Genomic DNA, 72,089 nt, shown 5'->3' with positions numbered 1-72,089 from the left:
TGAGCAGGTGGCTCAAGTTCCTTGCAGTCAGAGGCACCTCTCACACTGCTGAACAGCAACAGATCTATTATTAAAAGTTTATTCCCAATTAGGGAATACTTTTTCCCTTTATAGCCAAGAATCTGAGGCCCTGATAAATCTCAGTGATTTTAACTCTAGAATTACAGACAGGTTTGGGTTGGAAGGGATTTTAGAGATCACATGATTCTACCTCCACCTTCCTCTAGACCAAGTTGCTCAAAGCCCCACTTACTGAGTGACCTGTTTAGCTGGTGAGATCTTCCTTTGATTTCATGATGCTATAACTAACATTTAGAGTTCAATACTCACATAACTTCTACATGAGTGTTACCCACCCCAGTCACTTCCAAGTATTATAGCAAGAAAAACAGACCAGAAAAACACAGACCTGGTCACAGGTGCTTTGCTTTTTAAATGCTGTAGTTCAAAAACTTGGTTTATTTTGAATGCAGAAATTTAGCAAGCAAATACACTAATTTTACACAACTTTCACTAAGATTAAGCACAGTGCTTGACATGGAGATCTGACCATTATTTAAAGAAAACCCTTTCCCTTTCCATGATCATGACCTGCTGTATATTGGGTGCAGTGTGGGTTGTAAACCTCTTCTGGAAACCTGCAGGGAGCTGCAGTTTGCCTGGAAAAGCAGAAGAATTTCCCATGTTTGGGGACGTGGCAGCACTGGGGGGGCACCGTGGAGCCTTCCCCAGGCAGCAGCAGAGCAGAGCCAGCACAGCAGAGAACATCAGGGCTCCTGTGTGGCTGCACCCAAGCGCTCTCTGCTCCTGCCCTGCTCCTGTGTAACGTGGGCAGGGACAGCCAGGGGCAGAGGGCTGGGCAGGAGGCTCCCAGGGACCAGCCACCTCTCCCCACTCAGCAGACTGTGATCCTGAGCAGCTCGAAGCAGGACTCCTTCCATGGAAACTGAAGCTGCATTTTTCACACAGCATTTCAAGGGTTTTCCACGTGGTTCTCAATAGCTGAACCAGGACTTACAACCCCAAGTAATCTTGGCCTCCCTCCATAAGGGCTCAGTTACAGATGATGGCACGTGGCCCTTGCCATCAGATTAGCTAAAAACATCTGTTTGGCTTTGGTGGCTTGGATCCTTCTGCAGTAAGCTGCTTTTCCTTGCTTTTTTAAGTTTGATTTCTTGTATGTAACATTTACATCATGATCTAAAAACAATTTTACACATAATAAAGTTTAACTATTTGATATTTTTCATTTCAAAACTAAATAACAGACATTTAAGAGAAGGTTCTCTTTTTTTTTTAATGACACACATGATAGTATTTTAGAACAGCAAAAGACATCCACTGTAAATTTTTTGATCTTTCTCTAGCAAATCCTCTATGAGTAAATTTTGCCCATATTTATGATTTTTTTTCTCAAGATGCTTTACTGCCCTTGGTAGAACTAACATTTCTCTGGGGAATCTCCTGTTTATGACAATCGGAGACGTTTTAGAAAATTCTTTGAATTAAACTTCGCCTGCTCAGAAGTGTTTCCGCAGGAGCTGACTGTACATACAGAGCTTCCACAGATGACATCTGACAGAGCTGTGAATCCCTCCTGATCTGCAGTGGGATATCACATTCCTGGAGCTGGAGCAGTCCCGGGACACTCGCACGTGCACAGGAACCTTCACCCGTCAGTCACCGCGTGCTCTCCTCGCTAACAACATCCCTGGGACAAGCTGCTTCATCCACTGAGGAGGAGGGAGAGGATTTCCCCACCAATATTCCCCTTCAGACTGCTTCTGGAATGGCCATGGCACCTTCTCCTGGCACAGGGTGGTGGTGAGCAGAGGGCAGATCCCTGTGTCTGGTGCAGCACAACTCCCCCAACAGCAGCCACTTTGCTCTTCCCATTCAAACACAGAAAATTTGCCAAGACTTCTGCTTCAACCTCCTGCAGAAGGAAATCCAAGAGGATAATTGTGAAAAGAAAAACATTTTTGCCAGCTGAGTCTCAATTATCAGCAACCATATTTTTATCTGTAAAATGTCCTTTTTTTTTTTTTTTTTTTTTTTTTTTTTTTTTTTTTTTTTTAACAAAAATCAACACTCCAAAGTGCAAGAATTCTTTTGGGATTCTTGGTGATGAAATCTCTTATTTTCTCTAAGGAGGGACTGTCCTTTGGGAATTGCTATGAGTTTTAAGAAAAGCAAGGTGTTTCAATGTAATGCAACATTATTATTTAAATGCAATACTGAATAATTATCAATTCTCTTAAGTGCTGAATTTGCAGAATCTATTTTTGCACACTCTTAAGAAACCAAACACAAGGAAAAAAAACCTCCAAAAAATAGAAGTGATGCTTCTGATTAAAGTGATACCTGTGCAAGTCATAAATTTGATTGCAAATATATTTCTAAGCATGACACTATTTATGATGGAAATAAAAAGAAAATATTTTTAGTTGTTTTCACCTCTCTAAATCAAAGTACTAAATGGAGTCTTCCCAAGTAGCCTTTCTGGGCATTTTGCTCATACCTGAATCTTTACATTAAGACCAAAATACGACAACAGGAGAAATAAAAATTTAAAATATATAGATATATAATTTTTTCTCCTTTTGATAAGATAAAACCATTTATATTTGGATGACTTGAAGAAAAAAAAAATGAATATGCGATGTCTTTGACTTTGGAAGGGCGTTTCCTTGGTCAAGAGGACCAGGTCCTTTCACTGATTATATATTATCCCTTCTTGTCTTCCATATGTCCAATTATTTCTACAATTAAAACAGATTGCATGATCTTTCATCTAAATCTTTCTCTTTAAGAAAAAGAGAATTTAAAACTTAATTTATGAACTCTGATCTTATTAACCTTTCATTTGATTTGCTTCTGGGCCTTGATCTAAACAGGCTATTATACTTTCTGCTATTTTATTTGGTATGTGCTGTTTTCAAGGCACTCTGAAAACTGAAGCATACCTGCACAACCAAAACTAAACATTTTTTCTTTTCTGCATCTTTGTTCAGTGTTCTAAGTCCCATAATTTGCTTCAAACCTTAGGAAAAAAAATAAATTAACAATCTGCATTGATAAATAGGAACTTTCTTAAGGTTTGCCAGTGGTTTCCCAAACAGTCCCTTTCTGTCCAGAGCACACGGCTATCCTCACTTCTGCCTCTTCCCAAAGGAATTTTTAGTCTTTATTCCTGCTGTTTCTTCAGACATGCTTTGTTTTCTTTGTTTCTGCTGCTTACATTAGCCCAGATTGTCTTTATTTCCTTCTCTTCTACAACATCTTGATTCCTTTCCTCCTCCTACAGACATCATGACCTTAGCCTCTAAAAATCAGTCAAGCTGCTTCTTTTCCTCCCTGGTTTTTACCATCTCATTTGGTCTTCTCAATTTATGAATGCTCTGCCCTCCATTCTTCACTCCTTTTATTGCAGTCTCCCATCCTCTTCCCTTTCCTTTCCCAGGATTCTGCCCTGTTCTGTATCTCAGATCTGATTATTACCCTGGATTTCCCTTCCTCTGAAGGGCCTCACCTGCCTTTGGCTGCTGATGGGCACTTCCATTTCCATTCACCTCCATTCCCTCCAAGGAGGGAAGGTGTTCCTGAGGATGCAGAGCTGCTCCTCTCAGGAGCAAGAGCTGCATGCAATTTAGATTTTCCCTTTATCACTGAGCACATCCCACCTGTGAATTTCAGCGTTCCTTCCTCTGTGCATTAAAGAGCCACAGCCTGGGCAGGGCTTGGTGTTGTGAGGCAGCACCACATAATTCCCCATCACTCTGGGTATCTCCTAACAAAGGTCCAGGGTCGTGCAAAGACAGAAAATATTCTGTATTTAGGATCAGATTTTTCTAATTTCTCTGATTACAAAGTTTGTTTTGTGTAACTTGGTTGTCGTATGCAAAGGAAAAGGATCATCATTTGGAGGTTTAGGGTTTAAATATTTATTTTTAAATAAATTCCAGGAGATGTATGCCAATAAAATTAGAGGTTTGCAAATAAAATCTTCAGGACTAACAAGAAGGCAAAGAAAAAATGGGGTTTTTGCAAGAAGAAGAAACAACCAACAGTCCAGGCCACATTTGCCTTCAATAATATAATAGCCAGGCAGCACCTATAGCCCAGCCAAGAGAATTAGTTTAGCTTGAATCTGTGGCGACTGAATTCACCATTAATAGTTCAGACTTTACCCTGATCTGAGTCTTCCCCAACTCTGAAGTAAAGCATCCGTGGTCCAACATGTGCAGAGGGCAGGAAGGGCAAAGAGAATTGCTGGAATTTCTCTCTGTGCAGTACAGTAAGGCTGAAGTTCTCCACACTGTTAAAAAGATTGGACTGAAAGTAAAATATCAAATATATATGCAGGAGACAAAGTCATGTTGGACTGGAGAATTTTTCAACTGTAGATTCATTTAAAATATGTCACAAAAAAGGTCATTAATACAATGAAGAAACAGGTTTTTTCCCTCTTCTCACTGTTTTCTTTCTTTGTTTTCTTTCTTGCTTTAATTCTATTAATCTCCTTTCATGGTTGCTAGTTGCAATTCTTTTTTTACCAATCCCTGTGTACAAACCCACCTGCCTAAACAGGGCTGGTTTGGCGATCAACGTTTATCTTTCATGAGTCATCATTTGATTAGCAAGCTGTAGATTTTAGAAATTTGTTTTTGTTTTATTTCCAATGGCTGTGCATGGCCTTTTCACAGAGTTTTGGTGCAGCAGTGATAATCCAGGACAGCCACTGTATTAAAGAGTGACCTGGCACAAACACACCCAGACACATGCACACATGTGTACTGATACAACTTTTTATGGGATGCAGAGCAGGATTCCACCCATATTTCTGGTACAGAGGGAACAGAAGTTAATTTGTAGGTTGGTGAGAGAGAGCTTGTGACACTGCACTCCATTTCACATCAAGAGACATTAACTTGAAATTACTGTTTCCAAGGGAAACACTTATGACTCAAAGCATTAATTTACATTAGTCCACGATAAGGCTAGTCTGTAAATTGAGTTATTGAAAATAACTTGCAACCATAGTGCCAAGGAAGGAATTAACTGGGAATGTTGTTCTACAAACATAAGTGAATATTTTTTCCCAGGTAGTTAAAATACTAAAAGTGTGCAAAATGTAATCAGTTTAGTTTTCTAGTAAGGTCATTCTTTAACAAATTGTCACTATGGCAGTAATCAGTTTGGATAAATTTATGTTGGCTAGGTTTTTTCTCCTCACTTTTTAGTTTCATGTGAGCAGCCTATTAAAACCCATGGTTTGGGACAAGCTCTACATTTTTCTCTTACAGCTGTGAGGACAATGGTCATTCTTTACAAATTTAGTTCAAGGTAATGTGATGTTCTACCCAATCTGGCAGAAAGATTTATAACTTAGCAACTGGGGGCTAAATTTCTGTGTTGTAAGCAAGTCTGGTCTCAGGAAAATTTCACCTCTTTTCAACATCATAAAGTTTATTTAGAAAAATCTCCATAAAAGATGCTCTTTGTGTGCTCCTGCACTTAGGGTGAGTTAAAAATCAGCAGTATTAATAACTGAAATCTACACCAGAAAAATTATTCAAAATACTTATTGTTACCAACTGCACATCTATCACCACTTTTTTTTAAATCTGGGTCAGCCAACATGTAAATATAGTAAATATAGCCAAGCAGGTCCAATTCTTTCAATTCTCACTCACGTTTCCATTCTCATTCAGCATCATACCTTGATACAGGAATGGAAATTCTTGCAAAATTTCTGGTCTGTGTCACAGCAGGTGATTCTTTTCAGGAGCAGCCCAGACTGGCACTCAGCAGACACCGCTGCCCCCAGGGAGACATGTCCCAACTCTGCCCAGACACAGGCAAAAGGCACACGGATACCTCATTGCCTTTGGGCACCCTCCAAGCACCTTTTCAGTTTATTCCATCCAAAGGTACTCTGGAAAAGGAGAGAGGAAAACAGTGAGGACCGTTTTTCCAGTCTAAGGATCTTTAAATCCAGTTCCAGACTAAGGATCTTTAAATCCAGATGTTCTCTCCTTGTATTACATTACCATCTGCACCTATGTTTGAAGCAGAAAACCTTTACGTTTCCTTCCATTCTCTTTCATTCAAACTGAAGAACAATCTTCCAAACCCAGCAGCACAGCCAAGGTTTGGTGGGCACTGAAGTGCCCATCAGTTTGTCCAAAAGTCACGCCCTGAAGGACAGATATATCAATAAATTAAATAGTTTCCCCCTCCCCAGGGTGATGTGGTGCCCAGGTTCACCCTTTGGGCTGGAGGGGGTGAAGCCAGCTCTGAGCTGCCCCAGCAGAGGAAGGCTCAGGGCTCGTGTGGCTCCGGGCACGGCTCTCCCGGGTCAGACACGGCGTGTGTGTGTTCCTGCTCACCCCCATGGCCCGGGCTGTGGATGGGCTGTAGGGGAGGTGAGCCCGCTCCAGGGTCAGGTGAGGAGCAGTGCTGAGGCTGCAGTGCTGTTTCCTCTGCAGGCTGGGCTGTTCCATGCCCTGCAGCCCCACTGGGGTGCCTTTCCCTGCCCTCTCCCACCCCTGTTCCAGCTGCCTGCCATGCCCGACAGGGCACCCCGCCGTGTATCTCTCAATTGCTTCTCATGAGTAAGGACATTATTTTTGATCCAAACTAATATGTAATTATCTATTTCAGAATGTTTTATTAGGAATTAGAACCCTTTTTATATTTTAACCAAACATATTCATTTCACAGCATGTTAAAAATCATTTTCTCTCTCCTAACTGTGTTTATCCTTTCTCTGTAATATTTCACAGCTGAAGTCCTTTTCTAAGAGAGCTTGAAAAATATTATCTGGTTATATATATTTTTTTAATTGAGCGTATATGGACAAAATCTGCCCTCTTCTATCCTGTCCTTAGCATTCTAAAATGTACCTGTGTTCAAATATTAAGAAATAAAACAAATATAAATTATGCATTTTCCAAGTTAATTTAAAATGCATTATGCACTGCTTTGTTCTCTGGAATTAGTATTATTAAGGGGACAGATCTGTATGGATTAATTTTGAGTCAGTTTATTCACTTCTTTGTAATTCAGTGGCAAGAATTTCTGTCCCCAGGCATCAAATTAAAATTTTTACTGTAAGTAACACATACACAATATAGACCTTTTTGTATTGTTTCTTTGTTTTTCTATCAGACAACATATTTACATATTGTATTATTTCACAAAACCACCTCTTTCAAAGTAAACAAAACTTCCCCCCCTTTCTTGAAAATTATTTTAATGTTCCCATTGTCATTGTACCCAACTGGAACCTGGTTTTAGTTTTGAGGGGTTTTTCCCTTTCCATCAACAATCACATAACATTTAGCTGTGTCTTCCCTGAGATGTCTTACAAGCTGAATAATCATCCAACATCTCCTTTCTTCCAAATATTTTTGGTGGTATTTGAGCTGCTGCTTTACGATTATTTAAAAAAAAAAATCCAAGCTATTCAATAATAATTTTAAAATAATGTTTTATTGTAATAATTCTTTGCACTTACATGTTTTAAATCTTTATTTCTCCCTAAACTGAGCAAGAAAATAGAGTCTGCTTTCTTAATTAGTCTTCTTTAAACAAAATATCCTTTCATATGCACTAATAAAGACTAAGGATCATTTCTCTCTTGTTTAAATAACTGCTTGCTGTAGTATAAAATTGTAAGAGACATGATGCAGATCAAGATGCTGGCTTGAAGTGGAGAAGAGGAACAAGCAGTGCAATAATAAGCAGATTTTAATGATTTACTATAAATCAGCATTTTTGCCCTGTCAGTGAGATTGAAGAGGCAGACAGCTCCTCACATGTCTGCCTAGCAAATGTCTTCCTGATGAATCATGTGCTCTGAATCACTGATCACAACATTCAAACAGCACATCCAAATAATGAGGAAAACATATACACAGCATTCTTACGCCGAGTCTAAAACTGCAGGAATATGTGTTTTCAGTGGTGTGGTAGTTAAACCCCTACACTGAGACTGTGTCTGTTCAGCAGAGGGTAATATAAGGTTAACTATTGATGCCCTAGCTTTACTTCCACATGTTAAATCAAGGTGGAAAATCTGATCTTTACATACTCTGAGGGGGAAAAAAAAGAAGGGAAAAGTGGGTAACAAGGTATATTTTAAAAATATTTTTCAACAGAGAAATGCATCAGCTACTCATTGAGAGAAACATCACTGTGATTAATTAGAACACTACCAAGGCTATTGTTTTATACACAGGGTAGTTCAGATGCCCATTGTTAATAATTGCAGTTGGTCACTAAGGTAATAGTGGTTATAAACTGCTGCGGGCTGTGTGCCCTAACGCCCATCGACCCTCCCCGCACTGCTGCCAATGGGCTCAGGTAACCAAATAATTGTCATCAAACTGCTCTGCAGTGGGGTGTCACTGACCCCAGCTCCACTGGGAACACACACGTTTTAGGGGTGCCTTGGATGGAGGGAGGAGATCACGGGGTGAAGGGGATGAGGTGCAGCCCCAACAGCTCTGGGAGAATCAAGGAGTGCAGTGCAGAGAGGGGTCCATCCTCAGCCTGCACAGGCAGCACTCCATGAGCAGTAGACAAAACTGGATAAACAAGGCAGCTGACTCACCTCTCCCATTGGGTCCAGGAAGGCTGATACTGTGCCCAGCAGTGGTACTTGTGACCATGGTTGTCCCCACCTGCAGGAGAAGCTCTGGCCAGGTTCTCATACCACCACAGCTGAGGGAGGAAAGCCCGGAGGACCTCATCCTACAGATCTCTACTTGGCTGTTGGAAGGTAAAATGAGAACTTCAGTTTCCAGCAGTCTCTGTCCTTTAACCTTTTATTATCATCATTATTTATTTAGAAAATAGTTGTGAAAGAAATAACTTTGCAACAGTAGGAACCTTGAGCTTAGAAACTTGAAAAAAAAGTAAAGATCCAAGTTTGGTTGTGGTGATCCTTCGGAAGAGAGTAACTTATCATTCCTTGTTTTGTGGATTACAACTTTTGCATTTATTGCTAATTTTCTGCAGTGGTCTGAATGCACCACATAGGCTGAGTTTAAAACATATTAGTACCATTTACTTACATGGTATTTGCATTTCAGGTCGTCCTTATGCAGACTTAGTAAAAGGTTTTTCCTGGAGATCCTGAAGATGAGCTGACACAGGAATCCAGGGATGTTTTCTCTCTGCATCCTGCCACCCCTTTGACACAGAATCACAATATGTGTTTCTGAAATAAGCTGCTGTCCATTGTTCGAAGACGTGAAATTCAAAGTCCTTGTCTTTTCTACTTTGTACTCAAGGGAAAAAAATAATAATGGGCTTTTAAAACAATAAAATGTCAATGTATTTTAAACATGACCATGTCAGGCTCAAAAATGTTTTTCAAAAGCATATCCATTTGTTTAATTTGAATAAGAACATACTTAATTTCATGGTCATTTGGTTAAAGCAGTTATTTTTATTAATGTGTTATTGAGCTAGAGGCTGAGGGCACTGGTCAGTTTGCTACTGTATAACTCACTCGCTTGGAGAATGAAGCCTTGCAGCACAAAGGGGAAAACTCATACGTGCTATTTAGCCATCACAATGGTGTATTTGATCTGTGTTCTTATTTTATTCAAAGTAAGAAGGGGAAAAAACAAACGCTCAGACTGCTGATTTCTGCAGAAAAAAATCTGCAAATGAACTGTTCTATTAGCACAAATGTACAAAAGTCTTTAGAACCTCTCTCTTCAAAAGCATAATTAGGTATTTATTTCAGACATACTAACATCTTTGCAGTAGCTAATAAGATGCAGCCCATTTGAATATTAATATAATAAATGATTAAATTAAACAGCAAGATTCAGACTCAGAAATAGCCTTTATAGGTCCCAGGGGGTCACTAAAACTGTATTCCATTTCTTCCTACAGTTAACATAGTACAAGGGACATGAATGCGTAAAGCAATATTTGTCTTATGAAACATGGAGTTTTATATTGTGCTATTCAGTTTTATTACTCCACAGTTTGAAGCTGAGGCCTGTGATGAAGTCACCATGCTGGGACCCAACAGCAACTCTTCCTGTTTCAGTGCTTTTTGGCATCAAAGTGACGCATCGTTGCTTTGGCAGAGGCAAACCTCATGGCAGGCTACATATAAATAGGTTAACAGCGTTGGCGTGTGATAAACTAATAACAACACACACAAAAAAAGTTGCTGTAAAGTAAATGGCTGAGGGATTTTTCATCTGAACATTATTATGTATTTATTATTAATAATATGTACCCAATAATGTGGGGAATTAATATCAATGGCATGAGGATGATAGGTTAGGCTTATTTTTTTTTCCGCTGTACACCAGATAAAAGAAAAATAGGCAAAGTAGGCAATTATAATTGGCCATTATTCCAATAAAGGTGGTTTCCTTCTCAAATTAGTCCATGAAAACTGCACACTATCCAAATCCCATGAACCTGAGAGGTGTTAATAAACATCTGGTCGTGGTTTTTGCTTAATTAGCAATCCCTAGTTTGGACTGAAGTCTGTTTATGTAAAACAAAACACACGTATGCACACGCACACACAGGCACTCTCTCCACTCTCTCTCCCTTGCCCCCCCACCCCCTCATAACAATAACAAAAAAAAAGAGGTTTTTGTTTCATGAGCCACAGCCCTTCAGCAGTCCAAACCAGCTTCTTGTAAGTGCTCGGTGGGAGAATTGGATTTTTAAGTCTTACCATTTGTCAACACAGCAGAATAAAATGAAAGCTATTTGGATTTGTCTGTTTCTGTTCATTTTACCAGACTAATGTCACCTCAATCAGCCCTACAAAATCCTGGTATTTTATTGGAAACTAAATTACCATTTTTAAATGCAAAAAGAAATTGCGTACTTACTACAGGTTACTGAAAAATGCCATTTTATTATTCTTAGCATCCAAAATCTTACAGCACCATCTCTCTAAGGAGCAGCATTGGCAGGGAGGTAATGGATAAACATGCAACTGTGCTTGCAAGACTATACTGTCTAAATTAGATAAAAGAAAAGTAGGAAGAAAACTCCAAGATAAGTGGTACAAAGTAAATCAAAACAAATCATCTTACCAAACTTTATTCGCATCTGATACCATTTTTAGAAATTAAGGTCAGTTTTGTGGAACTAATAGGGAGTTACACCTATATATCTTGGGCACCATGACAATGCTTGAGAGGAAGATTTATACACTATGGTTGCAGATGCAGAAGAAAGATATGAGAGATCAAATGGAAGTGCATGATAACAAATGAAAAATGGTCCCCACAGCCCATAAATTAATTGAGAAAAGAAGGTTGTCATTATTTGAACATGCTTTAAAATAAGGTATGGGGTCCAGATGGCAGAGAATAGATAGGCCAACAAAGTTTGAGTAATTGATGACTTAAAAATAAAACAAGATCTTAAAGAAATGAATCACGTTGGGAGAGTTAGAGGAGGAATATTAGATGAAAAAGCACAAAAACTCCTCGAAACTTCAGAGCAAAAATCAAAGTATAGGAAAACAGACACATTTTTTCTTGAAGGATCTAAATAAATGTAAGTAATAAATATTTCAGGCAGCAATTGTATCCCCATTAAGGACACTTTTCTATTGTCATTTCATTAACCTATTCAGCTTTGTTTTCACAATTTTATTTCTCCTTTTTTTCTTCTTTTTTTTTTTTTTTTTCCTGTGGTCTAAGTTTTTTTTGGAATGAACTGAGAGAAATTAGCAAAGGCTGTGCTATAAAAATCACAATTACCATTTCTGTTCCCAACACTGTCGTTAGCTCATGAGGTCACTGCAGAGAGCCCTTTGGTAAACAGTCACACATTTCCAGAGCTCATTGTCTGCATTTACAGTGCCCCATACCCAGCAACACAGCCTGTGCTGGTAAATCCTAAACCCTCTTTGCTTTTCAGTTCAGTGGGTTCAGACAGGTCAAGGAGGAAGTGACAACACTCATGTGTGTCTTATTCCATGTTGTTTGGTTTTTTGTTTGTTTTTTTTTCTCTTAATCTTTCTTCCCATTTCTCCATTCTGCAGGGTTAGCAGCACATAGCATTAAATGGCACTTCAGTGTTATGCAACGCCAGGTAATAAATAAATAAACTATGCGCAGTTTTATTGTTTTTTTCTTTTAAAATGTCATCCACCTGTCCATGGAGGGGATGTAAATATCTGCATGGGGGCAGGTGAGTGTGTCTGCAAGGAGGTGTGTGTGTGTATGTGTATCTGCACTGTATGTCTGTGTGTATGCATGTGTGCATTTTCCATATTTATCGCTTTTCAGTACATTAGAGCATTTAGTACTTTGGAAGGCACTCATCCAAACAGAGCTCCATGTAAATGCACTGTGTACAAGCCAAGAAAGAACAGCTCCAGGCTGATAGAAACCTCAGAAGTATGTTAAATCATAGTACTCAACTGTTCCTCATTAGAACACTCCTCATTTCTTTTTTTTCTCTTCCACTTAAAAAAAAAATAATGTTTCCTCAAAGCCGCTTACTTCGACACCGCACTCTAGGAGAATATTATGAATATTCAGATTGGAAATAGAGCACCATCTAATAATGTGGAACACAAAGGAACCCTGAAATGTATTCAGCCTCTTATTTACATTGTTATGAGAGATATTGCATTATCAAACAATGGCTCCATTCCACACCGTATCCGTTACCCCTTGCATTAAGGCTCCTTGGGAACTTATTATTGATGACAAAAATGCAGCTAATGAGAGACTGCAGAGTTACCAAATGTATAGGTAAGCTGCATTGCCTATAAGAAAGATAGCCCTAAAGGAAAAAGCATCAAAGCCCGAGAGCTGATTTGTTCAGAAGTGCAACTGGGATGGGAAGAAAAGCAAACTTGGGGACCTTCCCATCATCGCACACAATGATGTCATTAAGGTGCATTAATCTCAAGGAAGATGCATGCAGGGAAACTGAAACGTGACCCTCGGTGCGGAAGGCAAGCAAAAAGGCTTGGAAATATTCAGGAGGCAGAAATAGAAGGCAGCAAACATTTCAAGGGAAAGATAGTTGCCAGCAGGATTGATTTGAATACTCAAAGTGGTGATTTATTTTTCATGCTTCTCATAAAAAGAAGAGATCCTTTCCCTGCCCTGCTCTCCCCCTCGCTCGCTCCCCGGCGGGAGGAAGGATGGGATGAGGCTCGCCGTGCCCAGTGAGCAATGGCTGCCCTTTCCCAGACACCACAAATGAATGCAGGATGGTGGAGAGACCAATTCAAACACTTTACCAGGAGTATGTAAAAAAAATGGCATAATCCACGTTCTTTGCATTTGTAACGGAAGAAAGGGAAAAAGGACAATTTCATTAAAAGTCCAGCCTCTGTAAAGAGAATGTTAAATAGTTTCATACCAAAAACCCAAACTGCTTTGAATGCAAGTCCTGCTTTGCCCTTAACTGAAATGAAATTTCACAAATCCGGCTGTACACAGAGAAAGAAAATGAAAGACAAAATATTTACTCGTGGACTCACTAGTCCCCTTTTAAAAAGGAAGGGGGTTTACTATTGATTTTTTAACAATATAAATTTAGCATATTTCACGTGATCCATTACATTCCTTAGAACCATTAAGATGCAGTTTACATGATTTATTCAGAATAAGGTCCACTTTTAGCTATATTTAAGTCTCCTATTTGTTATTTAACATGTGTTTAATGTTTTTTGTCCCTGCTGTGCACAGCTGCAAGCTGCTATTTTTTGGCAATTTTTGTGACTGTGAAGTGATTTGTGTCTTTGAATCTCACCTTTCTATTCTATGGCCTGCTGGTTTGATTTTTTTCTAAACTTTAAGAAATAAGTTGCATTGTGTTATGACCTTCACTTCATGGAAGTAAACAAGAAGTCTAAAAGCACCATTTAAAAAATCATGGCAGGTATCCTTAAGGGGTAGCTACAAGAACACATATGTAATTGATTTAGCATTCTGTGACACTAATTCAAAGCAGTTTAAGGAAAACCCTCTAAAAATCCAGTAATGACATAGAAAATACTAATTGAGAGCTGGCAAACACTTCACTCACCACTTACAGACCAGGCATATAAATCCTCTGTAGCAGGAAACCATCCATGTTGGACAACTTCTTGAAGATTTTTTTCAGTTGATCTCAAGTAGGAAAAATCTGGCTGGAAAATAAGTTGTTATTATTGTGCAATATATTTAAAATATCCTATTTATTTTTACAGTCATGAAGCAAACAGAGCATGATGCTGAAGTGCATCAGATAGATTCAAATGATTGCAGGGAGTTTTGGAGAAAAAAAATATCTCACAGCATAAGGAACCTTCTATTTCAACTGGTTTCCCAGGCACAAAATTTTTGAAAAGCAGTAATTATGAATGATGGCAAAGCATGACAGCTAGAGCAGTGTAATTATCCTTTCTTTTGGTGTTAAATGGCACTTTCCAAAACACGGCCATGAGCAATTGTGGAAGTTGGCTAAGATGCCATGAATTCATCTCCAGTGCCAGTGTTTCAGTGTCGTGGCCACCACGTGGCCTCTCCAGCAAGCCTCACCTCTCCATCCACTCCTTCTGCTTTGGCCACCTCTTGATTTTGAGGAAGTTAATCAGTATCTCTCCTGCAGATTAGAATCTACACATAATTCATGCACAATGACTGTGCCACGTTCACACAATGATCTAGAAAGGCAGCTGGCAGTGCATGATGCATATGCTGGTGCATATTCCTATTTTATGTGGAGTAAAATGGCCGTGCTTTGTGCTGTGCTGAAATCTCAGAGGTGTGTGCTGGTGAGCCACTCTCTTATTTCGAAGGTTCATACTCCCCATCACCAGTAAATAGAAGGAAAGTGAAACACTGTTGGGTACATTGGGGGTATTAGTTGTTGCTCTTTATGATGTCTCTGGATAATTTCAGTGTCTATCAAACTGCTACTTTAATTGAAAGGAGAGCATTTCCCCTTAAAAGTTTGAAGCAAACGTAGTAGGTAAAAATTCCTGTATCAATTTGAATACATTTACCTGTAAGTGGCAAACTTAGTAACTTCATTTATCTGATTTTAATGAAAATGGGAAATGCACTGCTATATGACTTTAAGAAAAAAGGTAAAATATAAGTTATTACTGTTTGATATATGTTCCCCATCCTTTTATAGGATCTATAAGAGAAAGCCATGTTGAAACAGTTTAATGCAATGCCTTTAACTTATCTAAACCACATTCAACTGACTGCACTGGGAAAATTGAATCTTTTCCTCACAATCTTAGTGACATGAAAAATATATAATACGGTAAATGATTAATGCAGTTATAAACTATACCTGAGATAAGATTTAAGTATTCATATTTCTATCATGTTAATACAACACGATAAACCCATGAAGCAAACTTGACCATAGCATTTGTTATTCTGTCCAGTGTTCAATTATTCTTTGTCCAAATACAATTTAGGAGCTTGCTGGAATACATTCTCTGGGTACAAAGCATTATGTGCTACAGTGAGATAATCAAAGCAGTGGTCAGCAACTGTAGACCTCGATCCAGTATATGCAGAGCTGCAAAATAAAAGGGAGCCCAGAACAACCTCATGCAGGTTTTGGGTGTTTGTGGTGGGGTTTTTTTTGTTTGTTTGTTTTATTTTTTGTGGGCTTTTTGGTTGTCCAGAATATGTCATTAACACATAAAAACATTATTTTTCCTTGCTTCTAACATTTCACTGAAAGCCTTATGTTTTTAAGGAAACCTAAATTGACATAATCACAGATGTACTTAGCAACTACCAAGACAATTTCAAACCACATTGCTTTAATAACTAACCTCTTCTAATTTCTGCAGTCGGGGTCAAAATTCTGCCCATGGGAAACACATGTGCAGCTCTGAATGACACCAAGAGAAGCAATGAGACCACACTGATGACTGCTTTGATGCTTAGATGGGCATTTTGTAACAAGGATCTTGTGCCTCCATGTAAATAATGGCCAATTGTCCTGCAGACAGGAAAGCACACAGCTGCAAGACCAGGGAAATGTGAGGATCTGTCTCAGCAGCTCTGCAGTGGGTTGCCTCAACTTACCCCTTTGCAAAATGAGTATAAGATTCCATTTCCAAAGGTGTATTTAGATCCTTGAATGATAGGCAAGATGATTTTGAAATTAGATCAGATAATTCATAGAGTGATGAAGATATTTTACAAGTATAACACGGCTTTGTGCAAGGGGTTGGAGCAAGTGATACCCAGTGGTCTCAGCCAATCTGAATTACTCCATGATTCACTGCCTGCAGCCCTTGTCCTCACTGGTTTTAAAGTGCCTGCAGCTCTCACAGTTCCAGGCACCACCTCACCCTCCACGTGTGGGGACAGCCCAGATGCCTCTGGTGACCCACTTTAACCCACCATGTGCACACTGCAGTCTCCTCAGGGACAACGGGAATTCCTTTGAGCTCTCTCAAATATCAGTGGTTTCTGAGCTGGAACTGGTAGTAAAAGGTAGAGGTACCCTTACGAGTTACTCAGAAAATAATGCTGAAGATGAGCAGGATTTAACAATGAATTTTTTTTTTCCCCTCAAAGCTTTCATTGAAAAATTAAATTGCCAGGAGTTCTACTGTTTTATTTGCCCCCCAACTCAGCTGTCAGCTGAAGAGCTTTTGATGAAAACATATTTTTGAAATGAGTACAGAAGCCAGCTGGGACGGCCAGGCAAGGCCCTTTGCTAAGCTAATCTGTCACTGCTAAGGTTTGGATGGGGACACATGCAGGATGATCTGAGCTTTGCCTAGCTTTCAGAATGGTAGGTAAGCTTAATAACCATATTTTAAATAATACTGCTACACTACATCACATTGCAAATATGCCCTGTAATCAAAAAGAAAAAAAAGAAAGGAGCTGACAGAACTAGAATAGAATAGAATACAATACACCTCTCTGGGTGGAGTTATTTTATTTTCCCAAATGGAGCCACAAGCTCTTCTTTAATTAAATAGGCCTTAAGAACAACATCAAAAATGATAAGCAGAAATTAAATACTTCCCACTACTTGTTTAAAATTTGAGTACACTGTAATAATTCTTTATTTCCATGACATTAATTTTATGGGCTCATTCACTTTCTATTTGATCAGAACTTCTGAATATAATAGTTACCAGCATTTCAAACAAGAAATCATAGATGACTGCAGATATACCAGGACAGGCACTATTGTAGTGGTAATGCTGGTAATGGGACATTTTTATTAAGAATAGCAAAAGCTGACATGATTTTTGAAATAGCAACAGACAAGAGGACGTAGACTCAAGCTGCACCAGGAGAGGTTCAGGATGGACATGAGGAGGAATTTCTCCATGGAAAGGGTAGTTAAACATTGGAAGGGCTGCCCAGGGTGGAGTTCCCATCCCTGGAGGTGTTCACAGAACCACTGGACATGGCACTCAGTGCTCTGGGCTGGGTGACAAGATGAGGATGGTCAAAAGTTTGAGTCATTGATCTTGGAGGTCTTTTCCAGCCCAAATGATTCCATGATTCTGACTGGTCATCCCCAGCAGACAGACCCTGTTATTGCTCTGACAAACCACAGTGCCACATGCAGCTGTTTAATTAGGTATTGATATCTGCATTTGTTTCTGTAGACACTGCTAGTTACTCCATTTGCATTTTTGTGTATGTACTTTGATCCATATATGTAAATCTGACCTGACATGAATATTTCATTTCTTTCAAGCACTCCTGATTTACTTTCATGCCTGTTGCAAAACTTCTGGAAACACAAATGGTTTCCTTTTGTGAGCAAGATGAGTCAAGTGTGTTTCTTTTTGTAACACATTTACATTCCTCAAGATTTCTACCTTGGTTTGTGCTACTCTTAGTGAGGCAAACCCTTGCATAGAGACTTGACATCCTCACAGCAATCTCAGAACAATTTCAAAACATGACTATGGTAATCCTATTATCACTCAAGCCTGCAATGACAAAATGATCTCAGTGCAAGTCTGCAGTGACCCTTTGGAAAGCAATACCACTCTAATGTGAGATTATACAGGTAAAATGAATTCAGTGAAAACACACACCATGTTTGAATTTCAGTGTAGAGCCTCTATGAAATGACAAAAACAAGTTCACCTTTATGCTAAATTGTGTTTATGTTAAATGCAAGGATAGGATGGGAGGAGCTGTGCCCAAAAGTCTTGCAGCAAGAGTGATGTAAAACACAAAGGAGTTCGAGTAGCTCCAGAATGAAAGTCCAACTAACTTTTAGAAAAAAAAACTTAACAGAATTGTTCAAGTGGGGTCAGTCTAGGGGGTTCAATGGTGGCCCTGCTGCCACCAGCAGCTGCCCAGGAACTCATTCAGCACTGGAGCTGACACCTCTGCTCTGCCACCCTGCCGTGTCACCTCCCACCGTGGGCACTGTCCTCAGCATCTCTGAATCCTAAACCACTTTAGGCCTTCCACCAACTGTTCATGATTACTTTATTATGCCTTCCAACACTCAGAAGGGCAATGCAAAATCAACACTGAATTCATTAATTTACTAATTAAAAGATAGGAGAGGAGCACATGAGCAACCTCTGGAAATGGTTGTGCAGAAGCACACACTCCACAAAACTCTGCAGCCCTCACTTCCCCCATGAGAGCAGACAGATCCAAAGGCTGGGACCCCATTCAGTGACTTTGGGCAAGGATGCAGGGATCTTTCCTCAGGGAAACAGAGACCTTCCCTAGGCCTAATTTAGATTTTTACCTAGCCTAACCCATTTATCATTGCACCCCCAGCACAAGTACATTACCAGGGCAGGTGGGCACGGCTGAGGCCAAAGGAGGTTTTGCTGGGCTGCCTTGCAGCATGACTGGGTGAGACAAGTCCCCTGGCCAGCGCCCCAGAGAGCCCCCTCAGCCTCTGGAGGCACACTGCCAGATGTGGAAACACCAGGGCATGGTGCAATATTTTGGCCAGTGACAGGTGGAATCCCCCAGCATTAAGAACGTAAAGTCAGGTATGCAGCCTGCCCTGGTGGTTAAGCTACATCTTTTTTTATCGTTAGTGGAGACTGTAAATCCAATTCATTTGACCAATGCTAAGACTCTGTCTTAGCACAAACTGCCCTGTTTCACTCCACTGACTTTAAAGGGTAACTAGCTCAGACTTAATTGTCTAACTTTTAGACATCAGAGTCAAGGAAGATTAATATTATCTACCCAATATTCCATGGATGTCAAACTGAAATGAGCAAAAATAAGGAGAGACTAGTCAAACTATTTCCCCTTTTGATAATTAGGAACCGCAAGATGTTTGCTTACAGAATATGCCTTTCAGAAATAACTTCAATAAATCTTTGAAGCTGTCAACGATTGCAGATGTTTTGTATCTACATCTGTAGGGATTTCATAACACTTATTAAAAATCTTCACACATCTAGCTTGGGAAAAGCCCTTCTGGATGAAAAGGTGGTTTCCAGGGATAGCCTGTTCTCCTCAAGATTCTCAACTACTTTTTGGTTGGAAAGTTATGATTTTTCTGCTTTGAAGCTGAGCTGCCTTGCAGTCTTGAAACAAAGAGAGAGATAGAGTCCATAAACTTTGATTCTATAATTAAGAATTATCTAGCATTGATTGGCACATTCAATGAACCCCTATAAGTCACCCACAACCTTTCCTAAAGGCAGAAGTTGTCTGAAAGACTACAGGACAATTCCTTGTGGGTCCTGTCCTTCCCTCTCCAGGAAAGATGAATTGGATGTATCCAAGGAGCGTGGCTTGAGAGAGATCCAAGTTTGCTAAGAACAGGCCAAACAAAGTCCAAGTTCCTCACATCCAAATGATTTTCCCAGCCTACCAACACAGAGCAGTAAAAGAAAATCAAGGACAGCTTTCCTGTACTATTGCTTTCACAAGTGTCTCCAAGTGATTGACAGCATTCATATTCTCATTATGGCATCTGCAGATAATGAGGTACCCAGGCACAGGAATATCCACTGCTTAAGCATGCCAGGAATATTATCACTGACGTTTGAGCAAAAACATTGCAATTCCACACAATACCTCTACATCTTCAAAACGTCAAAACACAGCCAGATGCTGGAGCCATGGCTGTTGAAATCACATGGGTTAGCTGGTATATCTTGAAAGAATTATTATAAATGTAAGGTATCTATTTAGCTAGTCAGCTAAATAGTGGGTTTGAATTCTGCAGATAAGTGTAGGCTTCCCCCAGAATTTAAAGGCTCTCCCCCCTTCCTCCTTTAGAAATTTTTGTAATTTTCTATAAACAAGGCTCAAAAGCTGTCTCAAGTGCTGTGAGAAAGACTTTCCTGAGTCAAGGAAGGAGTCTTATGTTTCTGAGCTAAATGGCAGCTAAAAAAATGGCTCCAAGGGAAGGCAGATAACATGCAGCCTCAGACAGCTGAGATGGTCCTGCACCAATGGCTCAGAGCTAACTCTGCCACCATCCTGCTGGAGCGTGGCCTTTGGCAGGTGACTGTGCCACAGCAATGCTCTCCTGCACATCACCAGTCAGCTGCCAGCCTCGAGCCACACGACTTCACCCCGAGGAGGAGCTGGAAGGGGAGGGCAGGCAGGCTGACCAGGCACAAGCAACCTGCCCATGCAGGATGTGCCTACAGCTCCTGAACACGGTCAGGTGCAGAACAGCACTTGAAATCTGGGAATTGGGCAAGAAACTCCTTCACCATGCTGTTCCTAGGAGGTGTGTGGGTCACATTTAGGAATTACAGCGCTGGCAGCATCAACAGGGTTGCTCCAGCTGTGCTGAGTGGCACTGAGTGAGCAAGCTGCTGCAGCGTGCCTCAGGGAAAATGCTCTGAATGCACAACAGAGCCACGCTGGAAATGCACACCTTCTGTGCTCCTGTCCTCCCTCTTCTTGCAGCAGTCTGTAGAGGTGGAGAGGGCACTGCCAACACCGACTGCTCCTTCACCCTTGACCCATTGTGTGAGAGCTGATGCTGGAACACGTGCCTTAACTAACTGCATCTTTCCCATTGTCACTCAGTGTTTTAATTGCCTTGCAATGACTTCTGAACACAGGTCTTTGAGCACAGGTCTGGCATGCATGGCCTTAGGATAGGAAGCAGGCGCTGAGTTTTCTTAGGAGGAACAGATGTCCTCAGCCTGAAAGAAAGCAAGCAGGTGTTTGCACACATAACAGAAAGGATGTCTCTGTGCTTCTCTGTAATGTCTTTGGATGTTACAGCTGCCTTTTTCCCCTACCACACTTCTGCTGTTTGACCCTTGTCCCATCTAAAAACACAGAACATGTTAGGTGCAAACCAATATTCTCGGTGCTGCTGCTGCAATACCCAGTGATCCACAACAGCCTTGTAGTCATGCAGCCTGCGTGGGGACACGTGTGAGCAAACACACAGAGATTTGCAGAAGGCCTTTCAAAACTAGACAGCTCTGTGTAGGGTCAATACAGCACTCAGTGTTACGCCTTTCTTCTAAAGAAATTGTTTCTCCAGGTGGATATCAAAACTTCAGTCAAAGGCCCTGCAAAGGTGATATGCTTAAAAAAATCTCTGTGGCTAAAGAGAAGTCAGTAAAAGAGCTGAAAGTGCTCTCTATTCTACATTTTCTGTAAGCTAAACTGCAGAAGGTGTACTGAAATGAAAAGGCACACCAGTACTTTGGATAAGGGTTTGTACTCATTTAAAAGACTTACAAAAAAAGTCCATATTAAAAAATCTAAACCTTTCCTAGATAATAATTCAAAAGAATCTCACAACAATAGATTGTTAAATCCCCATAATATTGCATGCCAAAATTTCTAAGGGTTTTTTTGAGCCAAAAACCTGAAAAAAACTTACAGTGTCCAAGATGAAAATTACAGGAGGATCTACAATGTTTAGGAAAACAAAGCAGTGAGCTCTGGCAGGTCTGCAAACATCCTGAAATGTAGCCTTTTGGTAAATCCTGAATAAAAGTGCTTTCATTTTGACAAGGGGAAGGTCTGTTGGTTGAAATGGGAGAAGTTTCAGTTCCCTGTGTCACTCCACCACAGCCTCCAAGTGTGACTTTGGTCATACCACTGACCCCCTGCTCTCCATCTGCAAACTGGAAATGTGATCCCTTCACACCCTCCTGGCCCAGCTGCTCTAATGAGGCAGCAGCTCTGCACCTTCTGCTCAAAGCTCAGATGTTGGTGAGGTCTCCAAGCCTGTCTTCAGCACAGGCAATAACTGATGAAATGAGGGAGTCATTTTTTCAGAATTACAGAATTCAGTCAAACAAATATCAGAAGCCTTCATCAATTAAATTTCTAGCACCAGCTTGGAAACACACTATGCCTCTGTAAGAAACTGGTCTACCTTATGAAAATAATAAATCCTACATTTTGATGAGGGTTCTCTTTATTTCACCACGTGCTTATAGATTTCTCATGCTTTGTCACTGAGCTCCACACTAAATGCTGAGCCCTTTCTTCAGGTTGTAGCTAAAGGGGAAGAAAATAATGATGTCTCCTAATGACAGCTGTCGAAGGGATTTGTGGGAATCAAAGAGCTTTCTAGAAAACCCAGTGTACAAAATGCTCGACCCAGTTGTCATTAATTCTGCCTGGCCCAGTCAGTCCCTCCTGTAGCAGGAGCCCACTCCTGTGCTGGAAGGCAGTGTGGGACAGACAGTGAGAGAGAGCAGGGCAGCTGCAAACCAAAATCACCCTGGGGAGGGTTACAACTAGATAAAGTTTTCAACAATAAGATTCCAGAGACTGCTGACTGGAGAAAAGCTCAATATTTTAGTCTCAGTACAAATTTGCTTCAATCTTATACAACTCCCATGCAGCAGCATCCACAGCTGCATGCTGTAAACAACAAACAAATCTATTTCCATCAGCCCTGCTGATGCTATGAGAAAAGTGCCTGAGCATAAGACATGCACAGATGTAGAGTCTCACCTGAGCCTGGTGCTGCCCTCCATTTGGCCCCTCTAACTTAATATCGTTGTTACAAAGCTATTGGTCTCCTGGTAGCGAGCTGGCTCAATGCAGAGCCTCTTCTTCCAGCTAATCTGACAACTCCGATCCAAGAAGCATCAAGGGCCCAATTAAGAAGACACATCTTATCAAGGAGCTTATTTTGCATAACAGAATACAAATGACGAATAAAAATTTAATGTTTAATAACTTAGTACAAAGAGGGCTGTTGATATAGAATGCCTGGAATTTTTATGGCGGCTGTCAGACTTGTGATAAAACTGTTATATAGGAACACTTGGCAAAAAACAGCGTAGAATTTTTCAGTAATGGTGTGTGCATGATATTGCATTAATTCTTGATAGGAAAGTAACTGTAAGCCTGGGAATCAGCCAGTTTGGGTTTCACTGTAAGATGATTTTTTTTTCTTTTGAAGGACATCTAAATACATTTTAATGAAGAGTTAGCTGAAAGGATAGTCGGTACTTCATAAATGCATTTGTGTGTTTGCTGAAGTCCAGAAATTATAGGCAAATCACCATAATCCCTCTGGGTTGAGAGTAACTTTGTCAGATTCAGTGATGTGGCTGCAGTTTGTTGGTACCCATCACTAATGGCTGGGAGGCAGGAATTTAAAGAGGAAGGAGAGGTTATCTCCAAGGTTTGCCCTTGCTGAATAGGGGCATTTCTTCGATTTACTTACACCGTTTGGGAGAGGTGAACACTGGTGCAGCTGACTTTTCTGACTTTGAAGATCAGAATCTGGAGGAAGGCTTGACTTGCCTTTGTTCCTACAGTTGCAATTTATATGTTAGGAGTCCCTCATGATAATGGGAAAAAAAAAAAGTGCTTTAGGTTTCAATACAGAAATCAGTTCTTCAAACAGCAGGTATGCACTGCATTATCCAAGAATTATTGCAATCTCTGTAACTACCATGTTCTGTAAATATATCAATACTAATCAAGGGATAAAAGATGCTCAGATTTTCTTTCAAACATTTTCAGAAAGCTGATGCATGAATCTTAAATGCTTGCATTGTATTCTGATGAATTTGCCGTACACCTTAAGCCTTAAGTTCAAAAAAAATTTAAAAACCTAAATATCTTAGTGTAGCAATTAAGTCATCTTTACCAGTACACTTAAAATAAAGTGTCCATTAAATAATGCTAAACTAAGGCTGAATTAGAGCGGAACTCTTCTAGAAAAGTAGGTATCACATCTATATGAACTCTAAATGAATTCCTTATTCATTCGATTCTATTGTATTAGTGTTATTGCAATGAATACTAAATGAATTCCTAATGGTTGGATACTTAAAATAAAGTGTTACCCCTTTACAATAGTCATCAAACTTTAAGGACAAATTGAGATTAAAAAAAATTATCTACTGATGGGAAAAAAAGGTTGAACCATATAGTTCACAATATTGAAGGGTATCATTTATCTGATGATGCTAATATTCAGATGCAGTCTTATATTAGAATTAATGCTACAGGAGTGGACCCTTATACAGAGGATTTGTTGGAGAAATAAAATCTATCAGTAAGAGTTTCATTGTTCCATCATTACGAACTCATTTGGTATTCACTGTAATAGCACTGATCGTAATGAATTTGTTTGATATTCATGTGGCTCTCACATGCATTAACATAGGCTTTCTGTTGTAATTCAACGTCCAACAAGCATTAGTTAATGCAGACTTTGGATTAGGCATGGCCCAGTGTTCCACAACTGGAGTTTCTTTTCCGTTTTTAAGCAGTTAAAGGACATTTTAATTGCTGGGTCTTTTTTTTTTTTTCTTAATCTGATACAGTATTTTTAATGTGGAAAGCCTCCTGAATGGTCCCACACTGCCTTTTCCTATGAACTTAGGTGTGTGCCATCTTCTAGCTCAGGCCACAAGCCAGAAAGCCAGAATTTTATCACCCAGGCACATTACCTCATTATCCCCTTGGCAATAGTGGTTTGGCACAGCCTGGAGCTGGCAAGGTGCTAAGGGAGCAAGAAATCCTGACTCCTAGTATTAAATAATACTACAGATTTTCTTTTCTCTAGGTTCAGAAATGCCAATAGTTCCCCAGTATTGGATAATATTTATTTGGCAAAATGAACTCCTGCCCTTGCAGTATCGTCCTCAGAGGAAATAACTGCATGGCAAAAAGCAGGGCAAACCTTTGGAAAGTTTTCACAAGGAAGGGAACTCAGCCAGGTTTTCAGCAGGTTTGACTCACTGGAAAATTTTCAGGCATTCCTCAGTCAAAGCTTGACTGATGCAGGTTCTGGTGTGATTCAGCCTCAGTCAGGGTGTGAGACTCCGTTTCCCCATTGTGCCTCATGGTAATTATTCCTATTATATCTTCAAGAGATTATAGATGAGCGATAGATGAACTGCAATGACTATTAACAAGAATTATAGCAATCTTTATGCATAAGTGTTCAAAACACCAGGGGCCACACGCTCAGGTAATACACATGGATTTAGATCATGTAATCAATTCGACTGCAGTAATTGGTAACATGAAATTACAGAGTCAGGTGACCTGCTGATGCTATCAGCACTGCTGCTGCAGCCCAAAGGATTTTCAAAACACTGTCCCCATTTTGTCTCAGTATCTCACAAAGAAGGTTTTCCTTTGGTTTTCCTGGTTGTTTTACACAACGAATCTCTTCCTTTCACATGACCCCACTTTCTCCCACCCTTCTCACAACAGCCTCCAGCTACAAGGTTGAACCTCAGCCCTCCTTGGCACAGAGGGCTCCTTTCCTGTCTTTGGGGCATTGGAGGTGTGTGGAGACCAGCAGGGCTCCAAACAGATCCACTGGCTCCCAGAAACCTGACAGGAGAGCACCATACCCTTCTCAAAAGTCCCCTGTAAGGCCAGCCCTGGGCTCTGGGCAGGCTGGGTCCCCACTGCTCTCTTGCAGAAGCAGAGGTGGGCCTGCATCAGGCTCCTCGCCTCACTCTTTCTTGCAGGACATCAGCAGAGACCATCCCTGTCCAACCCAGAGGTGGAGCAGATATTTGGGATGGCTGTGCCAGATGTCCAAAGGGCATCAGTAGAACTGAAACTGGGAGTGCAGTTGGTACAATTAGGAAGGACGTTGGGATGCTTGAGCACTTCCAGAGGAGGTAATGAGGCTGGTGAGGGCCTTGGAGCACACATAAACCCTGTGAGGAACAGCTGAGGGAGCTGGGGGTGTTCAGCCTGGAGAAAAGGAGACTCAGGAGTGACCTTATCACTCTCTACAACTCCTGAAAGGTGGCTGTGCTCAGGTGGGGTTGGTCTCTTTCTCCAGGCAGTGACTGAAAGAATGAGAGGACACAGTCTCAAGCTGCACCAAGGGAAATACAGGTTGGATATTAGGAAAAAGTTTTTTACAGAAAGGGTGATAAAGTATTGGAATGGTCTACCTGGGGAGGTGGTGGATTCACATCTCTGGACGTGTTTAAGAAAAGACTGGATGTGGCACTGGGTGCCGTGGTTTAGTTGAGGTTAGGGCTGGGTTGCACTTGATGATCCTGGAGGTCTCTTCCAGCATAGTGATTCTGTAATTCTGTGATTCTGTAATTCTGTGATTCTGTGATTCTGTGATTCTGTGATTCTGTGGTTCTGTGATTCTGTGGTTCTGTGATTCTGTGATTCTGTGATTCTGTGATTCTGTGATTCTGTGGTTCTGTGGTTCTGTGATTCTGTGGTTCTGTGATTCTGTGACAATGAGTGCACTGAGTACAGCAAGGGGTGGGTTGGGATGCCCCGTGCCTGGTATCAGGACACAGCCCTCTGTGGTGTGTGAGGGTGGAGGCACAGGGGCAAGAGAAGCAGCCCTTCACCAGGAGGGAAAGGCTGGAAAACAGGGAAGGCCTGCCCTGAGGGAGTTGTTAGAGATGTTCTCCAGCCTTGTTATTTCAAGAGCAGATCCCCAGCAATGGACTGCCCTGACCAGCAGTGCCTGTGAGGGGGCCTCTCTCCCTACCATTTAGCTTTCCCTTTGACTTGCAGACAGAGCAGAATTTGTCAGAGCTCTTGGAGGCCCTGATAGATGTAAACACTGTTTAATTAATTTGATTTATGATATAATTGCACCACTGTGCTTGAGGGTTTAAGGGAATTCCATTTCCAATGAATCTTCCTAAAAGGGATTTCAGGTAAAACTTTGTCGGGGGAGGTAATGCTGCCCTGGACAGTGTAAGAGGTGTGTCTGCAAAGAATGCACCATCTTGCATGCCACGCATCCAATGCAGGCTCATCCATTTGATCACAGATATTTAGATACATAATTATTCCTCTTCTACCTACAAATGTTGTTTTACATAGATGAATTCAAGGCTCAGCTGCTCTAGAAAATGCATATTTGTGGGTTTTTTTGTACCAAGGTTGTGTTTAGGAAAGAGAGCTGTCTCACAGGACTATGAAAAATATGTATTTTTCTTTTTTTTTTTTTTTTTTAATTTGCCTCACTAAAAGAATTATCTGGTTCTTTTTGAGCTTATTCTAGGAGATAGGATTTTTTTTTTTTTTGAGCCTCTAAGAAAAATGTATTTTTGGCTTTATAGTATAAGGTATGCTTATAATTAGCTGGTATATATGAATTAATGTCTTGTGGCACAGAAACACAGAGAAAAGATGTAAGTAACCAGCTATTTTATAGCATGTTTCATGACCAAGCACAACATTTGGCTGCATTTAATGGAAAAAATGGTGGGGAGTGTTGCCTGGCCACTGCAGGATACCTGTGATAATGTACTTGCATCACTTCACAGTTTAGCTAAAGCAAACGTATGCCTTTGCAGTGTGTGCCGTAACACCTGGGCACAAGAGAATGAATTCATGGACTGTGCACCCATAAATCTTCATTTCCTAGTTTTGTGGGTTTGTCAGGCCTTTAAAGTTATTTAACACGCTTTTTGCGGTGATAGATAGGTACTGAGAGTGTTATAAATACTAACTTGTGTCTGAAAGTTGGGCTGTGAAGCTATCACCCAGGCTTATGGTGTCTGTGATTTTATATCCAGCTAACAAGTCACTTTCATGGGTCGGGACATCATCTGGAGTCTATGAATGTGTAAGAACCAACAGTTACTGTATATATGTTAGGTCTGTTTGATTCATATATACAGCATTTCTTTTAAGGGGAAAAAAAAGCATATCAAGAGTGTTCCTCGCTTTAGTTCTAAAAAATAAAGATCATAGACCTTACTAGTGTCTGGCCTATCAGGAATTCATAATGAAAACGAATGTTCATTTTTTCTTTAAAAGTGTCTCCAGCTAAATGATACTGACGCTTTCAATTTTTAACATCATAATCAATAAAGGCTGCTTATGCACACTTTGCAAAACCATCAGTTTAGAAGTTCGAAAAAAAAATCTGCATATGGCTGCAGCTTGCTGACTGCAAAGCTCTAGCACTAAATCTTCTGAGTTAAAGTTTTACTGGTGTGTTATGAGTAAAAATGCCTTGTCAGCCATCTGCCAGTTTTTCTCCTAACATCCATATTTTCAACCCTTGCTAAACATTGGGAGCATTTGGCCACAAGAGGCCAGCTCTACAATTAAACAGCCGAGTTCTGCAGCAGAAGCAAGGGCATGTCAAAATAGAACTGTCTGTTATTAATTTTAAAAGTCCATAAAGGAAAGCTATGACCCTGTCAGGGTGATGGACTGGTAGTTAAATGTATTATAAACTGTTAACTCTCAGAGACACAAAAGAAAAGGAAAAGAAAAACAATGCAGCAGTGTCAAAAGCTTCAATAAATGCTAATCATGGCAGATTAATCAGCCTCTAATTCCACTGATCCAAAAAGGTTAGAGTGTCAATTGTGTGAAATTAGCTCTTTCTCATGTGTCCCTTTGCATTTGGAGAATCTGTCTGTTCATTTGCATCTTTTGCCAATGTTTACGAAGAATTCAGTTCATTAGCTCTTAAACATAAAATCAGACACTGGAAGGGGGATTCATCGCCTTTTTCTGCTTAAAGTAGTACTTAAAGCAAATAGCATTGCTACAGTGTACATTTATAGATTCTATCAAGCAGCATTAATTACAGTATATCTCATATCCAGAAACCTCCTTTTCATAGGAAAGGTTTCATGTGAAGAGTTCTATTTAGTCTTGTAAGGAGGGCTTTTTTGAAGGCTTAAGATAAAATGTTTAATCATAAGCTTGAAATGGCAAACCAGAGCTGCTCGACCTTAGTAGAGTTCATGCTACAGGGGGCTCCCAGAAGTGTGTGCACTGTCTGCTGTGGGAAATACCTGCTCTAACCTGTGTTTGAAAATCCTGCAGCTTGCCAAAGGGAAGGGCAGCTCAAATGAACGACTATGCAGAACACGAGGAAGCCTGAGGAAGGATTTCCTGATGGCAAATAAAGCAGGAGATGAGAAGATGCATGAGCTGGCACTGTTTGAAGTGCTCTGGCTGAGCTGGGGACCAGACAGGGCTCACCTGCTCTCCTCCCCAAGCCAGCGGCCAGGCAGGGTTCATTCATCATCTGCTGAGCCTCCACTGCTGGGCTGGGCTTTGAGCCTCCCCCTGCTCTGACTCAAGTTACTTGGGGAGTGCCCCAGAGCTAAGAAATGCAAGAGTGGAGACTGATTTTACAACACACCTGAAACCTTTACCAGCCACGGCTTCCCCTTTTAGGGAAAGGTGTGTGGTCAGCTGAGGGCAGCCTCAAAGGAGTACAGGAACGTGCCCTCCTAATGCTTACATTGCCTGCACTGACTACAGTGGCATGAGATTTGTTTCTCATTTCCATGGAGTAAAGACAAAAAATATATATAAAATATAATATATATATGTATATCTTGTCCACAACAAACAGATCTTGTGATTTAACAGAAATCTACGAGTTTCCCAGCTGTTTGCTTCCCTGCACATCCTGGATGAAGCATTCCTGAATTCAGCTCTCTGCCAGAATCCTGCCTGAAATTTTCCCAGACATTGACAGGAGTGTGGAGGAGATCTGTCCATCTCCCAGCTGTCCTCCTTTTCGGGCTGGCCTCCATGGGTGGGTCAGGGCATCCTCCTCAGGGGAGCACCCAGGGAAGTTCTCCATGTCCCCTGCTCAAGGAAGAGAAGCAAAGGGCTATTCCCACCACCTGTCCACAGAAAGGGGCCCTGACTGAAATCCCTGCAGCTGAGGGTTGGCACCAATCTCTGCAATAAGTGCAAGGCATTGCCTTTGGCTTGGCCCTCCCTGACAGAAAGACATAACATGGTACCTATTTATTATTAAAAACTTTCAGAGCAAAACACTCCCTCAGCATTGGGGAGGAGGAAAAGAGAACAAACAGGAGCCAGAGGTTTACCCTGTTCCTGCAGGAGCTGCAGAATGGAGCTGAGCTGCAAGGGAGAAGGGTCCCTGCAGAGACAGAGGCTACGTGAGGGGCTGTGGGGTTTTCCAGCCCCACACTGTCCCAGGGCACACTGAGCACCTCTCTCACCTCAAATTGCACTGCTTTGTTTAGCCTCACAAAAATCCTGGCTGATTTGTCAGGGCTCAGCCCCTTCTCTGGATTTTGGCAAATCTTAGGGCATTTATTCTGTGGAGAAATAGAGTAAAGCACATGTATGAAGAATCACATCCCCATGGGCAGGGGAGGACTCCTCCCTTGAAATAACCCAGTTTGTTTAAGGATAATTTGGATATCTGTATACCACACTTCAGCGCAATATTTAGGTCTGGGATTGGTCAAAGGCTCTTTATTAGTGTTACATATGTTTGCTTCCTGTTGGTTCCAAGTTTAAATACCACATTTTCTCAAGAAACACCCTTGATTTGAGGTAAGTTTTATTCTTGGACATGGTCCAAAATATTAAAACTTATTGAGAGAGACGTTTTCTGGAAGAGAAAATATAGTTAGATAACTTCCCTAAAAGAAGAAAAGCACTGCATGGCCCTAATTTTAAAGAATGACCCATGAGGAATCTAGCTTAAAATATGAAAATATAATATGAAATTTAAAAGGTAATTATAAGACAGTAAAACAGAAAGCCACAAAAATATTTTGAAGGGAATGTAAAGTATATATGGCACAGTGCAATGGATGGACTGTCAGCAGTATTTCTTTGTGTGTGTATCTTTTGTATTGCAGTGAACTGTGCAACAGCAAGATTTGAATATTCTGAATCTGCCATCTCCCTCTTCTGTCAATCAGATCCTTCCAATTTTGAACATGCCAGGATGAACTATGTTGACTTCTTTGGCACAAGAAAGTGAATCCAGTGAAATTCATATATTCAATGGTTTCATGAAAATGAGAAAAGTCTGTCTATTTGCTAGAACAGCTTTGGGCTAGTTTTGAATGGCTGCATTTCATCTTTGCATTTTCCCTCCCCACAACTGTTATGATGTGAAAAGTGCCCAAGGCCAGGGGATTGTAGGCCCAAGTCCACTGAAATTAATTGTAATTGGGAAAAAGGGCCTTTTGCCTAAGCCAGTCACATTATACTCTCCCGTCTGACCACTTCTTTTCCATTGATGGATATAGTTTATTCTACCAAATCATTTTTTGCTAGTGAAACTAATTTAATGCCACCCAAAAATATATCAGACAGCTTCTGGCACCTATTTCTGTCTTGGAAGCATTCTAAATGCTCAGGTATACAGAAAGTTCTGCAGCTTACAATTGCTCTTGCTTCTGCAAAGTTTTTGCCTTAATAATAGCAATGGACAAGTTTAAATCCTTCTCTTTTGGATAGAATAGAGTGGATATATTCCTACTGTAGCTGTGCCACCACCTTGCAGTCCCCAGGCACTGCAGTGTGACTGTGTGCAGATTGCAGGGGGCAGAAGACTCCCAAAATTCCTGCCATTTTCCCTGGCATTCCACCATCTGATGCTGTCACGGGACTAACCAAAGAAAAGTGGAGTTACCATTGCACAATTGCATGTTCACACTCTAAATTTAAGCCTCCCAAAACTTCTCTGCTGGCTGGATTAACAAGGGTGGTCTTTGTCCTGGTAAGAAGCAGAAAAGCTCAGCTCCATTTCTCAAAAGTACTAATGCTGAGCTCATACTGGCTGAGCTAAATGCTAAATTTCCCCAGCTAAATGCAGTCTCACAGATACTTCATCCTTCCCAGTGCTGTCAAGCAGATTATCCTGGAAAGAGTATGTCATTTATTTGATAAACCTAGAGATAGGAGACACATTTTGAACTGTTGTACTGGAGGCTGGCAATAAAACTTGAAATTTCTGGTTTCAGTCCCTGATTGGTTTTGGATTTGCCAAAGTGATTTTTAAATTCTTAAGAGTTTTTAATAATTCAGGTTGAAGTGGTGTGGAGCCCAGCCTCCATCTGCAAAGAGACTCTCCAAAACACCCTTGGGTGCTGCAGGAAGTGGGGAGAGTGATTCAAGAGGTCTCATGTTTCTTTTATGGGCCAGCATGACCAAGCATGGTATGAAGGGAGGACCTTTATTGCTGATGGAATAAGCCCTCAGATAAGATGTAAACCAGAGTTCCTGGTGGTTTTCTCTGTGCAGCAGCCTTCTGGACACTCTCCAGCTCTTCTCTGTCTACCTACGCTCCCAACTGCCAAAGACAGTGTTTATTTCCTGCTCAGAACTGTTCAGGAACTTTCTTGTTCACTATTAAAAGAGCAGCTGCAGGGTAGTGGTGGGTGAAGAGAGCTTCTACCTCTCAAAGGCTGTGTTTGGACTTACTTAGTTAAAATTTATACATACACATTTAGCACAAGAACATCTTTTGAGAGGCAGAGATGCAAGGGAAAATGACAAATGAACAACCTGAGTGACAGCCACTGGAAACATTTTGTTAACCAGACGTGGGCTCTGTCCTCCTTCACTGTGTGCCTTGAGCATTTGCATTCATGATAGGAAGTGGCTGCAAATCCTCATTAAAATGCTCACATTTGTGCCCAGTTTGGCCAAGGAAATGGATCAAGGTCAGGATAGCTGCCATCAGCCCCCTGTCAGGGGCAGTGACTGTCACCCTGCCCTTTGTAGCAGGGACAGTCCAGCCCAATGCAACTGTGACCCCTCCTCTTCCCTCTCCAGCACACGTTTGAGCAGATTGGTGTCTGAGAGAGGCTCAGACCTAAATCTGTATGCAGATATTGCTCCTGGACCCTATTTCAAAACCAAATCTTCCCCTGGTATCTCAAATGCTATTCTAATTTTGGCACACTATTGTTTAAATTAGAGACCTAATCTTAGATTTCCCATGTTTCTATCTCCTTATCTACTGCAAAATACTGCAATAAGAGAAGAAAAAACTCCCAGAAAACCTTCTCTTTTTACAGATGAGGAACATCAAATCATAAGCAGGTTCCTTTGAATACTCAAGTATATGATTATATATTTCACTGTCAACTAAAACCCCAGGAATAGGAAAATATGACTGTGAAAATACTGCCTGTAATGAGAGGACTTGGTTGTCACACTTGGTATGATATAATTTATCTTTTATCTGGTATTAGTGAATAATATCACTTTGCCATTCACTGTAGTGTGTTTACCTTAGAAATCCACACAAACTTTCCTTAATATTAAATTCTGCTTAAAGAAAGCCATCTTTTCTGGATATCATATGCTTCCAATAATATATGGAATCTCCTCTGAGTTCCACTGGCTTTTCTTTTTCTGAAATTTGCAAAATTCTCAGAAAAAATACGTCTACTTTGTTCCACTCCAGTGAAGCTATGCTGACTTTTGCTAGCAAAATATCTCAGTTCATCTGCTTTCTGTTGTTCCATCACCTTCCCACCTTCCTGAAAGGGCTATTTCTTTATCTGGGTTATTTGTCCCCTAGCCAGGAGGTGCTGCCTTATAAAGAGGTGGGTCTTTTACATCAAACTCAGTGCTGGATGATTTCTTTCTTTGTCTGCAGCCATAACATCCCCTTGTTCACACAGAAATAAAAAACCACAAAGGGTATGGATTATGCGATGCATTTCCTGCAGAATTTAATAATCACAGTAAAACACTGGCATATATTGCTGTCTACTTACAAATCTCTGTTTTCTGTAGAAATTACAGCTTACAGTTGAAGTCACCTGAATAACCTGCTTCACACATCTGAAAGACACAATAAAGGAGCTTGTCCAGGCTTGATGAATGCCCTCTAGTGAACTTGACACGAGGTCCAGGTTCTGCTCTGTGTTTCATTAATGCCTCAAATACACACTTATTTACAAATGCAATCAAATGAAGCATGGTCCATTCTCCTAAAATGATTAAACCTGGATGTTTACAAACACCCTGACAGTGAGCCACACTTCCCAGGTCTTGTCTCTCCCCATTCCCCACCAGCAGGATGATGCCTCTCCCCACACACATCCCCATCCCCTCCCACCCTCAGAAAATGTCACTGCAGCAATTGCAGCAATAGCCTTCCTGGGAAAGGAGCATTTGGGAAGTATGCCATGTATTTCTGACTGTCTTCCAGTACAGCTGGGCAGCTGGAGGACAGGTACAGAGCCGGAGTGAAGGGTGGGCACACAGCAGACCATGAATGCTGAGTTACCAGAACTTGCAGGGCAATGTCCTGCACAGCAGGCCCTGATCCTTGTCCTTGGCTGGTGATTTATTTAAATAGGACTAATTGCATGTTCCAACTCTAAGAACCATGGACAGCTGGAAGCTGACAAGTACTTGAGAAACCTGGTTTGGGTCAGTACTGGTTGAGCCTCTGTTCCTGTCAGCTGGGGAGGATACTTGAATTAACTGATTGGAAAGTAAAGGCATTGAATAAACAACAACAACAACAACAACAACAACAACAAGCTACTTTTCTTTCCTCTGTTTCTTTTGGAAGCAAAACAAAACAAGGAAAATTGACCATTTGACAATCTACAGATTTCTTTTTATAAAACAAATAATAAAAATGAAGCTTTTTATCTTTGTGAAGATGATTAGTGAGAATCTCCAACAATGCTGAGCAGTTCTTTACTTTTTTGAAACTTGCATTCCTATTATTAAGCTTTTCCCATAGAAGCAATGAAATTAAAATTATTTTTGAAGCCTAACCTAGAAGATCAAAAACTACTCAGAGTTCAAGTGCACAATATGATTCCCACTGGGAAGAGGGATTCATTTACAGATGCTGAGTGATTTCTGTGACAGTAGAACAGACATTTATTTTCATAGGAGATGAGAGGTCCAATCCTAAGGCATGGACTATTAGTATCTGGCTGGGGGTTACTCACTGAGAAATTACTGATCTTCAGTGAGAATAAGCCAAGCACTGGTTTTGTTCTCACATCCCCACATACCCACAGCAGGGTCTATGTGTGTCCTGGATGGGTCTGTGTGTGGGAACAGGCTATTCCAGATGTGCCACAGCACCTGGAGAGTGGCAGAGGCTGTCCAGCACCCCATGGGACCCAGCCTGAGCAGAGGCTTCCTCTCAAGAGCCCAAATGAGCTTAAACCAGGGCAAGAGAAGCAGCAGAACAAGTTAAGGCCACACTTCGGTTTCCTCTTCACGTATTGCAATTAACAAATAATGGCAAGCTGCCCAATTGCAAAGGTAGCTCGTTGATATCTTTTGAATAGCTAAGAGCTTTGTTGTTGTTGATATTATTATTATTATGTTTTCTCTTAAGCTTTTTATTAGCTCAGTGGTATTTTCCAAAGATGACTTTGATTCCCTTAATGGCTCTTAAAAAAAAAAAAAATCTAGCTAATATATAGTAATTCCCCAGTTTCCCCCAAATACACATTGAAACTATAAAGTGTTTCTAAATATCCTGAGAATTGTCTAAATAGATTTTGTAAAATTCCCATAACCTTTCACTAACCACCAAGCCCGTATTATCTAAAGAGGCTTCCAGGGAGGTGTTTGTAGGTAATTACCCAAGAATTAATCATAGGATCAACATAAAAGGCAAAATATAATAAATAATCATGTTCTTACATATGCAAATCATTGTGAGGTATGTTACCAATTTTCATAGAGGGGCCACTGTCAGAAATGCAATTTCATCTATCCAATTAGCAGGTTTTGCTGCATTATAAATCTGTCACTGCTTTCTGTGCACCAAACAGCTGCTTATGCAAGTAACTGTGTGAAACTCTATTAAAAACCACAGGTCTGTATAAAGGCAGGTTAGAAAAAAATAATTTCCCAGCAAAGCTGCGTTAGGTGTGGAGGGCTGTGGCCAAGAAGCAGTTAAAATTATTAGGAAGGGAATTCCATCACGCTGTTAATGTCCTGTAATTCAGCTGTGGCTGTGTTCTGTTCACTTGGCTTTCCTCTTCAAGTGCTGCTCTGTTTTTAAGGCTGCTTTGAAGGAATGCTCTCCAGCGGACTGCCGCCTGTCACTGCTCCCTGTCATGTGTCCGATAATTAAAATCTGACTGATTTACTGACTGGCATCAACCATCACAGCTCAAGAGTTAGGAGATGTTCATCCTTCCCAAGGCTAAATTTACTTGGTGAAAAGGGGCCGCTCGCTTCCAGCCTGAGCTGTCATTCAGCTGCCGTGGAAACCATAAAGATAGCTAACAGAGCCCCAGCCAGCAGTCTTTAGTTTATTTTATTCTAATATTTATTGCCACCCAGAAAATGAACATAATACAGACAAGTTAGTGAGAGCACTGCACTAGTGATTTGTGAGGCTGGTGTGGAGTGAGAGCAAAACAGTCCTGCAGTATTAAAATAAAATAGAACAGCGGTGTTTCCCAAAAGTATGGCAGGGCTGTAGCTGTGTTTATTTTAACCCTAATGGGGTACAATTTATTATTACATTTTAAGTAGATGTTCTCTTGGAGAAGGCTGGTTGGGGATTTTTCTTTGTTTTTTTTTTTTTTTCCCCTAAGTGCAGACTGCTCAGGAAGTACCAAAAAAAAAGAAAAAAAGAAAATAAAAGAAGAAAAAAAAAAGGGAAGGAAAGGAATATCATGTCATCTTGTGTGAATGATCTAGCAGTATTAATGGAGCCTCCAGGATCTATTGAAAGCAGCAACTTCAATAGCTCAGGGTCATGATATCAGTACTTGTGATGGAACAAGCTATTTACAAAAGATTTAAACTCTGGGGAAGACGTCTCCTGCAGGCTCTCTGGCTTATTCTCCTTAGCCTTTCGGGTCATATCCTGCTCCTGGGGCTCCTGTTAGTTTCTCTGTTATCAGAGGTTGGATGTGACAATTGCCAGCAATCTTCAGCTCTGACCCTCCACAGCACAGTGTCACCCCAGTCCAGAGCACAGCACAGCAGCACTGCTCCCCCAGTTTTCAAACTCCATTTTTTTAGTGCACCAATCTCATTTTTTCTGTTTCCTCAGCTACAGTATTTGTCATTTTCTCCACATAAATAAAGCAAACCTTAAACATATACTGGTTGGTAAGAAACTCAAATACCTTTCCAGCATGAACAAGATTAATCACACATAATATTTACAGTACTAAACAAAACAATTATAACATCATATACACTCAGTTGAACAAACACACTGACAGTTCTTTTTGAAAACGGAGAGTAAAAATCATATCAGAGTAAAGGAACTTATCTTCAATTTCTAATCCTCTTAGGCCATTTTTGAGACCAAAATTCAGATGCAGACACCTTCTCCAGAAGTCATCAAGCCCTGATTTACCGCTTGTTTTCCTGCTGCTGTGGTGCAGCTGGAGGGACAGGCAGTGCACCAGAAGCAAAGGCAAGTAAAGGTACAAAGAGGTATCAAAGAAAGTCAGGTTTGCTCCCTCACCCCTTGAGCCCTTGGGGTTTTTTGCTCCAGCAGTTGTAGCACACAAAGACACAAAGTCCTGAGTGTGCACTGACAGAGCCTTTGGTTTTGGAAATGTGAACCCTGCTCTGGCTTTTGGAGGGCCCACAACCCTCCCAGAGAGAGAGGAGTCCTGTCTACCAAAGAGTGAGGGCTCAGCCCTGCAAAGAATTTCTCACTTGAGCCTTACTCATGGCAAAAGTCCTGCTGGCCTTGTGGCTCCAGTCAGATACTCACAATTTAGGCCAATAAGTGTCTGCAGGGTCAGGTTCTCAAAACCAGGCCCCAAACCCATCTGTAAACTCCCCTCAGGGAGTCTTTTTGAAACAAAACTCTAAATTGCACAGTATCCCAGTCAGGTGTCCCTGATAATCTGAGCTGCTATTGAGGAAGACAATGATGGAATGTTTTCTACAAAAACATGTGGAATATCCAAAGGTGCTCCTTTGCTGAGGGGGCAGTCAGGAAAAGAGAAGGTGCACATGTTCAGTACCTGCCTGTGCAGAAAAGCCATAACACAAACACAAATTTCTACTAATCACCCAAGCACTGACACATCCCTGGCCACAATACAGGATTTTTTCTGATCAGCCATGGATCTGATGTACTGTAACAGACTGCAAAGGGAATTCAAAATTACTCATAAGCAGCAACTTCATCATTCACTCTCAAAAGTGTTTCATCTTCCCTTGTCTCCTTGCTTTCAGGAATTTCTCTCAACCTGGTATTTCTTAATCAGAACTTATTTCTTACAGGTCATCAATTTGATCTCTCAGTGTCTAAGTGCTTGGTATTCTCATTTGGAACAGCAATCAGTTGTGCCTATCAATCTTTAGCATCTTATATTCAATTTTCATGCAGGTGTTTACAGCATGAAGCAAAAAACTTCCTGGGAAATGAAAGTTTAACAGCAAGTATCAGCCATGTTGTAAAAAACCCATTGGCTTGTTGGCTTAAAAACCCATTCCCTTATAAAGGGAAAACATGCATTAAAAAATGAAACTCAACTCTAGAAGCCACAAAAAAGGCACGTGGAAATATCTGAGAAAGTAGATCTGCCTGCTTTCTTGGAGCACCCACAGGACCAAAGTTTATGCAGTTAGTTCAGAGATCACTGCAGAGTCTGAACATTAGATGTGGTTAGATCACTCCTAGTTTAGCAAGTATAAGTGATGGTATTTGGAGGTAAACCTCTGTAGCTTTTCCAGCTACACTAGTGGTCCTCATGAACTCCTGTGGTGGTGAATTTCAGAGGCTCAGGACATGCTGGGTGAAGAAAGATATCCTCTCATTTGTTCTAAATGTACCTCCCATTAATTTTAGTGACTGACAGCTTGTTGCTATATTAGGACTTAACATGGAGAGGAAGAACTGATCAGTTTTCACAACATCCTCCCAGCATTAAATACCTCAGTCGAGTTTCGTTGCATTTTTCTTTTCTCCAAATGCCCTTTTTCCTGAAATCTGTAATACAGTAGGATGAAAATTGGTTTCTAGTATGATTAATGCTGAGCAAAACTTTCAGCTCAATACTCGACAAAGATCACCTGGTTTTGATATAATGCCTCTTTCCCTTTTTCTCTCACTCCCTCTCTCCCTCTTCCTCTGGGGATGCACAAAGCATTTCAACCAGCCCTACCCCAGGTCTAGATCCCTCACCCTGTGTTCCTGAAACACCACCTCCACAGTGGAGGGATTCCAGGAGAGAGAGCTGCTGCTGCTCTCCACCTTTTCACCTCTAAGTATCCTCTGAAAAGGAAAGCATTTTTCACTCTCTTTTCAAAAATGTTTGGCAAGTTGGATGACCTCGTTCATATCTCCAGTGTCATTTTGATCGTGAGGGGGTGACAGAGTATTTCAGCAAACATGAAATGTGATTCTCTTCCACTCAATAGAGTCTTCAAGGCACTTTCCACAAGTTCACCTGAGCTTATTAGAAACCAAGATGAGAAAAATGCTCATCCCTGCTTTAGTCTAAGGTCCAACTACGCTTTAATAGAAACAATGTTGGAAAATTACTTAACTTTATGGGAGAAGAGGAAGAAAACATCATCCTGCCAAAGTGTGGTGTGTTCAAAGGGCGCCCCCAGGCAGCAAAAAACAATTAGCATAGTATTAGGGCCACTCCTTTCCCTATCCCCCCTGCCCACCCTCGTGGGGTGGCAAACTCCTGCCCCTCAGAGCCACCTCTGGCATCTGGACTGGTTGCAGTCCCCCATCTCAGAGGGCCTGGTTGCAGACACCAGGATGCACTGGTGACCCAGAGCTCGGGAAGGCAGGAGCAAGAAAATCCCCTTGCTCCATCAAACATCTAAAATTGGAGGCTTTACAAAACAGTTTTCAAATCTCTAAGATTTTTCACCAGCTCTGGAACCTGAGTGAGTGAGCTTTGTTTGATAGGAAGCGTGGCAAAGCAATTTCCTTCATTGCAAAGAGGAAAATCTTGCCCTGCTGGCATTTCCCTGCCATCCCACAGCGTGCTGCTCCTCTGGTGCCTGGCTCTGCACTGCCATGGCCGTGCCAGCACTCCCCTGGTGTGGCCTTCCTCTTGGGGGTACCGAGGGTAGAAGACTTCATACTGAATGTGTCTTAATCTTTCTCCTTTACTGTGGCATAAAATTAATTAATTGAATTAGAAACTGTGACGAGGTAATAATAAATAAAAGTCAGTATCAGAAGGAAAGATTTTCAAAGCTACTTAAATGCCTGATTTGAACAAAGCACCTAAACAGTTTTAAAATGTGACCCATAACGTGTTTCACCCCAAAGGATATAAGCAGGATATTGAAGATTATTCATATATAGGAAATATTCAATTCATCATCCAAATGCACCCACTTCTGCAGTGAAATATAGCAGATACTTAACAGCACCCAGCAATTCGATATGCATTGAAGGTGGGGTGTGGAGGAAAAATAAAACAGTATCCAGATGAAATTGCAGATGTCAGGAATGGAATTCACCAACTGGGAGGAGACGAGCAAAAAGGGAGATTACTATTTTTATGTAAAATAAATCAGTCTGCTAATCAGGCTGGGATTTTGCTGCTGGGAGTTAAGGAGGGCAAGAGGAGAACCGTAATTTTTAGAGCTGCCACTTTAAACTACAGCCCGTCTTGCTTCACCACTGCTTTGATGCAGCATCAGAGAGGGAGCATCTTGAAGTGCTGTAATGTCAAGGCTCAAACAGGCATATTTTAAAGTAACAGGAAGTAAATTAAGCCAATTAAACCTTCCTAATGCTTTGACTTTTTTAGAGTGCTTGCTTACCAAGCAGATTTTTCTCAGCTTCCACAGCAATGATCATTACCTACATTTCAGGAGGTAACTATTTCCCAGCCCTACAGGCTCACACCTAAAACTTTATCCCTTTGCTTTTAAGCATAGAGTTGGTACACATAATGTGGAGTTCAACAATCTTTACACCCTTGTTGGGACCCCTTGTGTCTGAAGAGAACTGGAGCAATGAAAAAAGCTCTTAAAATCCCTGCCAGGCCCCCTTGCTGAGATTTGAGTCCAAACATGGAAAACCATCCACCTGCCAGGGTGCCAGGACACTGTGCCCAGAGCCTCTGAGCCCTGCAGCAGCTCAAGGACCTGCTGGGTGCTCTGTGAGGGCTCTTGCAAGCCCATCTGGGCTTTTCTGCTTGTCCAGAGCTCTGTAGCACAAGGTAGGGCCACTACAACCTCTCTGTTTGCAAACTTCCCCTCCCTTCAGCTTGGAGCCCACCAGCCCAACCAGGAGGTGAAAAGAACCCCCATATTCTGACATTGCTGCTTACAAAGATAACTTCTGATGTGTTAATCTTCTTTAAAGGTCCACTTCTGGTGGAGATACTGGTCTGAAGCAAAGGTTCAGCAGGTACAGACTGTATTGGGTAGCAAACCCAGAATGTGGTGAAAGAAGGATTGAAAGATTTGAGCTTTCAGCTCTTGCAGATGACAGACCAGCTTTTCTCCTCACACCACCTCAGCTCAGGGATACCCAGGTAAATCTACAAGCCTTTAAGTCTTTTCACATTACTAAAAGAGCAGGTCTTATCACTCAAGTTTAGTAAAAAGCCTTACTGCTTTTCACCTTGGTTTTTTTTGTTCTTCACTCACCTTCTCCCAGCACTTGTTGAGCTCTCACATGGTGAGCCTTGAGCTCTGGCAGGAAGCTGAGCATCACATGCATCAAGATCTTTACTAAACCCCAGTGTAGGTCACCACACAGCTCATTAAATAAAGGGACATACTCTGCATGCCAATTAAGAGATTAAATTATGGAACAAAGGGAGGGAGAACTAAAATTTAAGATCCCCTTGTATTTTCTGGCAAGTCATCTGTCAACTGGAGGAGCTATGCCACTAACTGAAGCTTGTGAAGAGCCTGACGTAGCCACAACCGTGAATATCTCAAATTGTCATGTCAGCTGAGGTTACTGTGAAGCTGAAATTGTACTGGCAGCAGAGCTCTCTATTGTCATGATTCCTATACAGATAGAAAGATGAGGAAGGAAAGACAAAAAGAGGTATAAAAGTTTCCCAGCAAAGTTTAGGTATGTTCTGCTATTTGTGAATAGTAATACCACATATGTTTCATAAATGTCAATAAAATAAATATACAAGAACTTCAGGGGCTATGCAGTATGTTTTGTACTGACAATTAAAGTGTTTTAAAATGTTACAGTTGAACATTTGAGGGGGAAAAGTGGTTCAGATGTAATTTAAACACACTGCTGAATTCAGGTTCAGCACTTTTGGGCTTCCAAGTGGTTTGGATGCCAAAAAGCTGTGTGTGTGTGTGTGTGTGTGTACACAGGCAGAGCTGCATGTGTGCTGGCAGCAGTGCAGAGCCCAGCATCCTCCCCACATGCCAGCCTGGGCAGGTTGGAGGCAGTGTTCCCCTGCTTCTGCAGAGTTTCTCTCAGAGCAGGTCACCAAAACCCTGCTGTGAGGACCATGGGGGTGCTCTGCTCCACAAGCACTCACAGGTTCTGGGGTCCTGGCACAGGCTGCCCAGGGGAGCTGTGGATGCCCCAGCCCTGGCAGTGTTTAACACCAGGCCCTGAGCAACATAATCCAGGGAGTGGCATCCCTGCCCTTGGCAGGGGTGTGGAATGAGGTGATCTTTAAGGTCCCTTCCAACTCTAACCATTCTATGATTTTATAAAACACAAGCACACCCATGGCAATAAATCCATATTTTCCCCCATAGACAACCTTACCCAACACTGAAGAATTACACTGAATAAGATTCACTACACAGAAAAATATACAACTGGGATTTTTCACACCCGAACAAAGTGTTCCTCTTTTCCTGTCTCACAGGTGGGCTACAGTACCATATTCAGGTTTGCTTTTTGGGGTTGAGTGAAATCCATTTTCTATACTGAATTAGCTATAACAGCCTGATGGCAGCCTTTTAATACATTTTTTAAAACCCTAGGTTACTGCAGACATTAGTGCTAATATTCACCCACCCTGTGAGCCAGACAGGCAAAATTCAGGGCCTCTCTAAAATTTCTAAAGCTGAGTTAGCTCACTGCTATGCCCCCCTGCAGCTGAGACCCAGTGTGTTAGCTTGGACACTGAATGCACTGTCACAAATTCTGCTGCTGCTCTGGCTCTCAGTGGAACACAACTGTTGGTGTCAGCCCATGCAGCTCATTCCTCAAAGCTCTGGGCTGGGAGGGTGAGTGCCTGAGGTGCTGGCCCCACAGTGAGGGACCCCTTGGGTGCCAGATTGCAGAGGTCAGCATCTCAGCATCTCAGCATCTCCTTCAGCTCTCAGCCACCATCATAGAGCTTGCTCTTCATATAAACACTGATCTTCAAGTGTGACTCCAGGTACGTCATCCATGAATGGGACTGGACTATTATAAAGAGTAAAAACCAAAAATCTTAAACCAGTCATCACATTTATTAGACCAAAAATTTTGATGGTCTGACACAGAACTCATCTACAGGCATCACAGGAATGGGAAGGACACAGTGGGGATCAGGAGAGATGGGAGATGGGATTTTTTTTCTTTTAAAAGAAGAATTAAGAGATGCAGTAATTTGTGAAAACTCAGACCTGGTGGTTCAGGCGTGACTGCCACCCAGCCCTCATAAAAAGGTTTGGATGCTTTCAAACCAGCAGGAAAGGCTGCTTCATTTGGGTAGTGCCAGCAGACCAGACTGACTCCTGAGGAGCAGAGAGGTGAGGCTGGGGAGCAGCCCAGCTCCCAGTCCCACCAAAGCTCAGAGCACCTGTGCTTCCTGCAGGGCAGGGACCAAATCCTGCTCCTACGCCTGCTCCTTGGCCAGCAACAAACAGAGCTGCCCATGGCCCTTCATCCCTGCATCCACCCTAACTCCTCTGTCCTGCTGGAGAACTGGAAAGAAGGGGTCAAAAAAGATCCACTCCTGGACCCTTTAGCCAGGCTGCACAGGGGCAGGAGGGGAGATGTGGATCCCCACCAGGAGTTCCCCTGGGCCCTATGGCAGACAAGCAGAAAAACTGTACCAGGCCTGTGCTGAAGGTTTCTGTACAAATAAATCCACATCCCTCAAATCTCCCTCAACATCCTCATCCACCCCACGGTGAGTCCACCAGTGGATTTGGAACAGCGGGGTCTGGAGCTCAGCAGAAATCAGAAGTGCTGTGTCTGCCCCAGGACTGGATCAGCAGCCAGAGAGCAGTTACACACAAACTGTGATTTATCCCGCAGTGCCAGGGTGGCTCTGTGGCTGTCACATGTCATTGTGTGAGGTGACATGTCACATCATTGTCATGGCGACATGTCACCACATTACTGTGCAGCTATCACGGACATACAGTTAAAAGCTCTTACTACAGCTGTTTCCACTTAGGTATTTAGTTTCTTAAGGATTACTGACTGTGATGTAGAAATTCCTATCAATCATAATGTCAGCTCTACAGAAATTAAGCTACTTTTAGAGGAGGATTTTGAAACAAATGTAATAACACAGAATAGTGCCTGTTTCTCAAAATGTGGGTTACATCCATCAGGGCAATGACACAAAAGACTAGGTGGAGACAATGGAGGGTTCTCTCTATTGTTTTCCAGAGATCTCACAAGAAAAAAGACAAATCTAGCTGTGAATGAAAATAATCTTGAAAACATACAATTAGTACTGCAACTGCAGAAATGTCTTTTCCAAATCTGAAGAGAGCCTCAAAAAGAAGGTATAGAGCCAATCATCTACATGAACTTTCATGGATCAAGAAACCAAAAACTTTTATGGCTTTTCTGCTTACCCTGCAAGCTCACATGGCTAATTCACAACCTCTAGTAGCTACTACAAAGCATCTGGTGAACTCAAACCCTCAGCTGTTATGGGCACACTGTCAATCTTGCACAAAAACTTCACAGCAAACCACTCTGAGATCTGTCCCCACAAAGGTTTGAAACCAGATAGTTCTGCAGCTGTGAGTTATTTTGTGTTGTAAAAAGACATAATTTCTGCATGTGAAGACAAAGTAAAGGAAAAGGAGGATTTTGCTAATGGAGAGTATGGATAAATGCACATATGTGTGTGTGTACCTTTATATGTACAGATTTATTTCTTTATTTGACCAAAAACTCCAGTAACTATCTGTTAGTTTTCCTGCTCCTGAACTTGGCTAAGGAAGCACATAGTAATCAGGACACAAAGAGGAGGTGTTTGTTCTCCTGGAACTGAGTTCATGTGGAATTCCCTGTCCCAGAGGAGAAGAAAAAAGAATTGCTATTTTTATTTAAAATAAATCAATTTCCTAATGAAAGTGGAATTTTGCTTCTGCAAGTTTAGGAAGAAAAGGGAAAAAAATAATATTGAAAGCTGTCATTTTAATGAACAGTCATTGGTGGGATTGCACAAGGTAAAAGTCATAAAATCTAGCCCAGATGTTTAGTTGAAATAGGAAACTTAATGTCAGGTTTTTCACATTTCCATTGTGAAATCTTATCATAATTTATATCTAAAATGTTGCACAAGTGTTGACAGTTCTTTAATAGAGTTGTAAGCGAGCTAAAAAAAGGTAAATTCACCTTAGGATGTCCTAAGAGTGCTCCCAAAAAACTGAGCTCATCCTTTGTAAATTCTGCCTGTCAAAGACTGCATGACTCTGTACCCCACTGCAGTGCTTTACCTCCACACACAGATGAAGCCTGAAATTTCTTATATGCAATAAAATGAGCATTTTGGCATAAACAATGTGATCCAGACAGTTTCCATCCTCATCCCCGAATCTTGATGGTTTTCTTGAACTGAGATGTAACAGTTCCCCACACACAGGATATTGTGTGTGATGCAGGCGGTTTCGACTTGAAAGCGCACTCCCACCAAATGTCTGCATCTCTGTGTGAGCCAAGAAAGACCTAAACCCAACCAGAACATATTTCCAAGAAAAAGCCTTTGCTGTTATTCTCTCAGGCACAATTTGTTTCCTAACCAATGATGCTATTTAATCAAAACTCACACTAGTCTTCCTAAAAGCATTTAAAAAACAAAACAAGAAGGAGGCATTTCTGTTCCATAGCTTAGTCCTTAATCATCTAATCAAACTTGATAAATTTTCCACTCTCTCTCTCTCTCTCTCCTAAAATGAATTCTTGGCAGCCTTCAGTGAAATTTAAAAAAAAAAAAAAAGTTCATGTAGAAGTTCAAAGCAGCAATTTATGTTTCTGATAATTTTAAATTAATTCCTAATCTATGAAGCATAAAGAAACTATGCTTGAGATGCAGCCCACATCCAACCATATGGCTTAAGGAGACAGTGTCTGTGATGTGTGGCTGCAGATCTTTCTGTCCCTGGCAAACACACCTGAAGTTCATGCCCCCTAATGTAATTGGACAGTTTTGTTTGTGAAAATGGCCTGTTCTGCCAAATGCTGAAGTCCTTGCTTTGACAGATATATCACTTTTCCAATGTGAGTGTATTTTGAAGAGAGCTGACACATGATCAAGTTCTCTTTAATATCCTTCAACAGAGCTGACAGTTGTCCAGCAGGGTCTTGTGCTGCATCCAACTGTCAGCTCCTGTGGAGGCATTATGGGAAAGCTGACTGGGGAAACAGCAGCAAAGAGGAAAAAACTGATTTATGCTTCTCTGTGTACTCAGCTTACTATCAAAGACAAGCACCTCAGCTCATACGTATTTTAGCAGGCCTACATGGACAAAGTGTCCTTAGGCTCCAGAAAATAACAGGAGAACAACCTATTTAAATTGTAATTATTTATTTTAGGGATTTGTTCCATGTGTCATTGTAAAGCACCCCAAATCTCACATGCATGGGTGTGGTCTTTTCCAAATCTGAGCTGCCTTGTAAGCAGCAATAACTGGATGTTTTTTAACTGCTTGAGGTTCTTCAGATTCATGCAATTTTTCAGAAGGGTCTTTCTCTTACAAGAGTCCTCATGTAAAAAGAAAAAAAAAAACTTATTTTATAGTATTTTTCTGCTTACATATGCAAGCATGAGAAAGTCCATGTTTCCAGAGGGGTCTGACGATGTAAGCTTAGAATATCATCTTCAAATTGTTATTTAGGCCAGATGTTGTCATTTTGTCACCTCAAAATTTCATTTTCCTGCAGGAAGGTAGAGTCTGATTGCAGTCATTTTGTGTTTCTTACTGAAATGCAGCCTTGCAACGTGAAGGAATTGAACGGGACCAAGATAATAGCAGCAGCCCCATCATCCCCACAGTGAGAGTGGCATTTGTACCCTCAGACTGCAGCTGATTTCTTTGTCTGGAAACTCCCGTGGCCTGTCTTGGGTCCTGTTTGCTGAAAGACTGACACAGTCCTCAGTGCCCCGCTCCCTGCAGTGAATCCCTGTGCTCTGAAGCCTTGTGCCAGAACATTCCCCGGGCTGTGGGGAGCCCACATTCCCACCTCGGGGTTAGGTACCCCAGACTGCCCCAGCTCTGAGCTCCCACAAACCTCACACGGAGAGCCCAGAGAGGCAACCCCAGGCTGGAGGGAGCCAGAGCCCTGCTGTAAACCAGGCTCATCCTCCAGCCCAGCACTGGAAATCCTGCACGGGAGCACGGCCAGGATGCGCGAGTCCTCAGGTCCTACATAAAAATGACAGAAGGATCCCATCAGACAGAAGACAAGTGTTATTGAAACACTCGAGGAGAGCTGGTCCGAGCAGGAGTGCTGCACAATGACCATGTTATCTCTGTTATTCCAGTGCCCCTTTAAATATAGTGCTGAGGTGACTGCCTACTTAGCCTACGGTGAAGGCCACACTTGTCTGCAGTGAAGTCCCATAATCTTAGTTTATTGCATTGCATGTATTGTATTTGCTCAAGCTGCTGCCTGAGGGGGTGCTTGTGGGAAATGTATAGCTTTCTGCCCCCCCTTCTCTCACAGACTATTTAGGCTGACATTTATCAATAAATTGCACATATTGTTATACATTTTTCTGTCAGAGCAGTGCTACAAGATTATGTGATGAGCACATTTTATCAATCTAGCAACCTTTTTTTTTTTTTTCCATACAAAGATTTTTGCTGCAGAAGTGACTGGAATGTCACAGCTCCAGCATGACCTGATTGCTAAGTCAAACCAGAGATCAGGGTAGTTTTCTCTTCAGCCCCGGTTTCAGGAAACGTTTCTGTTTCTGGCTGCTCTCCCTTCCCCAGGTCTGTGGACAGCAGGGCTGTGTTAGAAATGCAGCATGGCCCTCTGCTCCCCACAAAGCCCATAAATCTCTCACAACCAGGCCATTCCTGCATTCTGCAGTTCTGTACATCACATTTTCCCCCCATGGGCTAAGCTGCTAAAAGCCACTGCCCTGACCTCCTGTTAACATTTTTTGTTTGTTTTATTTTTTTTCCAAGGTAGCAGGATAATGACCCCTATGATCAAGATCATGTCAGTTAATCCTCCTTCAGATCAGCACAGCTCTTCTTCATGCATTACATTTAAATTTTCTTTTAAAAATGCCTTTGCCTGAAAGACAAATCATTTGTCTTCAAATTTCATCTGTCAAAACCTAGACAGGCTATTTCCATAGTATATTTTTAATCTTTTTCTGAAGTTTGCATCTTGTGTTTTACTCTCCTCATTAGTTGCCCCTACAGATCTGGATTATTTTGAAATACAAATATTTTGGACAACATGAAGGAAGCTCCTAGTCATACCAGTAGGAGAATCAGAGTTACAACTTCTTAAAAAAAGGAGCAGGAATTTGTCCTCATGCCTTCTGCAAAATATGTGGGGAAGCCATTATGAGCCTTCTTTCAGGTCCCCTTGTCCACATACGGATGGACAAATTTGGGAAAAATCTATTTTGACAGAAGTTGGGGAAGCTGCTGGACACCACACAGAGTTTTCTACAAGACATGTTTGATGACAAGGTGTGGTTGGCATTGTGAGTGCCACTCACTTTGGAGGGGGATGGAATGACTTTAGAAGCTATTAAGACCCCAAACAGAGCAGAAAGCAATACCAGGGTGGTTGAACTCAGCCTTCTGCAGGGAGCTCACAGGCACACCCACCCCAGCACAGCAGCCACGGGGATGTGGCCCAGAGCAGTGCTCTGAAAACCTCCACTGAGCCCTGCTGGCTTGGACTGAGGTGCAAAGGGACTTGGGCACAGTCCCAGTGCAGCAGAGTGTGACAGCCACAGGGATGGGCCCCAGTGAGACCACCCGTGCCCTGCTCTCTGCAGTCCAACCCCAGAACAGGGCACAGCTCATCTTTGGGTTGGTCCTTGATTTACTCCACTGGCAAACAGGAAAATCCCAGTGGACATGGCAAGAATCCCTGTGCAGGTCCTCACAGAGACATCTGGCCCCAAGTGCCCACTGTCTCTTCAATGACATGGATACATGGACAGGAAAAATTAAGGGGTGCACCACATATGTAAGAGGCAGGAATGATTATTTTTGGGAAGACAACATGCCTTTTACTTCTCCAAATGTGGAATTTTTGCTGAACAGTCTAACTACTGCACCCTACTACTGCTGCTGCCCTTAGCTTTAACCCAGAACTACAGAATCTTTGCAATTATGAAGAATTACCCAATAAACTGTTTTAATTTAAGCCTTAATGAAGAATTTCAATCCATTTCAACCCAACTATTTTCTTTGGTCCACACTGAGTAGCAGACACTACTCTGCAACAAAGAAAAGAATAAGACTATAGCAAAAAGAAACAATGAAAGAACTCATTGGTTATGCAAATTTACTGCTGACATTGTTTCATTATTAAAAATGTTTTGGTAAGAGCATTTTTTTGAATCAAGATTGATTGCAACAAAAAGTAAATCCAAGAAAAAAGAATCCAAAAAGATGTCAAACACTTTTACAGAAGAATTACAATGAGTATTTTATGAAACATGCTGACTCTTTGTTCATTCTTGATGGTTAGACACACACATCAATGAAAGATTTGTCAGAAACAACCATCTCAGTTTCTAGTCTTCAGTGAGTTATGTGCTAACTGAAGTCTCTGCATTTGTGAAGTGTTTATGATCACTTCAGAATTAGCAGCTTCCCGTGAATGTCAGATTTATGGACATTCTGTTAAATATTTGAATCAGAACTGCTTACCTGAACTAATCCATCTGAAAAAAAAAATCATATTCTTCTCAAATGCCAAGGGTTATGTCATGTCATTTTGTCAGTGCAAAAGAAAACAGGCTGTTATCAAAAAGAAATTTGCTAACAATCTGGAGGTTTAATATATAGAAGTGTTTGGATTATTGACTCTCCACTGCAGCTTGTTTTTCACATTCTTAATTATTGGCTGGCATGTCCTCACCGTGCATGGAAAAATAAAATCAAGATCAAAGCTGAAGTTCTGAGTCTAAAATTCAAATAGGAAAATTTCCCAAATATCCAGGAGTCTGCAGTACATTGTATGGAATGTGCTTTGTACCAAAAAGAGTGGAAAGCTTTGGTACCTATTTAGCAGACAGACTCTGCCCCTCTAGTGCAGCATTTCAAAGCATTTCACTGCAAGCATTGATGAACTGAGTCCCACAGTGAGGGACCTAATGGGAGAGGACAGGAAGAGGAAAAGATTGGGAAGGAGGACAAGATACAGGAAATTATAAAGGGATACAGAAGAGAAGAAAGCTGACTGGATAAAAACTGACAAAGAGAAAACCACATGTGAAAGAATTGAACTGTGTTGCAAATAACATCTCCAAAGGAGATGTGTGTTTGAAACTCTGGGTTGAGTGTTCCTTTTTGTCAAGGCTGACTTTTTCAGCCTAACTCAGTATCTCTCAGCTAATTCTGTAACATTTCCATCTACCTCTAGAACACAGGGCATTACTTTCTCTCAAACCTCCCCTTGAACTCCTTTTTCTTCCCAAAGTCATGCAACAGCTGCCTGTGCTTCTGCCTTGATTTTTACTTATTTTCCCCCTTTTCTGTAACAGCTTATGGCTCTGTTGATTCACAACATGTACACACACTGGAAGGATCCACACATTTCACCACATCTACTCAAAAAGCCTTAGCCATGAGAACTGTTCCACAAAGCAGCAGAGTGCTCCAGTTGCATGGTTATATTTCATTTGTGATCTGATATGATCACTCTAGACTGCACCAAAAATAGTGACAGTTTCCTCACATCATCCTTTTCCAGCATTCCTGGAGAGAGCAATTCAAGTTGTTGGAGTTACAGGCCATCCCACTCATTCAAAGTACCCATGTAAATGTTTCTTGCAAAGCATACCTGAACTTAGACTTTATCTCCAACCATCAGTGTATACCATATGCACTTAATCAATTTATAATTTCAACATTTTATTGTCACATCTCCCAGGGAACTGGTTTAGCTTATGATGATGAATGCTCATGACTATCATGTTACTGGGATGGCATTTGAAGGGGGAAAGAGAAAGAAAAATCCTACCCTCATATGACTGGTGTCACGAGGTCAAATAGCACCAGAGCTCTACCCTCTTGCTTTTTAATGTGGAAGAGACTAAATAAAACATTAAAAAAAGAGAAAATATGCATGAAAGGTAATGAATGGCCATTTTATTAACTTTGCCATTCGTTTTTCATCTCTGTAGGATAATAAAGGACACATAGATCAGCAGAGCTGTGATGTGATGGCCACACTTGGAGCTCTCACAACCCCTGGTCTCTGACACACTGAGAGCCTCCTCCTCTCTTTGGTCCGGCCTTTGGATGCTCAACAGTTCTGAAAATCATTTTGGACCACAGAAAAATCAGGCAGTCAGAAGCAAACTGTTAATAATTCAGGACTAAATTTTCCAATTACATATCCAAAGCAAGTAATTAACTTTCTAAAAACACAAGTTGCCATAGATGGAAAACAGCACATGTGCAGATTAGGTCTCTTAAAAATAAAACCTGAATTGCTAGGGGAAGTAACACCATTTGTTAATTCTAAGGCTACATATTTTTCTGGAACATGTTTTACCCACATGAATTTTTGTCCTTAACACTATAATCTCTGCAGATATGCATGTCAGCAATTCCTGCCTAACCTAGCTTGCACGTGCTTTTCAAGAGGAGAGAAAGAAAAAGTCGTCACTAACAGAATGTATATCATTTCATAAGAAATTCACCAAGCAAACCTCTTTTCAAAGACTTTTAGCCCAAATGAAAAATTCAAGGTTTTAATAAGTATAATAACCTTCTGATAGACATTCAAATTTGAGGTGTTTATCCAAATACCCTCAAGCTTCAGAGAATCCCTTATCACTGCTTCAATTCCTAATAGCTGTCATTCCAATAAATATCAGAGCAATTAAAATCTCTATCAATCAAAAATATTGCTTTCTTACAGGCCTGTCATTTTTTTAAAAGCAAATCCTGATCTACCTTTTCTAACAGCTCTTGGATTTTATAGCAACATATAATAACCATCTGACTGCCTTTATTTCCATTTAACTTTTATCTTTAATGTCTCTGCTGTTTCAACCAAAATATTTATAGCATTTTTTCCTTTGCACACTTAATAATATTGTCTCAGTTTCCTGCTGTGTTTTGCCCTTCATCCTATGAGGAGGGAAGGCAAAGCCAGTGAAACCAGTTCTGGAAGAGGACAAAATTTTTCATTAGTGTTCACAAATCTTACTGAGAGAACAAAGGCTTTTTCCCACCATGAAGATGCGAAAATATTTCCATGGGCAATGCTGACTATTTCAACAAAACTGGACAAATACCCTGAACACCCCCCACCTCCTTTCTCTAAAGTGTCATATTACAGACTAAAATTGCCACTTTTTCTGACACAACATATTGAAACCCCTGTTTAGACATTTCTTTTGGTGTCATTTGATTTCTCAAAGGGCAATGGGGGTTAAAAAGGCTGTGGAGAAGCTTGTAGCACTTGTGACATGAAACCATGATGGCTTGGCAAAGAGATTTAGCTGCAAGAACTGGAAAGAATATCTTGGAATTGAAAGAGGTTGAGACAATAAGCATGAGAAATTAGACATGGTCTGTAAGTGGAGTTGCAGCAAGGGCAACCAGAAAAATAATTCTCCTTATTTAATTGAGGAAAAATTAAGAATTCTGCTCTTCTCACGCTGCATTCAAATTGAAAGGTGGACATCCACAAGGAAATATTACATAGCTGGCTTCTTTCCTGGAGAAAGAGGAAGCAAGCCAGGAGAAAACAAGGAGATATACAAATTCTTATGTATTCTGCAGGAGATCTGACAGATCTGCACAGAGCTGAACATGAATGGAATTTGGAAGAACGTTCTCCCATTTTGCATTTGCGTTTGTGCCTCCAGGACACGACCAAGGAAAGATTTCCACAGCATGGTTTAGGGGAGTGCCCTCCTTTATTAGTCTTTTTTTTCCTTCCATCAGCTCATGCTCTTTTTCCTATCCCTTCCTATATCCTGCAAGTTTGAGTGTAGCCAAATAAACCCATTTCTTAATCAAACCTCGTTTATTTTGGTTTGCCTTTTTTTGATCTTCTATTTTAAGAGTAAGCCCAGTGGTTATTGCCCAGTTATTTGATCTGTCTTAAGTCCTGTGGGCCCTATTCTCATCTGTAAAAACAAGCATTAAGGGCTGCCTAGGCAGATGACACTTAAAGGTTAAGAAGGTTGGACACTGTTTAGAGGACAGGCTGTCATTCCATTATTTTCAAACCCAAGCCAAGGTTTTGCAATGCAAATGTAGCAGTTTTCTGTGTATTTGGTTTATTCTGTTTCATGTTTTGGCCATTCCACACTCTCCAGAGAACTATTAAGATTAGGAGAGTGGTGTGCAGTGGTTTAAAGAATATCAAAAGAGATACTGTCTAGAGTATGAGTGAGCTTCTGCAGTCTGGATTCTTGAGTCACTTTAACCTTGAGAACTTTATACTGATGTCAGATAGGTATTTTGGGTAAATACATTTCTTGGAAGCTCATAATATATTCAATACTCAAAATCTACTTCCTAGGTAATTTGACTGATTAACTATCCAGACACAGGCGTGTCTGTGTCTGTGCACGTGTGTTTCAAAACAAGGTGCAAACTTAAATTCAGGGAGCCAGACAGATGCTTTGGGGTTGATTTGAGTATGTTCATCACACAAATCTGTTGCTATGGATTGATGTCCAGTTCTGTTTCCTCTGCCAGTAAAACAAAAGGTGATAATAAATGTATATTGCAGCTCCAGGGATGGTGGAGGAGTAGGCAGCAGGAGAGTCTGCAAGCTGCAGACAACAAACCCTGTGCCAGTCCTATCAGCCAGAGCCCCAGTGCATCTAGCCTCCCCAAATGCTGCTAATATAGTTCATGAAATAGCCAACACTCACGTCTGTCAGCTCAAACACTGGTGACAGAACCCAGGTTTGGTGCCAGTGGAAGACACGACCTCCCCATCAGAGACTCTCTGCACAGGCAAATGCCCATCTCCCTACAACAACACTTTGAACTCTCTGTAGCACATTATGTTTAGCATCCCTTGACAAAATATTTACTGTTCCATTTGAGCACTGTTGATCAACACAATTTTAATTATTTCCAAGACTATTTCTTTGGATCAAGATTTTCACTGAACCAGATTCACCTCTTGCTAATTTATTCATGCCCTGTCAAAAACAAAAGTTTCAATCCCTTAATTTAATTAAAATGTTCTTGACTGAGATCATTACATCTTGGAGAGGTGTTTAATTCAAAACTTGCTATATCCACAATGGTAGTGATTGAGAACAGAAAATCAACTTATGTCATAGTAGTTTGTTAGAATATTTGTTTACTCTTCAGCTGAAGCATGCTAATTACAATAAGAGGTCTTCACAAGCAATCCAGTTAGCAAATATGATTGGTTAATAGATAAGGAATGATTCATGATTAAAAACATACAAAAACAGCATCTGCAGAAGAAGGTTGTTAGACCTGGGGCCACATGGTAAAGCAACAAAAATTGGGTTACCAGAGATATTTGGGCTGTCGTGTGAATGTAGAACTGGGGGAAATGGATTTGTAGAGAATTCCCAAGCCTAACAGAAGGCTCACATAGTGCGTATCTGTATGCAAACCCTGAGATAAAAAATGATGACTTAGAAATTTCATGGAATAGGACAGACATTGTTGAGGGAGAAATTGAACTGGAAACAAGTTTCACGAGGGGTAATTTTGGATGGTGGGCTTTAAGACCCTAGCAGCATTGTGTGGTGAAAGCTGATGGGTCAAGAAACACTTATAATGTATTGTAATTAGGAAATAGATGGCTTCTGATTGTGATGGTGTGAATTGTAACATCTATATTGTCTCATCCTTCACATGGGACTGAAAATGGAATAAAAGTTTTTGAAATACCTCTCAGTTGCCCCATCTCTGGGTCAGAAAAGGGTATAATCCAACATGGGATCAGATATATTTTTATTGCATGTACAAATGGAAATCATATGTGTATTTGTCTCACTGGAATTGCAGTGGCAGTGGTTGTCTCTGATACAAGCAGTGGCCACCTCTGAACCATGTCAAGGCAGCATTTAGCTCCTCAGAAAAGAGACCCTCACAACATCAGAACATTTGGGAAGGGAGCATAAAGCTATTTGCCCAAGCTGCATCCTGGAAACAGTTTGAGCTATTTAGAGTATTTTGATTACTAAGAAGGACTGACTATAAGCTCAAAAAACCTAGCCATGACTGAAAATCAGGAATGACTCTCCTCCAGTGAACTCAGTAAGAATGTGGGTTCCAGAGTAAGGATTTTTACAGGGACAAAAGTCCTTATTGTTGGCTACTCTTAGAGACTCTTACATGCTGAGTACGTACAGGTTGGTGAAAGGTTAAACAAATAGCGCATCAAAGGCAGGTGATATCTTATTTTTGGCTGATTTGTGCAGATATGGGAAATATATCTGTTAATTAATAAGAGAAAGTCCATTAAGTATTGTGTTCTATTATTGTTAACTCAGAATTTATTACTTTTCTTGACACAAGCCTATTCTAAGTTTGGGGATTTTGAAATGAGAAAGGATTTTGCTTTCTTTTCCCATAGTCACTGGGGACCTGTGATTGTGTTTTAATTAAAAAAAATAAAATAAGTATTGCTTTTAACAGGTCTTCTGTACACAAGCAGCTCTCGAGTCAATACATTACACCACAATAGGAAAATGAAGCTCATTATAAGATGTCTTGTTTTGCACTTTCATCCTCCCTGTGTGCAGTTCTGGTGCCCCCAAGGTAGGAAGGACACAGAACTGCTGAGCAAGCCCAGAGGAGGCCACGAAGTTGAATAGAGGACTGGAGCACCTGCCCTTTGAGAACAGGCTGAGAAGGTTGGGGCTGTTCAGCCTGGAGAAGAGAAGGTTGTGTGGGGACCTTACAAAATCTGAAGGAGCTACAGGGAAGCCTCAGAGACATTCTTCATCAGGAACTGTAGTGACAGGACAAGGAGTCATGGGTTCAAACAGAAGGAAATTTACGTTAGATATTAGGAATAAATTATTCACTGTGAGGGTGGTGAGGAGCTGGAACACTTTGCCCAGAGAAGTTGTGGATGCCCATCCATTAGGGATGGGGCGGAACGGGTCCTCCCTGACCCCTGGTCCAGGGGAATGTGTCCCTGCCCATGGCAGGGGGTGTAATGAGATGATCTTTAAGGTCCTTTCCAACCTACACCATTCTGTGACTGTGATTCCAGGACTTTCTCAAATGCACGCACCATTTTTGCATCTGTCATTTAAATTCCAAACCTTTATTCCTCTGCATCCTGCTCACTCAGCCTGCATCCCTGACAGATTTCCTCTCTTTTTCCCAGTGAATCCTCTCATACTCAGATCTGGGACTCTCTTTGCTCCAGCTCAGCCTACATGAGTATCTACTCCCAACTTCTTTCATTGTTTCAATATTCACCCAGCCCCACAAACGTGGTCCCTCAGCAGCAACCCAGCACCAGGGCACAGCTTCCTCCTGGCAGGACTCCACCAAGGCCTGACCCCAGAAAACACCTCAGTCAGGGGAGGCTAAGCCCAGGCATCCTCAGCAGCCTGTGAAGCGTAAACCTGAGTCAGAATTCACATGCCTCTGCCCTTAGTTTACATTGTAAATGTGAATCGAAGCATTTTATTGTAATTAGCTGGAAGGGGTACAGATTGTAGTTGTTTTATAGAAGCAAAACTATGAAATCTATAAATGTAAAACTGTTATGGTGGCCATAATACATTCAGAGCACTAAATTAAATTATGTCATAATATATAGGCCATTTATAAAAGATATAACTTCTAATGGATTTTTTTTTTTAATGAGGAGTTCCAGGTTGAATATCTTGGCAGCTGAACTTTTCTCCCTAGTCACAGAGGTGCAGGCTGTGACAGGGTGATCCCAGCTGCTGCTCCAGCCTGGTGTCAGCACGAGTGGCAAACCAGGTGACTCCCTCATCTTTCCATGATGTGGAAGATGAGAAGGGTGATGTGGGGCACAGCACCAGCACCCTGACTGACCCCACAGAGTGACTGTGTGCCCACACCCCAGGCAGCACAGCTGAGCTGATGGCAGCTGCTGCAGCTCACATCTTTCCCACAGAGCAGGGAGGAGGCTGCCTTGGGGAGCCACCCCTCCCTTGCCAGAAGATCTGCAGGAATCTTTCCAGTGCAAACACCACAGGACACCCCGAACTGCTGCCCTCTGCTCCTGCTCGTGTGGTCTCACTCAAAAGGTAATGGGAGCTTGATGCTTCCATGCTGGGAGTCACCAGTGGCTGCTGCTTTCCTCAACCCCAAAATAAAACCTTTGCTTTTCATTCTCTCAACACTGAGGTCTCTAAGAAGTGGTCCAGGGGGCATCAGCACACTGAACACACAAGTGACACAAATCTTTGTCAAATACCGACACGGTCCAGCTGGGGATCTCGAGCAGAGCCAGGATCTTGTAATCCTTTCCTGGGTGGATAATTTACTCTCAGAATAGTCTTGATAGCTCCCTCAGGGCTTCCCTGAATATGGATTAGCAGGAGGTTTCTTGCAAGGCTAAGCTCCTCACAGTGAAGGAACTGACTCCTTTCACTGATGTTAGCTGGTTATTTGTAAAGAGAGATGGATAAATGCACAAAGCTGTGAATTGCTGAGCACAGGAATGCTAAAGTCACTGATTCCCAGTGTAAAGGAGCAACACCCTCACTAGAGGTACTCAAGGGTTTTCAGCTGAAATTATTTTCTATGGAAAATTTCAGGTTTCCTCTCCAAAATTATATTCTTTTTAATATCACTGTTCTCAACATATTTGCCACTACCTCAGAAGTCCTCTGCTGCCACTTAGCAGCAATCCACTTAGGAATGGAAAAGTTAGGCTTGCTTTTCTGTAAAAACGTTTTCCCAACCAAGGAACAAAAATGTAAATTTTCCTTTGTGGATTACCTTGACTTATTTTTTTAAGATCACATTTTGGGGTGCTTTCCTTTGGCAGCCAATTCCTGATGGGATGAGAAGCATCATCCAACCCATAGATACAACCCATAATTTGTCCAAGCAGAAGCCTGTACAGTAAATGCAATGCAGAAAAATATGGTGCTCTTGGAGGTTCTGAAGCCATGTACCAAGAAAGAGTGAACTAAAACCTAGTCAATCTCATCTCCACCCCCAAATTATAGGATCTTGATTATTAATAACATATCTCCTATTCAAAATCAGCTTGGGCAGCAGATTAAGGGCAGTGATTCTGTCCCTCAATCCAGCTCAGGTGAGACCCCACCTGCAGAGCTGGGCCCAGCACAGGAGGGAGCTGGAGCTGCTGGAGAGAGCCCAGAGGAGGCTCCAGCATGAGCAGAGGGCTGGAGCAGCTCTGCTGGGAGGAAAGGCTGGCACTGCTGGCATTGCTCACCTGCACAGGAGAAGCTTTGGGGGGAGCTCAGGGTGGCCTTGCAGGGCCTGAAGGAGCCTAAAGAAAGATGGAGAGAGACAATTGGCAAGGGATGGAGTGACAGAACACAGGGAAATGGCTTCACACTGCAGGGAGGAGGTTTAGATTGCCTATTGGAAAAAATTCTTCCCTGTGAGGCAGGTGAGGCCCTGGCACAGGTTGCCCAGAGAAGCTGAGGCTGCCCCATCCCTGGAAGTGTCCAAGACCAGGCTGGATGGATATCTGAGCAGCCTGGTCTGGTGGAAAGTATCCCTGTCCCATGGCAAAGAGGTTGGCACTGGATGACCTCTAAGATCCTTTCTATCCCAATCTGTGACTTCCTGTTCCTGCCTGTGCTATCCCATTCTTTTGAAACCAAGTTCCTAAGTGCAAGAAGTATCTGTGATGTATCTGTGCAGTACCAACCCAAAGGGACCCTTAAATCCCCTGTAGCCTCTAGATTCTGCTACAACACAAATTAATAATGATAAGGAGGATCTCTACACCATGGGAGCATAATGCACTGTCACCACTTCATATTTAAATATTTTTTAAGATTCCCTGGTTCACAAACATATAACTAAACTCTCAGATAGGCTTCCAGATATTTCTACTAGGGAAAATTCATGGTTATTATGCAAATGTTCATTAGGATTTTAAGCTGTAAGGGAGCATCACTGAAGATTCACCTTTCAAAAGTACACAAATTATTTGTGCAAATGGTGCTGCACCCCATGGATGCAGATATTCCTGGCACCAGTGACTTATAAATGGTACTCTCAAGAAATGGCTGGTGAACATTGCCCAGTATTGCCCAACTCCTGCATTTAGCCAAAAAGTCTGGTCTCATAAGAGAACCATAAAAACCTTGAGAAAATAACAGATCATTGGGTATAGAACAAATCTGAACAAGTCCTTTTGGTGGAAATCTATGCAGAAGTAAGCAGAGGTTATCCAACAATAGAGGGAAAATATGCCCTTTTATCAGGTGAGTTTCACTGCTTCAGACAGAGAAACCTGCCTTTTAACAAATATGAGAATGGATATGTGGGGACATGGCCAGTGCAGAATAGATGTGGTTGAGGCAGGCAGAGAATATTTTCTGTTCCTCCACCCCAGTTACAGTACCACCACTGTATCACACGTGGCATTGCAAATCAGGATAGCCCGTTTCTGTAAATACTAAAAGCAATTTGATCAATGGGGTACAACAGACCCACTACCCCAGAACTCTGTTCACAGCATCAGAGGTGACATTGCAGATGGACTTTATATTTGCTGGAAAGTTTTCTTTTACACTTCAAGTGCTGCATTTGGAGGTTTATTAAAGGATTTCCCAGAATTAGCTTTATCTAAACAGTGGCAATAAGCTTTACCACTGGCCCCTTACCCTGAAAGATTTTGCTTTTCACTTGGTCAGGGCTATCCAACCCGCCTGTTTCCCACTGCCATCTTCCCTTTGTCTGGTCTGCAACATATCTGTGACTAAACAAATAAACAGCATCAGCTCAGTAGATGGATCTCTAGACCCAAACTCTGGAGTAAATTCCATAATCAACCAGGCTGAATGATGCTTTCAGCAGGCCAGGGCTGATACTCTCTATAATTCACATTCCCTGGGTACCCTGTTCCATAATAAAGCTTGAATGTCAGGCGTGTCAGCCAAGAGCTCACATACCTGTTTGAACCAGTCCTGTGCCAATGGAAACACATCACCAACTGAAAACATTTAGCCCACTGTATAATTGTAAATGGATTCTTTTTAACCAAACGAAGAATAATCACTTATACATAAGCACACAAATATGTTAAATGTTAATATATAATAAAGCCTTAAACCACTCCTAGTTGGCATGTTCAGAATAATGTCACTGTAAATAAATGCATTGAAGAGGTTTTAGAGTCCAAGACATTTTTGCCCATCAGTAGTATTAGTTTAACAGGACAAACTTTCATTATATTCTGACATTTGGTACATACAGTACGTTGTTTATGCACTAAATGTCAGAATATAAAGATGGTTTAGCCCTTTTATTTATGCTTTTAAGAGCTATTAATTTAAGAGTGACCTTATTTAATCAAAACTGCTGTAAAATAAAAATCATGTTCACAGATTTCAAAACAGAGCTTTTGGTTCTGAAGAGACATTAGTTGTTTAACATTCAGGTATGTGCTTAGCCTTCCTAAGAATCCTTTTTTCCCCTCTAAGCTTGCAACTCCAGCGTGCACAGTGGTTTAATCGTATATTGTTCTCTGAGTACTAACCCTTTACAAATCATATGACATAAAAAGAAAAATAAGTAACATTGTAAAGACAGTAATGAGAACTGTTGAGCTAAAGTGCCTCTTAAAGAAATCCTAATAAATTCCAGAATTTCTAGTCTTCTGGCAAGCTTTCCATTTAGAATAAAATCAATGATCAATGGTTGCAAACAGTCAGCATCAGGCTTGCATGCCTCCAGAGCAGAAAAAACTCATAGACGAAAGATGACATTTAAAGGAAAAAAGCTGACATTGACTCCATCACTGTCATTGCTTCTGCCATAAAGCAGCTTCAAATATTAAAACATTTTTCATCTGTGCTGCATTATTGGCACCAGAAATTGTTTTCTCTCTGTCTGATACTCACTTGAACTGCAGCAGAGCTCCCCAGAGACTCCAGATTGTTACCAAGGCCTCATAACATATTGGCAGTTGATGTGGTGGTGTTCATGTACACTTGCCACTCACAAAGGAGCCTCCCCCTCCCTCCACACTCACAGGAGAAAGCAAATGCTCCGACAGGAATTTCAGTCAAGTTCAATGAGTTCACTGACTGGGCTGTGGGAGCTGGTGTGCCTCATCCTGAGTGGCCTCCTTGGGCTCACTGTGGGTTTGGCTGTGGGGCTGGGCTGGAGCCTGTGTTGTCCATGCTTCTGATTTTGTGCCAGTGTTTTAAAAAGCTGACCATCTGAATTCTCTTTTTTCAAAATCTCTGCCCTCCCTTTGCATAAATGACTCTTAATTCGTCTCACAGTCTGTGCTCAAGCTGTTCCCAGGTAAGTGTTTCACAACTCAATGGGAAAAGCAGAGCTTTTGTTGATCAGAGCATTTACAATCTGTCACTGGGAGGGGTGGCAGATTTAGAGGCACCATGGAAAGTCTTTGCTTACTCTAGGATAATCTTGGCATAACTTTTAATGCAAACACACCAGTAGTACACAGGTCAGTGAGAACTGGGAGGCAAATAAACCCTAACTAATGCATCAGCTCATCAACAGAAATCAGGCACCTAAACCTCTACTAGTCTTTAAAACACTGCTGAAATGGATGAATACACTGTACATCACATCACTAACAAAGCCCACAAACCCAGTATGTTTTCAAGCACTGGTACACACTCAGTTTATGAAAGATGACACAATTAAATGCAGCTTCACATCATCAGAAATGATTCATGCATCCTCCTACTAGGATGAAGACTGAGCCTTTCATGAACAGAGGCTCCTGTCAGAAGCACTTGCCCAAGATCTAATGTTCAGAAGGATGTGAGGCAGCAGGACAGGTGAGGCAGCTCTGCCTCCAGTCCCTGTTGTGCATTATGACCACCACAGAGGCTGGAGCCTGAGTCACCTTTGACTTACTATCAAGTGAAACAACAAAGCAGAGCAAAGAGAGGCTGTAAATTATTTTCTGTTATTTTCTACTGTCTTTACCCTTCTTGTCAGTGAATACACCCACTTGGACATTCCAGGTGTAGAGCAGAATGAATGTTGCAATTTGCAACTCTGTCCAGCAATTTTTTAAGACCAAGGTCTCTGCCCTGTGACATACAAGCAGCATTGTCCACCAGACCCTTTGAGACTATTGGCAGTTATGGGAAAGCAAAAAAAATTAAGGCTCAGGCTGACAGGAAGCAAAGATTTGCTCACTGTTCACAACTTCACCACCTTCATCCACTTTTTGACCAACAGAGCCAAGGGACTGCTACTCAAAACATTTCCAGCAGCTGGGGCATGGCCGCACACAGAAGCTGACTGTGGTCTCTGAGCCTGAGCACACCTCAGCTCCTGCAAGCCATAAAGCACTAATGTCAGCATCCCTTACACCAGCAGGCTGGGAACTGGCCTGTAGGACTGCTCCTGCTGCCACACTGCTCCTGCTGCCACACTGCTCCTGCTGCCACACTGCTCCTTGTGTCACACTGCTCCTACTGACACACTGCTCCTTGTCACACTGCTCCTACTGACACACTGCTCCTTGTCACACTGCTCCTTGTGTCACACTGCTCCTTGTGTCACACTGCTCCTTGTGTCACATTGCTCCTTGTGTCACACTGCTCCTGCTGCCACACTGCTCCTTGTCACACTGCTCCTTGTCACACTGCTCCTTGTGTCACATTGCTCCTTGTGTCACACTGCTCCTTGTGTCACACTGCTCCTGCTGCCACACTGCTCCTTGTCACACTGCTCCTTGTCACACTGCTCCTTGTGTCACACTGCTCCTTGTGTCACACTGCTCCTTCTGTCACACTGCTCCTTGTCACACTGCTCCTTGTGTCACACTGCTTGTATTGTCACACTGCTCGTATTGTCACACTGCTCCTTGTGTCACACTGCTCCTCGTGTCACACTGCTCCTTGTGTCACATTGCTCCTTGTGTCACACTGCTCCTTGTGTCACACTGCTCCTCGTGTCACACTGCTCCTCGTGTCACACTGCTCCTTGTGTCACATTGCTCCTTGTGTCACACTGCTCCTTGTGTCACACTGCTCCTTGTGTCACATTGCTCCTTGTGTCACACTGCTCCTTGTGTCACACTGCTCCTCGTGTCACACTGCTCCTATTGACACACTGCTCCTTGTGTCACACTGCTCCTCGTGTCACACTGCTCCTTGTGTCACACTGCTTGTATTGTCACACTGCTCCTATTGACACACTGCTCCTTGTGTCACACTGCTCCTCGTGTCACACTGCTCCTCGTGTCACACTGCTCCTGCTGCCACACTGCTCCTGCTGCCACACTGCTCCTTGTGTCACACTGCTCCTCGTGTCACACTGCTCCTTGTGTCACACTGCTTGTATTGTCACACTGCTCCTTGTGTCACACTGCTCCTCGTGTCACACTGCTCCTTGTGTCACATTGCTCCTTGTGTCACACTGCTCCTTGTGTCACACTGCTCCTCGTGTCACACTGCTCCTATTGACACACTGCTCCTTGTGTCACACTGCTCCTCGTGTCACACTGCTCCTCGTGTCACACTGCTCCTTGTGTCACACTGCTTGTATTGTCACACTGCTCCTATTGACACACTGCTCCTCGTGTCACACTGCTCCTCGTGTCACACTGCTCCTGCTGCCACACTGCTCCTGCTGCCACACTGCTCCTCGTGTCACACTGCTCCTGCTGCCACACTGCTCCTGCTGCCACACTGCTCCTTGTGTCACACTGCTCCTTGTGTCACACTGCTCCTTGTGTCACACTGCTCCTATTGACACACTGTCCCTTATGTCACACTGCTCCTTGTGTCACACTGCTCCTACTGACACACTGCTCCTGCTGCCACACTGCTCCTCGTGTCACACTGCTCCTGCTGCCACACTGCCCTTGTCACACTGCTCCTTGTCACACTGCTCCTCGTGTCACACTGCTCCTACTGACACACTGCTCCTTGTGTCACACTGCTCCTCGTGTCACACTGCTCCTTGTGTCACACTGCTCCTCGTGTCACACTGCTCCTACTGACACACTGCTCCTTGTGTCACACTGCTCCTGGTGCCACACTGCTCCTCATGCCCTATTCCTCCCAGTGCCACACTGCCTGGCACCAACCAGTGTCACACACTGACACAGCTGCAGAGCAAAGCTGGCCCCTAAGGGATTGTCCTGCTGCTGTGATGGCCATGCTGCTGCATCGTGGCTGCAAAGAGAGATTGATCTTCCCCTACCATTATTTCACCTCATGAGACAGACTTTTCAAAGTCTGGACAACCAAGTGACTTAAAAGGGTTAAAACACACATAACCAGCTCTCTTCCAGACCAGAAACCCTGGAAAATCCATGCCCACCTTGTCCCTGGGACAAACCATCCCACAGATGACAAGCTGCTTGTCCCCCTCCTGCCCGGCCCCAGGAGAAGGCCCAGACACCACAGCCCTGTGCCCTCTCCATACCTATGACTTAATAGTGAAGCCCATTTTGGGATGAAAGCCAAGCCATAAAGAGGAAATGTTGCCAGTGCTGCTGCTCAGGGTGTCAGGGAACCTCCCACCCATGGGTAGCAAAGTCTGCAGGTCCCAGTGCCCACGCCTGCAATAGGATGATCTGTTTCACCAAGCTGAGCAAGCTCTGACAATGACTGGATGACTTGACAGGGCCATGTCTTTGTCTATCATCTGCCCCAAACACAGATAGTTTTTTTATTTTTCCCTCAAGATGATGGAGACCTGGCCAACTGCATGAAAGCCAAGGACAAAGGAAAATGCAGTATAAAACTGAGCAGTATTGGTTAACTCCTAGCACAGAAGAAGCAAACCAGAGATGGAAAAGCTACAATGGAGAATAGGATGGTGTAAGGGACATGAATTAAGGTAAGAGGAAGATTCTTTTTATTGCCAAAGGGTTTGGTTTGTCTCAGAGGAAGGAATCCAGCATCCCTTCCTTTGGGATTTGGTTTTTTTCCACAATGTCACTAGGACACAGTTTCCTGGAGACTGACAGCATTAAAAAAATTATAGGGTTTTAGTCTATGAAAAGGAAGTAATCATTTGCCACAGACCTTTTACTGGATATTATCTCATGAGTCATGACCCATATCAGGAGAGCAGCTGTTTGAGTCTGACTTGAAAAGCCAGTGGTTGGTAATGTTCCCCATACATTCCTGCAGGTAACAAGTGATATTTAGCTGAGAAGGTCTGCATAACTTGGCTTGCTGGCCCTTTTAACTCAAGTAACTGCCTGAGAGTGAATGACAGACTAGAGAGATTGTGTTGAAAACAAACAGAAAGAGAAATCAAATAAAAAGTATCTGTGTGGGTTGTTTTATTGTGGAAGTGAATGACAGCATTAGGATTTAGACCTCCTAGTTTAACACATCCTGCCTTCCCCAGTTTAATAACTATACATACAACTAAAAGACAGCATATAAAAACATGTAGCAATTTAGTGGATCAGGGTTGCTGTATTTGGATTATCAGGGCATTTAGGGGGGAAAAAAAAAAAGAAAAAAAAGACCACACAGGGAGACAGCGCAAAGAGCCTCTCCACAACCATCTGCCACAACATCACGTAGCTCTGTAAACTGACAGACACTCCTTTAGCAGGGCCCAGGCACGTCAGATGAATCAATCAATCAAAAAAATTCTTATGAAACTTAATCACGGAGGGTCGTGTTAGGGAGTGGGGAACAGATTAAATTACCACGGTATTAGATACGGGAAATGATTTCTGTCAAAACCATCTTTACTGCAATTATAATATGTTAATTATGTATTTCATTAAGTAAGTGGATTAGAGTCTGCACAGATGAAATCACGCTGAAGGCTTTGAATCATTTGCTGAGCGGTGTGGGAGGACTGGTGTGAATGGAACTCAGTTAATTTTGAAAACTTTCACATGCTAAACATGTCCCCCCCCCCAGGTGCAGGAAATAAATGCCTCCCAGATTGTTGTGTAAAACATCCAAAGACCACATTAATTTTAGTGATGTAATCAGATCATGGCTGATGTGGTCCAGGAGCTTGTCAAGGATGCCATGGATGTGTTCCTGTATAACGAAGCTGCACTGTTTTGGATCTCCCAGCCACTGGAGGAGGAGAACTTGCACAGGAGACCAGATTTCTTTTTGTCTGTGCTCCAGAACAGAGCAGAGAAGGAATCAGAACCCCCCCCTTATTTTAGGTACTGTATAGTCATGTCTGCAGCTGCCAGCACAGGCTGACTGCAACATTCAGTCTGCACACACACTGGAGTAGCACAGCTCTGCAGCACCCTGCATCTTTTGTGCTCCTGCCTTTTCTCCTTCAGTGGCAAAAGGGACTGGTTTCACAGGAAAGGGCTACTCAGTGATGAGCAGTAGCCCTGGTGAGCCAAGGGCTTGCATGTGTCTGCAGGGACTCACACTGGGTGACAGCTACTGGTGTCAACAGAACCAAGCTGATTTACACCATGCCAGGATCTGGCCCAACACTGTAATATTTATATTTTTCAGAACAGATTATTGATGTCTGTAGGTGCAGCATGAAACCACCTGCAGAAGCTGTATGCAAAGCTTTTCTTAGTTTGGATTCTGTGTGAGTGAATGAGAAGTGTTTCTGTCTCAGTAGCTGGATGTTCCCCCTGCATTTAACGCTGTGCTCTTGACAGAGAAAAGAACAGGAAATAAGGGAAGATCACAGTAACTATTGTTCTCCTCACTCCCCAATAAATTAAAAGGCTCATTTTAGAGGTTTATCTTGGAAGGGAAAATTAATGAATAAATAAAAATAAATGTGTCAAGCTATAATTAACAACAAGAATTGGGCATCTTGTCATGGGATTGTACTCTTAGCAGTAGGTAACCTTCCATTCATAGGAGACTCCCCACATATTAAAAATAAAAGGGCATTCAGTGTCACAAAGGAATAAATCTTCCAGCTCTTGCATATCCCTCTTTTCTTCAGAATAGCTTCCAGGGTAGCAGAGTTGTTTAAAATTTATCTGAAAAAATAAGAGCAAAATAATTAATTTTAAAAAGAAGAATATATACAATATACATAAATTTGCCTCATCCCAATTATTTAGTTATCAGTAATAATCACAAGGGATTTAAAAGGAGGAAAGAATCTGAGACAGCATAACACCCTGCATGGAGTGAACGTTGGTGTAAATGACTGGAAAAGGTTGGCTGATTTGATGAAAACCCAATCAGACTCTCTAGGGAGATATTACTTTCCTCATTATTCCACTGATTGGCCTTATTTCATCTGAAGAATGCAGCACATTCTTTACAGTGCTGGCAAGCCTCTTTAACAATATCCAAGGAAAAAAAAAGCCCTATCACCTCTGTAATCGAAACAACAAGGAAATTAACAGAGTCCCTTTCCTCAGGGAACTGTTACAGAACCCCCCAAAATCTCCTGATGGATTGGCACAGTGAAGCTGTGAGGCAAAGGGGGTGGGATTTTCTCAGATTTGGTGCACAGCAAAAGCCTTTCATAAATTTGCTAAAAGCAGCTAAAACAGCAGGCTCAAACCATAACTCCTCCCTCTGCACTGGAAAAAAAAATAACACTTGAGTTGTTTGCTTGTAGCAACCTAATCTTAACCAACAGTGACATAATTTACTAAGGGAGTTTGTTCTTGTGATACGAAATTTGTTATGCCCACATCACTGTGCAGGGCTTTAGAATAAAGCAGCAATTTCAAGTCAAGTACAAAACACACTTGTGAAATTCAGTCTGAGAACTGTGTTATCAATGGCCTCAAGCTTGCAATAACTGTTAATTAAGTGTATTTTTCATTATTCTTTAGCAAAGAAGCAAGATTTAATGATGTAAGTTAACAATAGATGATAATTTAGAGTAGTGACAATAGTTTAATTATTCACACACATATAAAAGTTAACTTCATAACTTATTTCTTCTTAAGAACAAGTTCATTTAAAATATTTTGAGCAGTGCATACAATTACCACCTATGGTATCTTGCCACACTGTTTTTGTAGATACAAGTCAATTTGCTACAGATGTATCTTCTTCAGCAGTAATGCAGGAAAGGAATCCTTAGCCCTAATTTTATTTTTTTGCTGTTGTTGTTTGGGAGGAGAGCTGACTTTACTAGCAATAGATAGCAGTGGGGCCACATGGTCAAAAACTGAGTCAGAGTCCTCAAACAATGGGCTTCAATATTGCCTAAGCTATTTCCAAACCTTCCACCAAGGCCTTTGTTGAATTACAGGAAATACTGCAGGCAGAGAACAAAATTACAGCCTGTGATAAGCTGGAAAATGGTGCTCAAATCCTACTTGAACACCAACTTCTGAATGGATTTAAGAGTCTTGAGATCATCAATATCCTAAATTTAATCTAGATTAAAGGTAGTCAAGAGAGCTTTGTAAGGAGAGCTCTGTTTCTAGTGTTCTAACAGAAAACCAAAGGGGATATCAGTACAGACAGGGAGTACCCCAGAAAATTATAATTGTAATGCATTTAAATAGAGAGTGATTCCAAAGAACCACCTATTGAGTAAGCACTAATGATTCATTCTTTTCAGCCAATTCTTCAGTTACGAGGCTGTGTTTTGTACATTTTGTTCTCCTGGCAATGGACAAGCCTAGGCACCCAAATAGCCAGAAATTTTAGGCTAGGTTTTCTGACTGGGAATGTGGAGATGTTCCTCAGTTATCACTCAATAAAACCTCTCAAAAAATGTCTGTCACACAGAGAATTAGAACTCAGTATGCAGTATCCATTTCCAGCCAACTCCTTGATTTACTGTTTTCCCCAACGCTGTGCCTGAAAACCTGCAGGGATAATGTGCTGGTAGCCTGATCCATTGGCCCAGTCTGGCTAGTCTTTCTCTCTGCTAAGATCACATTTTAAAAGACAGGTTTTAAAAGACAGATTTAAGACCAATTAAAGATTTCATGGTGTCCTACACCATAAAGAGCTATGACAGTCTCTATTTTCAAAGAAATGTTCCTCCCCTCAAGACAGGAACACTGAGGAAAAAAGCCACTGTAATTTCACCTTCTTACACTCATAAAATAGCAGCTGAGTTGGTGGAAAGGTTAAAATTATGAAGAATACTACCTTTTTGCAAGAACTTTCTTGTTTTGTAGGCGTTTTGTTTCTAAGCAAGGCCAGCTGAAAGTGACGTCAGGACAAAACTACTCATTTGACTTTAGCATGCACAATTAACATCAAAGTTTTGTACTCACACATCCCTGAGGGTGCTCTTGGGAGGCCCCCCCAAGTTCTGAGGGGCTGCAGAGTAACAGTGGAAATGTGGGAGACATTACAATCCTGCTCTGAACTGGCTGAAGTGCAATTAATGATTCCTTTTTCTTCTGCTGGATTCATATTACCATGAAAGCCAGTGCATTTGTTCTTCCAGCAAACACCACAGCCTTCTTTTTGTCAAGGTTATCAGAGTCACAAAATTCAGTATTGAATCATCTTGGAATGAACAGATATTCTGTGTATAATAGAGCCAGAAAATGTGGCTACCTCAGGATGTGCTTGTCCACTGGAAGCAAGGAGAGACACCTGACCTTTGGATCTTTGCTTAGGGAAAAACCTTTGTTAGAAAGTTGTGCCCATGTTCTGGAGCCATACATCTGTTTCTTTAGACTAAAAGACTGCTGCTTTTAGCAATATCAAGCTTGGTGCCCTGGGAGTGTTTATAAAATTCAGGTGACAAGACAAAATTCACTGTTTTGCAAGCGATGCTTGTTGGGAGCTGCTGAAACCATAATGATAGTTTAAAAGATGAACTAGATAAAGATTACCATGCTATCAAGCAGCAGCTCCTTTCCTCTCTGGCCCTCAGAGGAAAGGAATGTGAAGGAAAATTTCAGGATGAGTAGAAGTGGAGGACATGGGGAGAAGAGATTCAGTACCACTGAGAACATCTTGAAGAGATGACACCAGCAGCTCCGTGGTTTGTGTGTATCCTGGGGCATCCACAACCTGCATGTTCCTCTTGTATGACTCTAGTTCATCTTAAGACAAAGAAATATCTGTTCTTGATCTCTTACAGACACATTTTCTCCAGCAGGCTTTGAAGGCCACAACCATCCCCACACTGCTCCAGTGGTGATGTTTTCCCTTGGCAATAAGAGAACTGGGGGTGATTTAGGGGCTGGATCCCCTTGGGGACAGCTCTGCAGGGTGCGTTGCAAGCCCTGGTCAGCTCCCCTGCCCTCCCCTCCTTGCCCAGGGGCTCTAAGGAGGAGGCAGGCACAGATGCACCCCTGAACAGGATCCTTATCTGGAGCCCAGTGCTCCTCACAGTCCCAGCCCCTTCAGCTCAGGTTCAGGCAGCCCTTTCCCAAATCTGCCTGCACACAGGCAGGGCTCCCCTCCCAAAGGCAGGACACTGATGTATTCATCACGAGAAAGATGCTTCTATTTTCCTGAGAAACAGATGTGAAACACATTCCAGGACACTGTAAAGCAGTGATCTCTCAAGACCACACCTTGAGCTGCTGCAACATTGTGGAGAATTTAGCTGGAGAAAATTACCCTCTGTCTTTGTGAATCCAGAATCACTTATTTATTGCACTCTTCACTAAAGAAGCCTCATTTTGTAATGATGGAAGATTATAAAATCTGATTACATTGTACACAACAGGGTTTATATCCTATCCACAAAAGGTTTCAATTAAATATGGCAATCTTGATGTGCTCTTTTGGTAAAAAACAAATAAACAAACAAACAAAACCCCACCCCAAACTGATATGGGAGATCATAGTTCATCCAAATAGCACAGAAATCAAGTAACAACATCAACAACTTTAGTAAATACAGCAGCTGAACTGCCTGTACAAACTGTTCATTCAATTCAACTCCATCCCAGCTTCTGAATTTTAAATTAAACTAAACCAAAATATGCCAAATTAGAATAACCTCTGAAATTCCCCCTATATAATTTATTTAGAATTTCCATCTAAAATTCATTAAAATCACTAGCTTGAGAAGAACTTCAACCTTCAGCATAGAAGAATGTACAACTGAGCAAAGTCATTTTTCCTGTTTCATTTAGGTATGGTATTTGGCTCCAGCACTATACAGAACATTGCACTAAAGGACAAAAAAAAAAAAAAAAAAAAAAAAAAAAAAAAAAAAAAAAAAAAAAAAAATACCCCTCTCGCCCTCCTGTTAAAATTACAAAAAGAAAAAAGGAAAAAAAACCAAAAGCACCCCCTCCAAAAAAATCAACCTGCTCTCAAGCCCTGTGTGGTCATTTATGTCCTTCTTGTAGAACTCAATCTGACTCACTTCTAATCCTCACCAACTCCCATTTATCCCAGTAAACAGATACTGACTCTTTTGTGTCCTGACTTGGGTTGCTGAGCTCAAAATGCATACAATATTTGAAGAAAGCTCTCCCAGAGCTGTTTTGGGTGAGGTAAAGTGTTTTGAGACCTGCTCCTTGTTAGGCAAAAGAAAAAAAATCCCTGCAATATGTGCTGTCCAGTCTCCAGAAGTGGAAACAATGCTAAATTAACCTGTGCTGGTCAAGAGGTTGGGTCCTGG

Source organism: Prinia subflava, chromosome 13 (assembly GCF_021018805.1).
Source record: "Prinia subflava isolate CZ2003 ecotype Zambia chromosome 13, Cam_Psub_1.2, whole genome shotgun sequence".
In the NCBI taxonomy this organism is placed as follows: domain Eukaryota; kingdom Metazoa; phylum Chordata; class Aves; order Passeriformes; family Cisticolidae; genus Prinia; species Prinia subflava.
Note: the sequence above shows the minus strand (reverse complement) of the source record.